The sequence below is a fragment of the Protopterus annectens genome, chromosome 1.part1, assembly GCF_019279795.1.
Source record: "Protopterus annectens isolate FY-2018-M chromosome 1.part1, PAN1.0, whole genome shotgun sequence".
NCBI lineage: Eukaryota > Metazoa > Chordata > Ceratodontiformes > Protopteridae > Protopterus > Protopterus annectens.
In genome coordinates this window covers 1,257,172,348-1,257,244,436 of record NC_056726.1, presented here as the reverse complement: position 1 = coordinate 1,257,244,436, position 72,089 = coordinate 1,257,172,348, and positions in this window count along the sequence as shown.

Below are 72,089 nucleotides of genomic sequence, written 5' to 3'. Positions count from 1 at the left end.
CAACATTCCATAAATTGCTGAAATCATAAACAGAGAACATATGTTAGTCAGCGAGAGTTACCTTTTTTCATGGTAGTTAATGATTACTTTGACAATGCTTTCATCAAGCACTGTTCTGTTTGGAACAGCCAATTGAGCAGATGTCTTTTATTTTAAAACTTACTATGAGGTTATGCACCCAGGGATTTAGTTATAATAGACACGGGGGGGGTATAGAAACTTTCCTTCTGCACAGCGGATGAGGTGGATGAAGACCCCATGCCAGGAAAAAAAAGACATTAAAAGTTCATATTGGTTGACATAATGTGACTGCTAGTGTTCAATAAAGAAGTTGCTGATGTAATGACCTATACCCCTTTTCATGTTCTTCAAAGAATACATATCTTGAATAATTAAAATATATTTTTTCTCTACAGCAACTAGATAGTCTGTCAGAACTTGACACTATGGAATTACTCCCCTCATTGAAGTAAAAAACAATCATTATTCAAATTATCAAGTCACAACTACATAAAGAGGTTTTAGTGTACCTTCTTTCAAGATGTTGGGTTAAAGACCCTTGTATGACATTCCACTGTTTTGAAAACTTCACCTAATGTATACTTCATTCTACAAGTACAGGTAAATATCTATTTTCTTTCTTTATTATATTATATTATATTATATTATATTATATTATATTATATTATATTATATTATATTATGCTATGCTTTCTGTCACAGTGAATAAAAACATACATTTTGTGTATTACCTTTATAGTAATGTAATACAACTGTATGTTTCTGTGCTCTGTCAATGTATTGTCTTGCATCTGTAATGTAATTTATTCCATTTGCATATTCTACGTTTATATTGTACTGTTCTTCAGTACCTAGGTCTTGACTGAAAGGGGTTAGTAGGGGAGCTCAGCAACCTGATGAATAAATTACAAATGAATAAATAAGTCATCCTAGAACAAAAAAAAAAAAAAAATCATACGTCCACCAATTTCATAGCTATGGGAAAATGTGTTACGTGTTTGACTTGAACTTACCCAGAAATTTATATTTAAATATATAAGAGAAAAGGGTGCTTGTTACACTGATTTAAATGAGCACTACATAAAGGAAAATAAAGGCTGCTAATTTAAAAATAAAATGACAAAATATCCATCTACCCATTCTCCAGTTCCCTACTTTATCATATTTAGAGTCATGATGAGGCAGAACTAATGCAGCCACTCAATGGACATATAGCAGAGAAACTAATTATTGATGATAGGATGGCAGTCTGTCACAGGACATACTCACTGAAATGTGGCATGCACACCTATGGACAGGTTAGAGCGCTGCCAGCTCAACTATTGTCTGACTTTGGAATATGACAGGATTAAGGAGCACCAAAGGGAAACCTGCATGGCACATAGGGGACATGTAGGCCCTGCATAGGTGGTATACCGGTCAAGAACTGACCTAGCAATCCAAGCACCGTGAGGCTGCACTGGTAAGCATTATGTCACTGCTCTGTCCATATATTATTACATTACATTATGATTAAATGTATTATTGGTTAAACTTAGTATTGTAAATTATAAAATATAACCTAGATTTTTTTAGGAAAGCATTATATAAGCTACAGCACAAAAATAAAATGCATATTATACTCAGGCTTTACTTTACATGAGCCCAATAGTGGCATCATTGAGGTATAGAGACCTTTGGGCACTCTGTATTTAAATTATTCAGAGTGGTATCACCAACTGCATACAGGAATGAGGGCAAATATTTGGGCTTATAATGGGAAGTTAAGAAGTGTGAACATGTGTCAGATGTACAGAAATGGATATAGCTAGCCATTTGCACACACACACACACACACACACACACACACACACACACACACACACACACACACACACACACACACACACACGTATAAACATATACATTCTGGTTTTGGTTTATGCTAGTTTTAAGAGTACAAGTCATCAAAATGTAAATAGTGGTATAAATAATGTTTATAACCCAAAAATGTACACATTGATTTTTTTAAAAGTATTAAATGGTTTGTTTAGCTATATTTCTTAACTTTAGCAGTAAAAGGAGCACACCTGTTTTAATAAGACCAAATCTGTTGAATGAGCATTTGAAGATCTATAGGATTCATTGGAGTTTCAAGGGTATTGTTCTGTAATGTCCATGTGCAACTTGCCAATTACGACTCTCAGACTTTACCTCCTTTCTAAAGGAGGGTGACGCCAGTTAGTCCATTGATGAATTTGAGTGCTCCCATCCAGCTATCCAGTTTTAGTCTGTAGGAAGATATTGAATCCCTTGTTTAACCTGCAGAGAAAGTTTATTCTTGTCAATATGGGGAGGGGCTGGGTGACAAATCTGTATCTCCGTCATATTCTGTTTATATTCTGATCAGGTTCTAGTGTTATCTGAGCAGTTAGGTCTTATTGAGGTATAGGGGGTCAAGAACCTCTGGATCCATCATGATGTAGTAACAGAAGCAAATATCATCCCTCTGTAGTCTATAAGACACAGAGTGCAGGGATGGAGCTTTCAGTCAGTTTGGATAACTAAAGCTATTAAGACCAGAGCTCTTTTTTTTGTTAGTAACCTCTGTTCTTGAGTTTGTTGAGCTGTCAAGTGAGATATATAGAGAATGGCGCACGGTACTGTATAATGGGTCTGATTAGTGCCAAATACAAGGAAACAATAACGTCTCTGCGTCGACAAAATGCTTTTGGCTACTGGATGTGCTATACTGAAGGATTTCCATATTATAATCAAAGAAAGGGAACTGTTCCTGAATGCATTTTCGTTGTAAAGGTGTATTCTCTATACTGAATATTCTGTGCAATTTCTGCTTTCCTAAAGGAACCAATAATATATTTTTTGAGATTCAGTTTTAGCAATACAAGACATAACAAACCTTCCCTTATGCAGAGCCCCATAATGCCCTTTTCCTCTACTCAGTCTGCTATAGATTGCTGATGAGTAATCTGTGCCTGGCTTACAAGGAATCCGCAAACCCATGAATCTCCTACATATGCGTAAGTCAAAGAGTACCAGAAATATAAGGTCTAGGGACCTGAATTTGTCTGTGCCTTAAACAGAACATGCTGAAGAGACAGGTATGTGTCCCACAGACTGTCCCTCTTATGGAACAGGCTTCCCATCCATGTGAAGTTGAGTTTGTCTGTTACCCCAGTTTAAGCACAACCTAGACCTGTGGATCTGGAATAAGAAATGTACTTCTGTCTTGGCACCCATGTCCATTATGGAGAGAGGTAACGTATAAAAGCCTGGTCCTCAATGTCCTATTTGAAGAACATTATTATTTTGGGAAAATGTGGCTAGACTTAGAAAGTCCCCCTTAGTCATTAGTCTAGTAACAATCTATGAACCTATGAATCTAAATACACCAGGTATTAACTAGGGTGTACTTTTTCTGAAGGCTACAGATAACTTTGACAATTACACTCATTTTGCAGTCAGCTACAAATATGTTTAATCAGAGGTTCTGATTATCAGTTTTGAGATCAAAGAAGTAAATGCCAACGGGGGGGGGGGGACTCACAACAGACCCCTGAAGGAATTCATTGGTCACCCTGGCACTATTTGAAGAAGCACCTGCCAGGCACACAATATGTACAAATGGGGGAATGGAGGTTGGCATAATGGTTAAAGTATTTACCTTGGAGACACAAGGTACAGGGTTTGATTCTCATCTTTGAGAAGCATGGCTAGGCTTAAAAAGGCCTCCCTGAGGTCATTAGCCTAATAATTACCTATAATCATCCATAAACCTGTGTGGGTTCTATCTTTCAACCAGTTGGCTATCCATCTTACCACTTAAGGATGTGTGTTTAAGGATGAGAGTTTACTTAAAATACCAGCATGAGGTATGAAATCAAATAATTTGGCCAGATAAAGGTAAATTGTACTAGGAGCATGTTCAATGTTGATAGTTTTCATTATATATATATATATATATATATATATATATATATATATTTTTAATATCAGTATTGAAGTGCATTTTTCAATTCTCAGACATCATTCTTGATGAAGGAAGGTTTCCATTTAAGACTGGAGTGTTACCTGAATCTGTCACATACATAGAGATTTCTAGTGGAACATTCCAGAATGTCTATCATGGACCCACCACCATGTAGTAGTCATACTTGTCTTGCTGGAGGGTCCATAAGACCAGTGTAATATCTGTGATCTTGTCACTCAAAAGGCAGCTGAGAGTAACCATATCATGGTCCAACCTTGTGAGAGGAGAATCTGTATGCCTAACTATTGAGTTATCTATTATTAATGTATTTTCATCAGAAGCTATTTTATCATTTATTTACTGGAGGCCTGTTTTTTACATGTTCTAGAAGGCTTTACAGTCAAAACTTTCATTGTTAAATAAGAGTTCATTATCAGAGCAAGGTTTGAGTCTCACATGGGAGCAGAATAGCATCAGTGGTGTCAACAGAGCAACACAGTGGTTCATAGGTTCATAGGTTCATAGGTTGGTACTAGGCTATCAGCCACACACACACACACACACACACACACACACACACACACACACACACAAACATTGGTCATAACATGCCAGCAGTATATTTTATCAAAGTATATATCTATATATCTATAGTTATAAAGTATATATCTATATCTGTTTAGCATATATATGGGTCTACTTGTTTTTGTGAAAGTGCATTTATTCAAAAATGTACTTTCATGAAAATCAGTACAGCAAAGAGAGGTTGGCTGTTCCGGGATACTGTAGTGGTGCAGGTACATTGTTTCTTCAGTGTTGTATGGGAGGGGAGATTATTATTGTAGCTCATGGTACAGTGAGGATAAGGGAATATTTCCTTTTCCTGCACTGTAGTGCAATTTCAGATTTAGTGTATATAAGTAGTGCGGGTATGGATCCAGAGGTGTCTTCAATGTCTAATCTGCTTGGTCGTGACTTACCACCCTGTTCCACCTTTGATGTCTTTTGCCTTTTTGTCGTACTGGAATCTTAAATTTGTTCTATCTACTTTCCATTTATACCCCCTCACTCTGTTTGAACTCCAACATATTTCACCTTTCAAACTCCTGCCATAAAAGTAAGATTTATCTTTTGTCATTGCTCTTTGTCACTCCTATTTTGTGCATTCCCTCATGCCATATATTACAAACTTCCAGATGTGTGGAGCTTCATTTTATTTATTTATTTTACATTTAGGTAGTATTTATCAAATACTACCTCCCATTACTGGATACCTCTCTCCCATAAATAGTTTAACTTCATACATTCCCAGCATATCATGTATGTAGCCCATTGCCCACTTCATATGGTCTCAATATACCATGTATGTAGCCACTTGCCCATATGTACAACACCTCCCTTTAACTGTGTTCTCATGTCTGGGGTTGTGAGACAGCACTGGATTAAATGCATTTATTGGTCCTACCCACTTAGCACAGTAACTAAATTGCTGGAGCTTTGAAAATGCTCCTCCACTTCTGTCAGAAAATAACTTCTTCAGAGCTGTTCCCTATCCTAATCAAAATCAATTTCTCTTTCTCAATCTCTTGCAAAACCATACTTTTGATTACTCAGGACAGTACAATTTTTCAGAACTAGGCTTTCCCTAATACACTGTATATCTATATTTTATTTTGCTCTCATGCAGTAACCGTGTCTTTGTATGCATTTACTCTGGTTAAAGCCTAACCATTCAAATTTAGACAAAATGCATTTTACTGCCTGACATCTCCAAAGGCACATTCATAAACAAGACAATTTCCATCCACCTTTATTGTTCCAAATAAACACATTTATCAAATACTTAATATGCTCCCCACTGAAACACATTATTACCAAAATTCTATATGAATTTCCACCTCTGAACTATCCCGTTATTTTATGGGGGTCATTCTTTTCATTGAAAAACATGCTACAGCCAGAGCAAGTGCATAGATGTGAAACTCAGGCATGACCCACCTCCTTAATACCCTATTCTGTTAGGTATCCTATAGACCCTGCTTTCCTAAACAGAATTATTACAAGTTTTGTTCTTCTAGGACTATTTATCATTAAATGTTTCTGGTAGGTGCCAGCATATAAAGAGAATGTTGGGTAATGTTGTCATCAGCACTGTACTAATACAGCCTACCAGAGAACAAATCTCGTAATTCTATCTTCTGATGCAGAAATTTAGATTTATTAGTATCCTCCAATGTTTCTAATGGCTCCCTGTTGAAATGTTGCCACTCAAAATGCTGACTGCCAACAAGTCTAAAAAAAAAATAAACAAACAAAACACAGGAAAGCACAAATCTCAAAAATCGCTCTGCTCCTTTAAATTTTTATTGCAGGGGCAACCTCCCCCTGCACACCCTTATGTGGGGGGCAAGCCCCATACCTCCCAAACTTGAGATCATCAAACCTTGGAGAAAATGTAATATTCCGAGAAATGGCATCTCAGACTTAGTGTATGTAGTCTGTTCTTTTGCCCATTCAATCTCCATATTTTTGGACTCAATCTAGTGGGTCCCGACATTTCAAATGGTTATAATTTTGACTACTTTGATCACCAGGTATTTCACTCTAGTTTTCCTATATTTAATATCCTGAATTATGTATTTTTGTTTACTATCCTGACCTGAACTGCCTTTTTTCAGTTGTGTTACAAACCTGACCCAGCGTTAAAAGAAGATTGAAAAACAAATTCCATACTCCCATATCCCAAGGAGTGTCAGGTCTAACCTGCCTGTGATTAGCATACAGACATCTACAAATAAATGAAAGACATTCCACTTGCCAGGTATCTTATGCAAAAGGATCCTGACTTTCTGTGACAACAAGACTTTTATAGTTAATATGTAGAAAACCTAGGGGAGAGAGAGAAAATACCATTCATTTGTCCATCTTTTTACTGTCACCTCTTTTGAAAATCTGGCGTTATTAGCTAACCATTCATTTTAGGCTTTCTGTCTAGGACTCTGACCTATCCTATGAATCTATAAACAGTCTCTATCCATAGCAAGTTCCACTCTTCAAAGTTGAATGCTTTTTGGATATCAAAAAGATGGCCTCTGCTTTCTTCCAGATTTCCTTCTGTGCTTTTCCGTGAACTAACCTAACTGCCACCAACTATTTGTTTTCATGTATTCCTTTTGATGGATCTTCTTTGAACTTGTCAAACTAATCTGATTAGCTTATTTTCCATCCTGTCTACTAGAACCTCTGCTAACATTTATGTATCCCCGTTATTCTAGCTCTAGTAATAAGTCTGGTAGCACTTCCAAATCAATGGCATTATTTAACACCTGATATAAACAGATCAGCATTTCGTACCATGTGATCTTAAAGAAGTCGCTATTATATCCATCTTTCCTTGGGGCCTTCTCCATTTTCATTTTTTCAGTACTGTCTTTATTTGTTCAATCTCTGACCGTCCATCCTCAGTCCACCCCATGCAGTAGGTATCTGTGCTTCCTTAGAGGTTTGGTCCCCTTCCCTCATTTCTGGCTGATAAAATTCTTTGTAGAACTTTTTCCATATTTTCTTTAATACCTGCTTTATCATGCACTACTTTAAGTAAGGCTCTTTAAGTGCCATGACAAACGATTGTTTCTTTTTTTCTCTTGTATATTCCAAACAAATAACCTTCCTGATGTTTCTCACCTTACTTTTCAAAAGTCAACTGTCGTCACAGTCCCTTGTTCAGGCCTTTTGTAGATCCAGTCCCCACTTTCTTCAGAATGTTAATTAGGTAAATGCCTTTATGTGTGCAAAGATCCAGAGCTGGCATGGTCACTCATAGGAGGGCATAGACAGCAATAATAGGTGCACCAGAATCCCATACAGAAGGAAGAATTGTGCAGTCATAGGTGGTCAGACATGAGCTGCATTAGCCCACAATACTATTAGGCATTACTGAATGAGGAACAGGCATGTTTAGCATAGCTGCCAGGTGTGTATATTTCCCAAGGGTGGATCAATGAGCAGGTTGCCCATTTAACCTAACCTCACTTCCATTCCATTTGTTCTCCTGTTGTAGGTGCTGTCCAAAAACAAGTAAACTGGAAGCCATACTGGAAATGGCAAGAGCTTCTCCATCAGTAAGAACATGTACAGTAGTGACTGCAATTGATGGGCTTGTAGCAGAATGTAGTTCATTCTATGCGATGGCTTTGGCATTTACTATAGTATAGGTGTGCTGTGTCATTACACTCCTGAGGTGACGTATCTCTCTGATTGTGCATGCACAGCATGGCGTGTTTGGCAGCACAGAACTCTTTCTGTCCAAATTTACCTGCAGATGTCCTGCTCAGATATGACCACTCATAGTACACTCAAATTGCAGTCAATGCTGTGTACATGTGTTACTGCTCATGTCCAGGTATGATAGATAATGTTTCCAAGTTCTGTCCTAACCGTTGTACAGAAATGTAATTGCAGTGAAGTACATTGGGTATCATAATGTATATGCAGTTTGGAGACAGATGAGTTTGTGCACAGGGATAGCATAGCTGAGGTACTGCAGTAGTATTACATAGCTTTAGTATATGCAGCATACCAATTCTGCAGAGAGATAGCATACCTGTTGTAATGCACTATCAGTCTACATTGTTCAAATGAAGGTGCAATTTTGCAGTATTGCTGCATTGTGAGGATCTGGATGGTGTGGTAAATTTAGGATGCATTTATATATTCCTTTTCAAGCATAGTCAGTGACAGAGTAGTGCCTCAGACCAGTCTCATGGATGCTTTCTATGTAAGTGTTCTAGTCTGTCAAAACTACCATGCATCACTTATGTAAATTAAAGGACCTCATCTTAGGCACATGTGCTGGGGGGAAGAAGGTGTGCCACATAAAGGGTGTGATGCAATGGAATATCTGTCCATTACCCAATGTCCTGGGGAAAAAAGCACAGGTAACAATGTGCTGTACTTTGTGGCCAAATCTTTACATCCTGGTCAGCAATAAGTGAATCACTCAACATTCCATGCTCATCAGCCTTGTTCCATGATTGCTGATGCCACTCAGACATATTGTGGTTCGTACCAGTATCCTGCTCCATGTGTCCAGGTGCAAAGCTGAAAGGGATCTCCTCCTGTGGCCGTACTGCAAATAACTGTCATGCTTTGGCCAGGCCTCTCCTGGTTTTGTTGGTTTTGTGCTGCACCTGCATTATCTGCACAGTCCCCCCATTAATGACAGGAAGCCAATCATTCCTGAGGAGTGAGTCTCAGGCCAGTCCATTCCTATTTTTTATATAGTTGGTGGCTGTACATAGTAATGTTTCCACTGTGTGCTGTATCATTATGTTCTTACTTGCATTATTTTAATGTATATATATATATATATATATATATATATATATATATATATATATATATATATTCATTTTGATGTTTGCATACCTTTACTTTAAATGACTATAATAATTATGTAAGGCTATGCCACTTATGTGATAGCACATTGGTGTGATACAGTATGGTGTTCTTCCTCCTGGGTGCTCCTGTCCTGTCACGAATGGGTGTATTGTGTGGGCATGGGGCTCCTTCCCTTTGTGGCATACTATGTAGCCTTGGAATTAATCTGGTCCTGTCACTATCCTGTTCAGGTAGACCCATAGGTATTGGTGCCTGTTCTATGTTCATGGCAGAATGAAAGAATAAAATCTAGATAAGCAGATTAGTGCTGCAGTTCATTTGTTTATATTTTTAACTTTTTCACTAACAGCATTGGTAAATTCAAAACATTTTTTTAGAACAAAGTTAAATAAAATGAATTAAATTGATCTTGCTGGCATCAAAGAGGTTGATAAGGTCTAAGAAATATAAACCCAGAACCTAGAGCACTCCAATTTGTTACACTCCCTTTCAAGCTAAATTGCTCATTCTGCGTCTCATACTAAGGTAATTGTCCTTGATATTACAAGCCTCAAGATAAATAGAAAATGATTAAGTGTATAAAATCCATATTCTTTAAAATAAATTATCTGCACAGCAAAAAGTTTTCAAATCACTAGCTCTGCCACATATGAAGTATTTTACTAATTTATCATTATGCTGATTTTATCTCTCTGTGCATTTAAGCATTTGTGACACTTTGTTCTCTTTTATTTGTGGCATAAGTAATATGCTGTGGAGCTGAAAGGCTGAAGCCAGGGTGTAAATCAAATTACTACTTCTTAGTCAAAGAGGTACAGAAAACACCTGTGTGAAACCTCTGTAGTATTGTTTTAGTCTGGATCTGCTGTTTCAGAGCCAGGTGTACAGCGCACTCTTCTACTGAAATTATTTAAGTAAATGATGTGTCTCTCTTCCTGTCCTTGTTCGGGTCTATGTTTCCCTTAACTATATGCACTTATTTGGAGTCAAAAGCAAAGAAAACAAGAAAAATCATTTTTTATATCTAAAAAAAGTATTTTCTATGAGAGAGAAAAGCCAGAGACAGAACCCTCCCTTGTTACTGCAATTTCAGTGCTATTGCATTTTGAGGATGAAATGGTATTCCCCCCAGTTCAACAGCATCAGAGGTGAGATGGCCTCTGTTTTTCACAAATACTCTCTCTTTCACACAGCTGTGCGTGCACGTGAACGTACGCATACACACACACACACACACACACACACACACACACACACACACACACACACACACACACACACACACACACACACACACACACACACACACACACACACATGCATAGACTTCCAAAATAAAAACAATTTTCTCTCAGTTAGCAAAAGCAATTTTCAGTGAAAAAAATAGGTTTCACTAAGTCATGTTTGTAGTAAGGTTCAATGAATTTCATTTTGGCAAACCATCTAACCATATAACTCCCATAGAAAATGCTTTTTTTACTGCAAGTAACAGTCCAAGGATATATCCAAAACCGAACTTTTTTTTTTTATTTAATGGAATACACATTCTTAGACACATATCTAAATATGGAGTATGGTGTGGAAACGTTGTGCACTTTTATGTATATCCTTATTCTTGACTCTAATATAAGTAAGGTTTATGTTCATTAGTACTTTACATCAATCTCCAGAGCATCAAACTCCATCATTTCTGAATGTTCATATTGTAAATTTATAATTCATATGTTAAATAAATAGGTAATGTCCTTTATTCAGTTGTATCAACTTTTTCTTTAATGAAATGTATATTAAGACACTATGCTTAAGCAGTAATTCAGGACTGTGTGTGTGGGGAATATCATGATTTACCTACGGTTGGTGGAGTTTGATCACCAGGGCAAAGCCCAAGTGATTAAACAAAGCCAACCATGGTTAAATCATGATATACCCACACACAGGAGTGGATTATTGCTATTGTATAATAATATAATTTAAGAAAGAAATTGCATACCTGTCTTAAATAATGTGTTTGTATGAGAGAGCTTTCTTCTCCTTCTCTGTTGTCTTCTCTTTGCTGACATACTCCACAAGTATATGGGGATTATCCCCACACTTGGAGAGTACGTCAGTGCAAGAGAAGCAATGCAGAAAGAAGCATCTCCTTTGCATTTATTTTAATTAAAAAATTAGAAAATTTGATGAGGGACATTGCAAAAATATTAGAAAATTAGGTATGTTTCTGATTCTTTACTTTTGAGAATGTACCTGATTTTCTCATTTTTTTGCGTCTCCTCAGTATGGAATGCTGTTATCCAACATGTATAGGCTGGCTGTTCAATTGTACTTTAGTGGCTGGACTTTTTTCTTTTGGATATGTTTGATTTACAATGAGCTGTCCAATCAGCGTGTTTGTTTTTGAATACTAATGTTACTTTATTGTATAATGTTCACTATTTTGGTTTTGTAAGATCATTTATGATATATCAGTTACTATGTTAATCACTTGGAATGGATTCAACTCATGGACATGTACATGGATACATCTTCACTACAAATGAGCTACCGAAAAGGTTGAAATAAAAATTTAAATAAAAAAAAAGGCAGGATGTTAAGCATCTAGCATCAGGAGGTGTAAAGTAAATGACTAACTGCGACCGGGGTACATCAAGCAGGCTTCAAACTCTGTTTTTTTAAACCATTTAGTGGGAGTTCTGAAACAATGAGAAATTAACTGTGACTGTGGGAGTTATATACTAATTCCCAAATTCTTTTATCATGAAGAGTTTCCCATCTATAAGGTACAGCATTCTTGGAGTTAGTACATTTAATTTAAATTAATCTAACAACTGGGTTTAGCCCATCTGTATTGGGGGTGCAGAGGGACTTGCCTCTGGAAAAAAAATGTTTTGTGTGAAACGGTAAGTTTTCTCTCATTATTACATCTTTGTAATTGTGTTTAATTTTTCACCATTTTCATATTTGCATAGTAGAGTCTTGAAATTCAAATAGGGCAACAGCATTTACTAAGCCAAACACCATGATATTTTAAATCACGCTAACAGTTATCAATTTATGAATTAGCTGAATGACAACAATTGTGAGACAGAGAGAGAGAGAGAGAGAGAGAGAGACTGTTTCTAGTCACGTTCCTTCAACACTTAACATGCATTTTTCAGAATGGGACATGACATGCTAGTACCGTGAGCTATATTCACTTCCGTGATAGACCGTATAAATGAGAATTTTCTTTAACAGAAAATGCCCTCTGATGCAGCACTACAGCATTGTCTCATCTAATGCAGATTTATATATGCAGAAATATATCTGCATATATATATATATATATATATATATATATATATATATATATATATATATTTTTTTTTTTTTTTACTAAGTTAGTGAAGTGATTAAATATGGATCCTTTTCAGCCATGGTCTCATCCAAAAAGGTAAGACTTTATGATATATGTATATATAAATTTTGGAGTACCTAATGCTACATGTTTATGAAGGAAAGCAGAAATTAGAGAAGGTGTAGAAAACCTATGTGGACAAAGAGAAAACCTGGAAAATGGTATACAGTCACTAAAACGGAAGACCAATATTAAAACCTGGAGCTGATATGCAGAAATCTTAACCACTGAACCACCATGCCGTGCATCACAAATACAAATTAATATGTGGCTGGAGTGCAGTTTAAAGAGTGTACACATAAAGAATGCAAAATCCTGGTACACAGAATCATGGTAATAAAAGTTTGTAAATCACACATTTAGGGTACGTGGAATTAGTTCACATGAACAGCTGAGATGACTTTTAGCCTACATCTGTCACAGTGTTCTAAATGATATAATGATGGAATAATCCATCTAAGGGTGGTGGAGTCTCTATCTTCATTAAAGACAGGCACACCTCCAGACTGGTTTACCAGCATGATGCACTGGAATTACTCCAGGTGCAACTGACAGTTGGCAAGACACCCATCCAAGTTATAGCCAGCTATAGACCCCCCTCCCATGTCTCAGGACACCCACTCCTTCTACCTCGACCTACTTGACTCCATCAAGGTACCCCCTAACACCCTGATCCTTGGTGACTTCAACTACCCCATCATAGACTGGGTGAACTATTTCACTCACCCAACAATTCCTTGACTTCATCTCCTCTAACACATTAGAGCAGCAGGTCTCATCCCCCATAAGGGGAGATAACATACTGGACTTGGTTCTCACCAACATGGGGGACGGCTGCACCACTCCCATAGCATGATCTTCCCTGGTGAGATAAGATCATCAGTGTGTCTCATTTAAAGTTTTGATCCCACCCAACCCCTCCCCAGCCATAATCAGGCTAAAAACCTTCTCAAATGTTCACTACACCCTCCTAAGGGAGGGTATCAGCACCATCCCCCTCAGAGGATGCAGACAACTATGCTGAACAGTACGCCAGTGCAGTATACAAGCACCTGTAAAACTGCATGGACTCAGTCATACGCAACAGAACTAAAACCTGCTCCTCAAGGAAACACAAACCTGCCTGGGTGACATTCTCTATCAACAGGCCTTACAACAAAAGGAAGAAACTGTTGCTCAAGGGTAAGAAGGAACAAATTCCAAGTTGGAAAATCTCCTTCCTCTGCCTCAACAACCAAATTAGATCACTAGTGAAAAATTCCAAAGCCAATTATGAGTTAAAACTAGTCCACAAAACAAAGGGAAACCACAAGTCCTTCTTCAGTTACATTGGGAACCTCCATAGCAAAGCCCAAGTTTGTTCCAAATTGGTACTTATTGCTACCACTTACATTGATCCTGCCAACATAGCCAACATGCTAGCTGATAGGTTCAGTGCAAACTTCACCCCCTAATCACCCCCCCAAAGGCCCAGTAGAGATCCTTGATACTTGTCCAACACCTCACATCTCCATAGATCAAGTGTTAAAGGCCCTATCCTAGACAAAGAACACATCTGCCATGGGACCTGATAATATCCCAGGCTGTATTCTGCACCTTTTACAGCAAGAACTAGCTCCGCCATTGAGCACCCTATTCAACCACAGCCTAAGTACAAGCTTCATTCCAGCAGAGTAGAAAACCACCATTATCATCCCATTGCACAAAGGTGGTGATACTCCTGATCCTGGAAACTATCACCCCATTAGCTTGACAAATCTGATCTGTAACGTCATGGAGCATATTATTATGGATCTCATAAACAAGAACACAGGCAATCTCTAAACACTTGACCCCACCCAATTTGGATTTGTCAGGGGTAGATCCTGCCTATTGAACCTAATTGTCTCCTTTGAGACTGTCACCAAGGCCCTGGATGAAGGAAAGTCAGTACATACAGCTTACCTTGACCTGGCCAAGGCCTTTGACATAATCCCACACTCGGGCATCATTGAAAAGCTAACACAACTTGGCATTAATCCCTATCTCATCAGGTGGGTGGTTAACTGGCTCACACATAGGATCCATAAGGTCAAAATAGGCAACACCACATCTGACAGCAGACTTGTCACTAGTGGTGTCCCAGGGATCTGTCCTGGGACCCCTACTGTTTGGCATCTACATCTTAGAGGTCCGGACAAAGACCAAGGGCCTGTGGCTGTCCAGGTTTGTGGAGGACTGTAAGTTGGGTGCTGTCATTGACTCCCCAAATGACATTAACATACTGCAAGAGGGTCTCACAACTACAAGTGACTGGTGCCAAAGTTGTGGCCTTAAGTTAAAAGCAAAAAAGTTTATTATACCATTTGGCAAAAACATGGCCACTACGGATTACCACATCAACGGCAACCCCCTTAGCACATGACCCTTGGTGAGACACCAGGCTACTCAAGTTGACAACAATCTCACATTAAACCATCATGTGGCAGCAGTAGTCAGAAAAGCCTTTTACTTGGTTCATCGCATAAGTAAAGGGATTGCATCCATAAAAAAGGAGGTTATTACCTCTTTGTATTCCTTCCTCATTAGACCTATAACTGAGTATAATGCCCTGTTTGGTATGTACCTCTCCCGACACCTGCACCAACTGGAAAGGCCACAGAAATATCTCACAAAGAGAATACATGGCCTCCAACACCTGTCCTATGTGGACAGGCTCAAATCACTATCACTTTACTCTGTATCACGCAGATTGCTCAGAGGTGATCTGTGTCTCTCCTACAAGGCAGTATCAGACCCTGCCCTAGTAGAGATGCTCCATATCCATAAGTCTAACTCCTCATGCTTTACCCACTTGATAGCCTAAATGTAATATGCAACATCAACAAAACCTACTAGAGAGACAAGTTTGTCTCCCAGAGGCTGCCCCGTCTCTGGAATAGACTTCCCATACACATCAAACAGAGCACCTCGCTGACTCTTTTCAAGCGCAACCTTAATGAGTGGATGAGAAACCACAAATTTGTCCCAGGGGTTCCACCTGTGTCCCTCATTGACAGGGATGACAGGTGTTGACTGAGGTTTACTTTTTGGGGATAAACTCTTGGCTAGGCTTGTAAGGGACCCACGGCCATTAGCCTAGTAACCTCCTATGATCCTGATTAGAAATATTTTGAAGCCATATACAAACATTGTCTGCCATGGCAGATATTCCTAGCATTCATTCACCATATGAGTTAACTTGTGCTATTCGCTGGTTGCTTTCCAGTGAGTCATGATGCAGAAAGGGACTTTCTATTACACAGCCTCCTTTTATTAAATAGGTGCCTTGGAAGGTTGGGTGGCACATATGTGGAACAATTATCATACACTAAGCAGTAAATGATTTTGTAATTTCAATATTAAAAAACAAAGCTGTTGTACTGATTTAGGAAAGATTAGTGCTGACCTCATTAGTGGACCGGAGTTCTGCTGTGGCGACCCCTAACTGGGAAGAGCCGAAAGACAAAAGTGCTGACCTTGTCTATATTTTCTGTAACTGAGCTAGCATCATTAACTTTCCTGAAGGAGACAGCCATGCTGAGGGCAGACCTTTATCTCTGTATTTTGTGTCATAAAGGAAATGTCACTTCCATTTCGTATCATATAATGTCATTATTAGATTCAATAGGCAGACTATCAAGAAATTACACCTGTTTGTGTTCAAATAAGGAGGTAGTGTCAAAGGAAAGTGGCAACAAAAGTAATTAACAAAACATTTATAGAAATTAATGCAGCTTAATTTAAATATAATTAGAGACAAAGCCATCTGACAGTAACACAGATTTTTAGATAAAAAGTGTACCTTTCAGAATCATCAGGTAACTAAACCCCAGTGTTTTGCTTGCTTTAAAGTCAAATGTTTTTTATTTATTTTTTGTTCATTTTCATTCAGTTGTTAATTTTCCTTCTTTTAATTAGGGTACTTTTGTTGCATACACACACAGCTGCATTTATTTTGTCAGTAAACCTGCAAGGCGTTTATATGCTGATTTCTGAACCTCCTTTTTCCTGTTCTTCTAACTATGGCAAATGCTTCCAATGACAGCTTGTTTTATTATTGATCTGATGCTAGATCAATGATACAAACAGGATTATAACATCAGATCAATGGTGCAACAATATACACCTGTCAGAACTTTCCATTATGAGCAGACACACTTATGCCAAGAGTTCAGCATCTCATGTTTTAGCTAGAACTGGCAGACTTCTGTCAAAAGGTCTATTGTTAACTAAAAAAAATCACAAATGGGACCTGCCTGTTTATTACTAAAGTTAAGGGTGACTGTTAAGGTTTGATGGCTGCCAGACTATATTATTACCAGTAACAGAAGTAGTATTATTACTGTCCTTTATGAACAGAGGCAGTCTGTAAAATTACTCAGGGTGCCAAAACCCAAAGATCCACTACCCTAATACCCCATCCCATATCTGGGGGATTAAGATATAATATTGTCATATCCTGGGTATTATTGGGTAGTCTTGTAAAGGGTCTTGTCCCATTAGCCTGGTAATCACTTATGACCCTATGAACCTATGAACCACAGCTTCTACCACCAGTCATATCTCAGAGTACCTCTTTGGTCATCCTCTCTAACCTTATCAGACTAGTGTGGCACAAGTAGGAAAACCTTAGCGTAAATAGTCGAGGAAAGTGTATGAAGGGGATAGAAGATGTGGACATCACATTATGGTGCTACTCTGTGAGCTGCAGAGACTTTTTTGATGTGCCCTTCCCACTGTCCCGACCAGTTTCTAATATGCATTACATATGCACGTGTCTGTGGACTATGGTCATTAGTGTCCACCAAGAGCAGCTAGTCCTTGACTGTAAATACCACTCTCCCCAGGGATCAGAGTGATGCCAAAAATGTACTTTTGCCCTATCATCCACAGGGATCAGGTTTTCTAATCAAACCTTCAGTATACTATATTATTATTATTATTATTATTATTATTATTATTACCCATGGTGGTGGTGCTGCGGTAGCGTTGTCGCCTCACAGTAAGACACTGTCCGGTTCGATTTGCAGCTAGAGCGTCTTCTGCGTGGAGACATGCATGAATGGGTGTACCTTCGTTGAAGGCTGTGCATCGGGGCTGGGAACTCCGCATGTAAAAATCAACTACCAATCATTAGCGGACCGGAGTTCCGCTGTGGCGACCCCTAACCAGGAAAAGCCGAAAGACACAACAACAACATTATTATTATTATTATTATTATTATTATTATTATTATTATTATTACAATATTGCATCACAGTTAGTGGAAAACATACTGTGGCACTGAACATTGTACTACTTTAGGTGACCTGTGATGTGTTCCTAATGTGCACAGATCCACATAAATGCTCACTTAGTCAGAGGAGGGGCACAGCTCTAGTTAATATTATAGATGCCAAATGACCTTTCTATGTTTATGGAGATGGTAGGGCTCTTTTTCCTAAATACGTTTTAATAAGAGGAACACCAGGCTAATTAGAACCTTAGCAGCTGACACTGAATAATCTCTAATTCATGTTAGAAGGTGAGAACAGCTCTTTGATCCAGACAGAGCTTAAAATTTGCCATTCAAGGCCATCTATTGTTGATGTTTCAGTGTGGAATTAGTTTACTTTATGTTTGTTATTAATAAAGGGCAAAACATATCAATGACTGAAATATGTGTATGTAGATGGCAATAAAATGTAATATTTTTTTCTGTTAGAAATATTAAAGATGCGTTTTGTTTATTGCTGTATATGGTTTGTTTTCACTGTAGATTACTTTTTTCTTCTTCTTTTGCAGGACTTATGCTCCCACTAATCTGTGTTATTGAAAGCACATTAAGAGATGTTAAATAATGGTGGGGTTGTGCTGAGTTTAAACAAGTTTAATCCAACACATCTTGCTCGGGTGTCTTTGTCTTTCTCAAAGTTAACAAAACTTCAAGTTGGTTATCAAGTAAATGTCAGACTCTTACAAGTTCTTATTTATTTTTATTTTTATTTTATTTTACATTTTTTGACCGGGAGGATCTGACTGGATAAATGTCCATTTTTAGCAGAGGCCCGGGGAGAAAAGCTCTAAAGTTTGTAAATATACAAAGGCATAAAAGGCAAGTAAACAACATATAGAATTATTTCACATATACAGAATCAAAGTACAATGCATAACATTTTAGAAGTACAAAGAGAGAAAAAAAAATTTTGGCTGCACATTTTAGAGGTTGTTGTTGTCTTTCGGCTTTTCCCAGTTAGGGGTCGCCACAGTGGAACTCTGGTCCGCTAATGATTGGCAGTAGATTTTCACGAACACCGAGGTGCCAGCACGACATTCAACCTTCAACGGAGGCACGCCCATTTATGCATGTCTTTCGAACGCCCACCCAACAGCAGGGGAGGACATGCAGACTCCACACAGAAGGCACTCCCCACACTGCAGTCAAGAATCGAACGGGAGAACCTCTTGCTGTGAGGCAACAATGCTACCGCTGCACCACCATGGATACTTAGGCAAAAAAAAGAAATATTGTAGCTGCAAATACTAGTAGCAGGACACGTTAGTTGTAAGACCAGTAATTTCTACTTGAATTTCTGAGAATATGGATAATTTTCCCATAGAGTTTGCAAGAATATAGGAGAACTGCTAGTAGTTGAGGTTTCTTAAATCAAATACAGGGTTCACTAGCAACATAATAAGTAATAAGCTTGTTCAGCAGATTATGCTCTGCTATTGATGTGAAGAAAGATTAAATAAAGTCAGAGTTAGAAATGCTCCTTTGGGAATCACTTGGCGGATAGCCTTTAACAGTTTCCTTCCAGCAAAACCAATAGTTCAACAGAAATGTTTTCACAAACAACAGCAGCTCACTCTTATTTCACCTTGGGTGGATACCCACAGTAGACGTCAGCAATCTCTGTAACTGGCAGACATCTCACAGCTTATATGCCATCAGGATTCACCATTCATCTCCCTTGGTTAATTTTTTAACACACGAAAAAAAGATTCTTTTATACTTTAAATGCTCAGAGTCCTATTTAGGTTCCTCATCTCTGTATTGTAAGACTCATCCATAGTGGACCAGATTCCAAAAGTGCTACTGTCAGTATAAGTCTGCCCTGATTCCAAAAGACCTGCTGCCAATGTAAGTGACTTACTTTGGTGTAAGGTCTGTCTGTAAATAGACTTGCTACATGGTCCAGATTCCAAAAGATCTCCTTTCAGCCTGCATTCAGTGTAAGTGGTTACTTGCACTGAGCTCAAGTATTTTGGAATCGGGCCAAGTATATCAGTATGCCAACAATTGTCATAGGATATAAACTAGCCCCATATTTTATGCTGATTAACCATAGTATGTCTTAACTGCCATTCTAAAGCCATGGCATATACTTAAATCAAGTAAAAAAGGAAAATGTTTCACATCTGTTTTTCTTACATGTACAATAAATCATCACTGGCTTTATGCGCACAAATAAATGTCAGTCATCAGAAAAAAGAGGCGGATTTATTTTTCTAGATTCAAGATAATTTTTGTGTGTATTTCAAGGCTTGCTCATAAACAAAAACTAGTAATTAATTTCACTGTCCAAAAAATAAAAGCTTCCTTGTGCCTGGCTTGGACACCTGAGACTGCAAGACTTGGATTGCTTCTAAAGTCATCTGGCCTACAAAGCTGATGTAAGCATATTTTTGCACTTGCTCTGATTGTTTCAGTTCTGTGCTACATTTATTTATTTTGTTGAATTTAACACTGTTTTTTCAGCCTGCACTTGTTAAAGAAACTCGATCTGTTTATTACTGTACTGCTCTTAGGTTGTTTTAACAATATTTTGATATTTTCTAACCTCCTCTAATACTGCAAAAGCTGTTCTGAGTGAGTCTGCCAACATATTTCTAATTCTTATTTCTGTTCTAAAGCATTTGTTACTGCACTTTGGCTCAAAGCCAGTTTGTTTTACGTTGGAAGGGTTATTTTGCACTCTAGTGGGAATCAGAGAGCTAAGTCCAACCCATTGAAGGTGGGAACTACTGGTAAATAGCTTATTGTGTTTTTATCTGATTGGCCTGAGGGTTTAACTTTATAAAAGTCTTTTATTCTGCTTGTGTAAAGCTTCAAGTTCCCCATGCTTGCATATAAACAAACCTCTCCAGTTTAAAATCCTCTATAGTCTCCCACTGTTCACAGCTATTTGAAGAGCTGTCAGTTTGTGCAGAGGGTGGTACCACTGCAGGTTTCCTAATAGCATCCTACTAAACACTCTCACTTTGACCTTTAAGTGACTCTCCCTTACTTCTTCCTATCTAGAAATTGTGTTTCCCTGCCTTACATAGCATAGTCTAGGTTCAGACCTATTAAATCTCGGTTGTTTGATATCACTGTGGTCTTAGACCAGCTATCTAACATATCCTGTGACAGAAGTGTGCAGCTCAGGACCCATCTGAGCTGGGGATTGCTGGAGAAAAGCTCGATTTGGGACTTTCCCATTGGTAGTTGTGTTAAAACTATTTACATCTGCCTGTATATAAGCCTTGTGTTTGTGGAGGTTTGTGATCAGTTTACCAGAGATGCTCAATGTTTGACAATTTTAGCCAGAGGTCTAGAGTGCATCTTCACTGAAATCCAAGGCATCCACTGGACAAACTGAAAAATAAGTGTATTTTAAGCCAGCACTGCACTTTGTTAAATGTATTTAATTGAATTATTGCTTCATTTTTGCTGTTTGTGACTAAGTCCAGCTAGCCTACTTCCTTCCCAAATACCACATTCAGAAAAATCCTGCCACAATGGACAGGCGGTTTCCCATCATTTCTCCTGCCAGCTTGATTGATATGGACATCTTGAGGCAATGTGGGAATTGTTTCATTTACACTGACAAACATTTACTCCTAAAGCAAACTAACACCCTGGGTGAGAGATGCAAATACACTATAGAACTAGAGTCAATTCTGTCACATAAAAACAAACTAGACATCAAACAGGTTGTCAGCACACACACTTCACAACTCATGCAAACCTTACATCTAACACAAAATAAGATCATGTCACATAAACCTACAAATGGGGAGGCACTCACTCAAACCCTACAAAAAGAACAGAGACCTCCCAAATGCACACCACCCACACTCACCACTAAGCATAAAGAAACCACTACAGATATTAAAACACACATCCATGTCTCAACAAATAAGTTCCTAAGGCAAAACACATCAAATGTCTTGGTCATAGGTGAGTCTATAGTGAGATATATAGATGTTCCCCTCACCAGACTGGACAAGGAGAAGGTCGTGGTCAGCTGTCTACCAGGTGCCAGGATCCAACAAATCACTAATGTTCTCAAGGCACTTAACAGCAAGTACCGTTATGACTCTGTCATAATCCATGTTGGAGTGAATGACTTAAAACGTACCTCTCTGAACTATATGAAGAGAGACATGATGGAACTCTCTGATCATGTGTCCCAGACAGGTATGTGTCTAGCTCTAAGCAGTATCCTATCCTCTCCCAGGATGATGACACAATCTTCTTCTTCTTCTTTCAGCTTTTCCCGGTTAGGGGTCACCACATCGGATCACCTGTCTGCTCATGATTCGCAGTGGAGTTTTACGCTGTTGAGTTGCCAGCCCGGCACCCAAACTTCGACGAAAGGCACACACACACTCATGCCTAGGGCCAGTTTAGAGTATCCAATCCACCTACAGGAAGTCTTTGGGATGTGGGAGGAAACTGGAGAACCTGGAGGAAACCCACATGACCACAGAGAGGACATGCAGACTCCACACAGAAGGCACCCCAGCCAAGGATTGAACTGGAGAACCTCTTGTTGTGAGGAGCAGGATGATGGCACAATATAAACTAAAAAGATTGACTTCAATAATTGGCTCAGCTTCTGGTGTCAGTCCAGGGGGATTCAGTATCTATCAGCCTGGGAAGATATGGTAGACGGACCTTGCTGCTTTGCTAAAGATGGTCTGCAACTATCCCCACTATGCTTTTGGATATTGGCAAAAGCCCTTGCCTTCCCCATAGTGCCTTTTTTATGCAATGTCAAAACAACAAATTTTCCAATGTAATAAAATCTAATTGAGACAACAAACCCAGGGTCATGCAGCTTAATGCTTAGTTTAAAAATAAAACTGCCCTGACTGGAAGCACTCCTCACCTTGGAGGATGCTGACATCTGTGCAGTTACCAAGACATGGTTCAAGGCCACAAAGAGCACCCTGGCTGTGCAAGGCTACAATGCCTTCCACATGTTCAGACCTCAAAATGAGCATGAAGGAAACAAAGGTGGAGGTGTAACCATCTTCATTAAAACCAAACTAAATACATTTCAAGACTGGTCAAACAGCATGACTCTCTTGATCTACTCCATATCCAATTAACGTTTGGGAAAGTACCATACCACATCATTTGTAGATATAGATTCTGCACCATGAACCAGGATAAGCACACCACCTACCTCAGTTTACTGGAATCCCTTGCCATACAGCCCAACACCTTAGTCATGGGAGATTTCAACTATCCTTCCATAGAATGGTGGACATACATGAGCAAAAACACACATAGGTTCATAAGTTCATAGGTAGGTACTAGGCTATCTGCCCGAGGGCATTTATAAGCCTAACCAGAATGTATTGGCTTTTGCCGCCCCACTGATTAATTAACTTAGCCTCTGTCAAGCAGAGCCAATGAAGTGATCCCAGGGGTGTATTTTCTGTTACCCATCCACTTGTCAAGGCTTCTCTTGAAGAGTGTTAGTGAGGGGCTCTGCCTAATGTAGTTAGGAATTTTGCTCCAAAACCATGGGGAGTCTCTGTGACAGGAATCTATCCCTCCAGCATGTTCTATTTATTGCTGTGGTGAGGTTTGGATCACTAGAGCGAGTGGCTCGCAGTGACTTGGATTTCTTTAGGTGGAGCATGTCCATCAATTCTGAGTTGGACATGGCTTTGTAAGTCAGGCAGAGATCACCTCTGAGTAAGTGATATGTCACTGAGTACAGCCGGAGTTTTTTCAGTCGGGCTGCATAGGACATATGTTTGAGGCCAGTAATCCTCTTGGTGAATTGCTTTTGTGGTCTTTCCAGCTGTTGGAAGTGTCTTGTGAGGTACATCCCAAACGGGGCATTGTACTCTATATTGGGTCTGATGAGTGATGAGTAGAGGGGTACTGTAACCTCTTTATTTCTAGATGCAAACCCCTTAGTAATTAGATGGGCCACATAGAGGGATTTCCTAACTACTTTGGCAATATGATTGTCAAAGGAGAGATTACTATCTACCTGGGTTCCCAGATCTCTTATTACCTCTTCTGTATTAAGGGGGCTGCTGCCTATGTGGTAAATTGTGGGTGTTTTGTTTTTCCCAAATGGGATGACTATGCATTTTTGGCATTTGGCTTGAGGCCATGACTTTGACACCATGTGTCTGTCTCAGTAAGGCCTTTTTGAAGGATGTCCATGTCAGCCAGAGAGTCAATTATGGCTCCGAGTTTGCAGTCATCAGCGAACTTGGTTAGCCATAGTCCTCCTGTGTTTGCCTGTACTTTTGAGAAATATATGCCAAACAGTAGGGGTCCCAGAACTGAGCCTTGCAAGACACCACTTGTGACTGGTTTAGAGTTGGACCTGGAGCCTGCTATTCTTACCATGTGAGTCCTGTCTGTAAGCCAGTTGGCAACCCATCTTGTGATGTAGAGGTTTATGTTCAGGCTGGTGAGTTTTTCTATAATACCCGAGTGAGGAATGGTGTTGAATACCTTGGCGAGATCAAGGTAGGCTGTGTGAACCACCTTTCCCTCATCTATGGCCTTGATGACTGTCTCGAAGAAGTCAAACAGGTTTAGTAAGCATGATCTGCCCTTAACAAAGCCAAACTGGGTCAGGTCAAGTGTTTGTAGGTTCCCAATGTCTTTGTTAATGAGTTCCATGATGATGCGCTCCATAGCCTTGCAGACCAGGCTAGTCAGGCTTATGGGGCAATAGTTACCAGGGTCAGTTGTGGCCCCTCCTTTGTGGAGCAGAATAACTGTTGCTGTGCACCATTCTATGGGCACATAGCCTGCGGAGAGGCTGAGGTTGAACAGCGTGTTTAGGTGGGGGGTTAGTTCATTCTGTAGTTCGTGCAAGATACAGCCTGGGACACTATCTAGCCCCATTGATGCTGTGTTTTTGGCTTTTGAAATGGCTGTTTTCACCTGTGCTTCCATGATTTCTGGGACACTACACTTTCCAGTATTGTTGTGTGCCCTTTTGAAGGTGAGAGGGAGGTGAAGTTTGCACTGAATCTATCTGCCAGGATGTTGGCAATATCAGTAGGTTCAGTATATTTTGTGCTATTTTGCACTAGCTCAGAACATATCTGTGAGTTGCCACTTAGATTCTTGACATAGCTAAAGAAGGCTTTGTGGTTATCTTTCGAATCCCTGGCTATTTTTCTTTCGAATTTAGATGATTTTATGAGGGACCTTAGTTTCTTACCGATACTGATCAGGGATGTCTTTCCTTCTTGGGATTTGCTTTTTTTCTGAACTAGTTTCCTCCTTTTGTTGTATAACCTATTTATGGCAGGGGTCCACCAGACTGGTTTCCTTCTCTTAGGGGAGTGAATCTTGGTTTTGCCAGGGATGGTACAATCCATGCATCCTTGTAGGTGCTCATAGAGTGCAATTGTAAAGGATTCTGCATCTTGGGCAGTGTTATCCTTTAGCGTGGGGGCTGTGAAACTTACCACCTCTGCCTTACATAAGGTGAAGTTTGCTTTAGAAAAGATTTTCACTGTGGTTTCCTTAGTTGGGGGTGGTGGTGGAGTGTGGACATCCAGGGTGATTAATTTATGGTCTGATCTAACCAGTGATGGGTTAACTTCCGGTATGGAACACCTGTTGCCCATGTTGGTGATGACCAGGTCCAATATGTTGTGGCCTCTGGTAGGGGAGTTTACCAGCTAATCCAGTGCATTTGAGTTGATAAATTCCAGGAAGCGCTGAGCCTGAGAGGTTCTACTCAAGTAGTTTTCACAGTTAATGGTAGGGTAATTGAAATCGGCCAATAGGGTGCTTGGTAGGACCTTCATGTTTTACAGTGTCTCCAGAAAGGCTGAGTGGTTGTCCTGGGTCATGGAGGGTGATCTGTAGCAGGCCACAATTTGCATTGCAGATTTGCCCGATGTTAGCTGCTCATGGATGATCTCAGAGGTATCATGCTGTGCCACTAACCTGGAGGTGTGGGTATCCTTGATGAATATGGATACACCCCCCTTTTGTGTTTTGGTCCGTGTTCTGTGGCCGAAATGTGTGGTATGAGTTATAGCCCAATAGTGCTGGAGTGCTCTCTTGAGCCAGGTTTCAGTTACTGCACAGATGTCGATGTTCCCCATACTTAGGAGTGCCTCGAGCACATGCATTTTGAGATTTAAACTCCTGGCATTGAGTAGCATAACCCTCATTTTTTTACTTGTGTTGTTTACGGAGGTGGGTTTGAATTTTGAACCTTGCCTAAAAAAGGCACTATGGGGCAGCAAGAGCCTTGGCCAGTATTCAAAAGCTAAGGGGTGGCAGGTGCAAGCCATCTCTTGTGAAGCAACATGGCTTGTCGAGCATGGCATCCCAGGCTGACAGACACTGGATCCCCTTTGAATGACACCAGAAGCTTAGCCAATTGTTGAAATTGATCATTTTTTCTTTATACTGTATTCTTGGTGAGGGCAGGATGCTACTCAGGGTCAGGGTCATACCTGCCTGGGCTACATGATCAGAGAGCTCTTCCATGTCTCTTTGCATGTAGTCCAGGGACGTACATCTCAGGTCATTCACACCAACATGAACAATGACAGAGTCATATTTGTATTTGTTCTGGAGTGACCTGAATGCTTGTGTTATGTGGCGGATTTTGGCTCCCGACAGTCAGCTAACAGTAACCTCCTTTTCCAGCCTAGTGAGTGGGGCATCAGTGTGCCTGACTATTGAGCCTCCTATTACTAGTGTGTTAGGTATGCTATTTCGCCTTAAGGGCTGTGATTGTGAGGCACATTGATTTTGTGTTTTTTGTGTTGTCTGGTTTGTGACGGGAGGTGCAGGTTCTGTGGGTGTCTGCTTTGGAGCTTTCTGATGCTTTTGCAGGTTTTTATTTAGAGCCTCCGAATATGATTTTGTGTATTTATATGTATTTTTTTTTTTTGCCAGTGCTGGTTTAGTAAGTCCATGTGAGGCTGGAAGTGTGGTGCAAGTGTTACCCTTCTCCTCATGACTGTCTGTTCCAGTCTTGTGTGTAGAGACCTTAGCCTCTAGTTTGGTTGTATAATTGCATCTCTCGCATATGTTTGTGTTTTGTGGTAGGAGGAGAGGGCTGTCTGTATACATGAGGCAGTTGTAACATTGCCTCAGGATACCCAGATTCACCAGCTGGACTGGAGAGCACACCTGAAGTTGCCCTTTGGTCATACCTGAATAGTAGGGTGAGCTGCTTAGTTGCTTGGTTAGTGAGGGGTGGATAAAGAGCCTTGCCCTGCTGGGCAGTCAAGTGTCTGGGTATATTAGTGCTTGCTATTAGGTCTGAGCAAGTGCTGGACTGTAGGATGCTTTTTGAGTGCTTAGGTTGAGAGTTAGACTAGTTTCAAGTGAAAAACTGAAGAAGAGAATTAGTGGAGCTGGGAATAATTTAACACTAGCTAACTGGTGCTGCCCGGCGCACAAAACCGTGCAAACAATGGCTGCTCAAAGTTCCCCTCTCTCACAGGTGAACAGAGAAACGTCCCTTTATCCAAGTAAGGTATTGGCAACTCAGAAACTTGTAACACAGCCCTGAATTCAGCACTAGCCTGAAAATTGGACTATACTAGCTTAGAAAGGCGGGAAACAAGAATTTTTTTTTTTTAAAGATAAGGCAAAAACAGTAAAAAGTACACTTAAAACAGCTTTAAAAGACTAAAAATGATCAGAAAAGTGTGATAGCCTACAACAGTTAAACAATTTATTTAAACAAAAAAACAACTTTTTAAAGTGCAAGCAGTCAAATAAGTACAATATGTGAAAAAAAAACAAGCTTTTAAATCACAATAAGTGCTAGAAAAGCAGTGTTTAGGTGGAAAACAGTTAAGTACAGCAAGAAAATACAGAAAACTGATACTCAATCACTCCAAAGTCTCTCTTTTAAGCTAGAAGGCTTGTATCAGTTTAAGGCTTTCTAGTGCTTTCCAGTAGGTTAGTTACAGGAAAGATGGGACACAAGTGCAGATGTGGTCTTTTAAATCAGAAAGTTGAAAGAGATGGACAACTTCCCGAATGATCAATAAACTACAATTCCTGGGCCAAGAACCACTCGTCTTGTGGTAGAAAGGCTACCTAGTACTTACCCCTCCCACTGATAAGCTAGAAGGATGCACTCCAACACAAAGGCTTAGGTGCTCAGAAGTTTACAAAGAGTCCTGGATACAGTAACTTTGTATCTAGACTAGGCTAGTAACTGGAAACATGGGAAACAAGTGCAAGTGTGGCTTTTAAACCAGAAAGTTGAAAGAGATGGGAAAAAACTGCCCAAACGGTCAGTAGCTACAATTTCTGGGCCAGAAACCACTCCTCTTGTGGTAGATAAGCTACCTAATGCTTACTACTCCCAATGATAAGCTAGAAGGCTTCCCTCCAACACAGAAAGGCTTTGGGGGCTCAGAAGCTTACAAAGAGTCCTGGATACAGCAAATCTCTACCTGGACTATACTAGATACAGGAAAGGTGGGGAACAAGCACAAACGCAGGCTTTTAAGCCAGTAAGTTGAAAGAGATGGAAAACTGCCTAATCGGCCAATAAACTAGAATTTTTGGGACAAAACCCACTCTTCCTGTGGTAGACAGGCTGCCTGATGCTTACCACTCACACTAATAAGCTAGAAGGCTTCCCTCCAACACAGAAAGGCTTGGGGGGGCTCAGAAGCTTACAAAGAGTCCTGGATACAGCAAAGCTGTGCCTGGACTAGACTAGTAACAGGAAAGGCAGGAAACAAGCACAAACAAAGGCTTTTGAATCAGAAGGCTGAAAGAGATGGAAGGGTTTCCCAAACGGCCAATAAACTATAATTTCTGGGCCTCCTGTGGTAGATAGGCTACCTAGTGCTTACAACTCCCACTGATAAGCTAGAAGGCATCTCTCCAACACAGAAAGGCTTGGTGGGCTCAGGAGCTTACAAATAGTCCTGGATACAGCAAGTCTGTATCTGGACTAGATAAGTTACAGGAAAGGTAGGAAACACGCTAGGAATTTTTATTTATTTATTTATTTATTTTTACAGAAAAGCAGCTAAAACAACAGTAAATACAATTCAAATGCAGTGCAGGCTAGCACATGTGTATCAATATTACGGCAAATACAGTTTAATTAAATGTAATTAAATTAACAGGTGACTAAAAGCAAGTGCAGAAGTCATTAAATTAGAAGGTTACTAACAAGCAGTAATAAGTGCAGAGTAAGAACAACTAAACAGATAATAGCACGCAGAGCAGCAACTAAGTTACAGTAGGAGCAGCTGAATATATATATATATATATATATATATATATATGGCCACTTTCCCAACAACATAGACATCGAAACACATTATAAGCCTGAAAGTCACCTCAAATCCTGAAAACTAATGACTGAAAATGCAAAATCTCGAAAATGCAAAATCCTGAAAGTCAAAATCCTGAAAACACAAATAATGCAAATATGTCACTATAAAGACACTAATATCTACCAACTGACCCTGACCCTAACCCTAACCCTAAGGTCCATCACTATCGCGACACTCACCTGACCCGCCTAACCTAACTCACTTAAACCCACCCTAACCCCAATATTTGTCACTATTGCATACATGCCTAACCTGGCCCCTAACCCTAACTCACTTATACCGCCCCAAACCCTAACATAAAACCAACCACACTCACCCGGACCCAACGCATGACCTAACACCACAGGGCTAACAATAGCAAAGCCACAAGACGTCAGTATGTCCATTTTGTATTTTCAGGATTTTGACTTTCAGGATTTTGCATTTTCCAGATTTTGCATTTTCAGTCATTAGTTTTCAGGATTTTGACTTTCAGGCTTATAGTGTCTCGCGATTCTAATAGAACCATATATATATATATATATATATATATATATATATATATATATATATATATATATATATATATATATATATATATATATATATATATATATATATTTTTTCTTGAGGGAGGGAATATAGCAGGATTAAGAGGCTACAGGCGTTTTCCTTCTCAAATGCTCTATTTGTACACAGTAGGAGTACCTGAAATCAGAATATGATCTCACTACACTCAATTGAGTGAGCAAATGAGATAGGCCCAGAATGAGTCTCCAAATACAAACTTACAAGAGAGGAGGACAGTTTAAAAACTGCCAAGATTAACACCAAATCAAAAACAGGGAGGTAGGTGGGAGAACACAGTGGAGACAACAAGAGACAGAAACAATACAGCACCACTAAAACAATAGGCAAGTGTAAAAATACAGCACAGTGCAAATTAAGTTGGAAAAGTGTACTTAGTTTGGAATAGATTCCAACTTTCCAGCTCACAGAAAATCTATCAGCTTTCCAGCGGATCACAGAAATGCAGTCTGTATTGGAATTACAATGAAATAAACCTCAGGCTATAACTAACAGCTAGGATGTGGGCTGGCTCAACAACCCCCTCCCTGAAACGAGCTTGAGCTACCCTGAGAAAAAAAAAACAGTGGAGACAACAAGAGACAGAAACAATACAGCACCACTATAAATAATAGGCAAGTGTATAAGTACATCACAGTGCAAATTAAGTTGCAAAAAGTGCACTTATCAGTTTGGAATAGATTAAAACTTTGCAGCTCACAGCAAATCTACCAGCTTTCCAGCAGTTCACAGAAATGCAGTCTGTATTGGAATTACAATGAAATACACATCAGGCAATGACTAACAGTAAGGATATGGGCTGGCTCAACAACCCCCTCCCTGAAACTACCTTGAGCTACCCTGAAAAAAAAAACACAGTGGAGAATTTATGCACTTGCCTATTATTTATAGTGGTGCTGTAGAAAATATACAGCACCACTATAAATAATAGGCAATTGTATAAATAAAGCACAGTGCAAATTAAGTTGCAAAAAGTGTACTTATCAGTTTGGAATAGATTCCAACTTTGCAGCTCACAGCTAATCTATCAGCTTTTCAGTAGTTCACATAAATGCAGTCAGTATTTAAATTACAATGAAATACACCTCAGGCAATGACTAACAGCTAGGATGTGGGCTGGTTCAACAACCCCCTCACTAAAACTAGCTTGAGCTACCCTGACAAAAAAACACAGTGGAGACAACAAGAGACAGAAACAATACAGCACCACGATAAATAATAGGCAAGTGTATAAATACAGTACAGTGCAAATTAAGCTGCAAAAAGTGTACTTAACAGTTTGGATTAGATTCCAACTTTGCAACTCACAGCAAATCTATCAGCTTTCCAGCAGTTCACAGAAATGCAGTCTATATTGGAATTACAATGGAATACACATCAGGCAATGACTAACAGCTAGGATGTGGGCTGGCTCAACAACCCCCTCCCTGAAACTAGCTTGAGCTACCCTGATAAAAAAACACGGTGGAAACAGCAAGAGACAGAAACAATACAGCACCACTATAAATAATAGGCAAGTGTATAAATACAGCACAGTGCAAATTAAGTTGCAAAAAGTGTACTTATTAGTTTGGAATAGATTCCAACTTTGCAGATCACAGCAAATATATCAACTTTCCAGCAGTTCACTAAAATGCAGTCTTTATTGGAAGTACAATGAAATACACCTCAGACAATGACTAAGAGGTAGGATGTGGGCTGACTCAAAACCCCCTCCCTGAAACTAGCTTGAGCTACCCTGAGAAAAAAAAACAAAGTGGAGACAACAATAGACAGAAACAATACAGCACCACTTTAAATAATAGGCAAGTGTATAAATACAGCACAGTGCAAATTAAGTTGCAAAAAGTGTACTTATCAGTTTGGAATAGATTCCAACTTAGCAGCTCACAGCAAATCTATCAGCTTTCCAGCAGTTCACCAAAATGTAGTCTGTATTGGAATTACAATGAAATACACCTCAGACAATGACTAAAAGCCAGGATGTGGGCTGGCTCAACAACCCCGTCCTGAAACAAGCTTGAGCTATGCTGGGAAAACAACACAGTGGAGACAACAAGAGACAGAAACAAAGCAGAACCAGTATAAATAATAGGCAAGTGTATAAATACAGCACAGTGCAAATTAAGTTGCAAAAAGTTTACTTATCAGTTTGGAACAGATTCCAACTTTGCAGCTCACAGCAAATCTCTCAGCTTTCCTGCAGTTCACAGAAATGCAGTCTGTATTGGAATTACAATGAAATAAACCTCAGGCAATGACTAACAGCTAGGATGTGGGCTGGTTCAACAACCCCCTCCCTGAAACTAGCTTGAACTACCCTGAGAAAAAGCACAGTGGAGACAACAATAGACAGAAACAATACAGCACCACAATAAATAATAGGCAAGTGTATAAATACAGCACAGTGCAAATTAAGTTGCAAAAAGTGTACTTATCAATTTGTAATAGATTCCAACTTTGCAGCTCATAGCAAATCTATCAGCTTTTTAGCAGTTCACAGAAATGCAGTCTGTATTGGAATTACAAGGAAATACACCTCAGGCAATGACTAACAGCTAGGATGTGGGTTGGATTAACAACCCCCTCCCTGAAACTAGCTTGAGCTACCCTGAGAAAAAACACAGTGGAGACAACAAGAGACAGAAACAATACAGCACCACTATAAATAATAGGCAGGTGTATAAATACAGCACAGTGCAAATTATGTTGCAAAAAGTGTACTTATCAGTTAGGAATAGATTCCAACTTTGCAGCTCAAAGCAAATCTACCAACTTTCCATCAGTTCACAAAAATGCAGTCTGTATTGGAATTACAATGAAATACACCTCAGGCAATGACTAACAGCTAGGATGTGGGCTGGCTCAACAACCCCTTCCCTGAAATTAGCTGAGCAACCCTGAGAAAAAAACACAACAGAGACATTAAGAGACAGAAACAACACAGCACCACAATAAATAATAGGCACGTGTATAAATAGAGCACAGTGTAAATTAAGTTGCAAAAAGTGTACTTATCAGTTTGGAATAGATTCCAACTTTGCAGCTCACAGAAAATCTATCAACTTTCCAGCAGTTCACAGAAATGCAGTCCGTACTGGAATTACAATGAAATACAGCTCAGGCAATGACTAACAGCTGGGATGTGGGCTGGTTCAACAACCCCCCTCCCTGAAACTAGCTTGAGCTACCCTGAGAAAAAAACACAGTGGAGACAACTAGAGACAGAAACAATACAGCACCACTATAAATAATAGAAAAGTGTATAAATACAGCACAGTGCAAATTAAAATGGAAAAAGTGTACTTAGTTTGGAATACATTCCAACTTTGCAGCTCACAGCAAATCTATCAGTGTTTCAGCAGGTCACAGAAATGCAGTCTGTATTGGAATTACAATGCAATACACCTCAGGCAATGACTAACAGCTAGGATGTGGGCTGGCTCAACAACCCCTTCCCTGAAACTAGTTTGATCTACCCTGAGAAAAAAAACACAGTGGAGACAACAAGAGACAGAAAAAATACAGCACCACTAAAAAAATAGGCAAGAGTATAAATACAGCATAGTGCAAATTAAGTTGCAAAAAGTGAACTTATCAGTTTGGAATAGATTATAACTTTGCAGCTCACAGCAAAACTATCAGCTTTCCAGCAGTTCACAGAAATGCAGTCTGTATTGTAATTACAATGAAATACACCTCAGGCAATGACTTATAGCTAGGATGTGGGCTGGCACAGCAATTCCCTCCCTGAAACTAGCTTGAGCTACCCTGAGAAAAAAATACAGTGGAGACAACAAGAGACAGAAACAATACAGCACCACTATAAATAATAAGCAAGTGTATAAATAAAGCACAGTGCAAATTAAGTTGCAAAAGGTGTACTTGTCAGTTTGGAATAGATTCCTACTTTGCAGCTCACAGCAAATTGATCAGCTTTTCAGCAGTTCACAGAAATGCAGTCAGTATTGGAACTACAGTGAAATACTCCTCAGGCAATGACTAACAGCTAGGAGATAGAATGGCTCAACAACCCCCTCCATGAAAGTAGCTTGAGCTACCCTGAGAAAAAAACACAGTGGAGACAACAAGAGACAGAAACAATACAGCACCACTTTAAATAATAGGCAAGTGTATAATTACAGCACAATGCAAATTACGTTGCAAAATGTGTACTTATCTGTTTGGAATAGATTCCAACTTTGCAGCTCAGAGCAAATCTACCAGCTTTCCAGCAATTCACATAAAGCTGTCTGTATTGGAATTACAATGAAATACACCTCAGGCAATGACTAGCAGCTAGGATGTGAGCTGCCACAACAACCCCCTCCCTGAAACTAGCTTGAGCTACCCTGAGAAAAAAAAACAGTGGAGACAAGAAAGAGACAGGGACAATACAACACCTATCTAAATAATAGGCAAGTGTATAAATACAGCACAGTGCAAATTAAGTTGCAAAAAGTGCACTTATCAGTTTGGAATAGATTCCAACTTTGCAGCTCACAGCAAATCTATCAGCTTTCCAGCAGTTCACAGAAATGCAGTCTGTATTGGAATTACAATAAAATACACATCAAGCAATGACTAACAGCTAGGATGTAGGCTGGCTCAACAACCCCCTCCCTGAAATGAGCTTGAGCTACCCTGAGAAAAAACAGTGGAGACAACAAGAGACAGAAACAATACAGCACCACTATAAATAATAGGCAAGTGTAGAAATACAGCACAGTGCAAATTAAGTTACAAAAACTGTACAAATCAGTTTGGGATAGTCTCCAACTTTTTCAGCTCACAGCAAATTTATAAGATTTCTAGCAGTTATCAGAAATGCAGCCTGTATTGGAATTACAATGAAATACACCGCATGCAATAACTAACAGCTAGGGAGTAGGCTGGCTCAACAACCCCTCTCTGAAACTAGCATGAGCTACCCTCAGAAAAAAAAAAACAGTGGAGACAACAAGGGACAGAAACAATACTGCATCACTATAAATAATAGGAGAGTGTATAAATACAGCTCAGTGCAAATTAAGTTGCAAAAAAGTGTTCTTAACAGTTTGGAATATATTCCAATGTTGCAGCTAAAAGCAAATCTATCAGCTTTCCAGCAGTTCACAGAAATGCAGTCTGTATTGGAGTTACAATGAAATACACCTCAGGCAATGACTAACAGCTAAGATGTGGGCTGGCTCAACAACAACTCCAGGAAAGTAGCATGAGCTACCCTGAGAAAAAAAAACAGTGGAGACAACTAGAGACATCAACAATACAGCACCACTATAAATAATAGGCAAGTGTATAAATAAAGCACAGTGCAAATTAATTTGCAAAAAGTGTACTTATCAGTTTGGGATAGATTCCAACTTTGCATCTCACAGCAAATCTATCAGCTTTTCAGCAGTTCACAGAAATACAGTCTGTATTGGAATTACAATGAAATGCACCTCAGGCAATGACTAACAGCTAGGATGTGGGTTGTCTCAATAACCCCCTGGCTGAAACTACCTTGAGCTCCCCTGAGAAAAAAAACAGTGGAGACAACAAGAGACAGAAACAATACAGCACCACTATAAATAATAGGCAAGAGTATAAATCCAGCACAGTGCAAATTAAGTTGCAAAAAGTGTACTTATAAGTTTGTGATAAATTCCAACTTTGCAGCTCAGAGAAAATCTGTCTGCTTTCTCGCAGTTCACAGAAATGCAGTCTGTATTGGAATTACAATGAAATGCACCTCAGGCAATGACTAACAGCTAGGTTGTGGGCTGGCCCAACAACCCCATCCCTGAAACTAGCTGAGCTACCCTGAGAAAAAAACACAATGGAGACAACAAGAGACAGAAACAATACAGCACTACTATAAATAACAGGCAAGTGTATAAATATAGCACAGTGCAAATTAAGTTGAAAAAAGTGTACTTATTAGTTTGGGATAGATTCCAACATCTTCAGCTCATAGCAAATCTATCAGCTTTCCAGCAGTTCACAGAAATGCAGTCTGTATTGTTATTACAATGAAATACACCTCAGGCAATGACTAACAGCTTGGACGTGGGCTGGCTCAACAACTCATTCCCTGAAACTAGCTTGAGCTACCCTGAGAAAAAACACAGTGGAGACAACAAGAGACAGAAACAATATAGCACCACTATAAATAATAGGCAAGTGTATATATACAGCACAGTGCCAATTAAGCTGCAAAAAGTATACTTATCAGTTTGGAATAGATTCCAACTTTGCAGCTCTCTGCAAATCTATTGTCTTTCCAGCAGTTCACAGAAATGCCGTCTGTATTAGTATTACAATGAAATACACCTCAAGCAATGACTAACAGCTAGTATGTGGGCTGGCTCAACAACCCCTTCCCTGAAACTAGCTTGAGCTTCCCTGAAGAAAAAACACAGTGGAGACAACAATAGACAGAAACAATACAGCACCACTATAAATAATAGGCAAGTGTATAAATACAGCACAGTGCAAATTAAGTAGTAAAAAGTGTACTTATCAGTTTTGAATAGATTCCAACTTTGCAGCTCACAGCAAATCTATCAGCATTTCAGCAGTTCACAGAAATGCAGTCTGTATTGGAATTACAATGAAATACACCACAGGCATTGACTAACAGCTAGGATGTGGGCTGTCTCAACAACCCCTCCCTGAAACTAGCATTAGCTACCCTGAGAAAAAAAACACAGTGGAGACAACAAGAGACAGAAACAATACAGCACCACTATAAATAATAGGCAAGTATATAAATACAGCACAATGCAAATTAAGTTGCAAAACGTGTACTTATCAGTTTGGAATAGATTACAACTTTGCAGCTCACAGGAAATCTATCAGCTTTCCAGCAGTTCACTGAAATGCAGTCTGTATTGGAATTACAATGAAATACACCTTAGGCAATGACTAACAACTAGGATGTGGCCTGTCTCAACAACCCCCTCACTGAAACAAGCTTGAGCTACCCTGAGAGAAAAAACACAGTGGAGACAACAGGAGACAGAAACAATACAGTGCCACTATAAATAATAGGCAAGTGTATAAATACAGCACAGTTCAAATAAAGTTGCAAAAACTGCACTCATCAGTTTGGAATAGATTCCAACTTTGCAGCTCACAGCAAATCTATCATCTTTCCAGCAGTTCACAGAAATGCAGTCTGTACTGGAATTACAATGAAATACACCTCAGGCAATGACTAACAGCTAGGATGTGGGCTGGCTCAACAACCCCCTTCCTGAAACTAGCTTGAGCTACCCTGAGAAAAAACACAGTGGAGACAACAAGAGACAGACACAATACAGCACCACTATAAATAATAGGCAAGTGTATAAATACAGCACAGTGCAAATTAAGTTGCAAAAAGTGTACTTATTAGTTTGGAATAGATTCTAACTTTACAGCTCACAGCAAATCTATCAGCTTTCCAGCAGTTCACAGATTTCTGGACTTAGTTAACAGAAGTGCTCTGGAACAGATAGTCTACACCCCCACTAGTGGCTCTAATATTCTGGACATAGTACTCAGCAACATGAGGGTCGCTGTACTCCCCCATGTAAGATGCCCTCCCTGGTTAGGTCAGACCACAAATCAGTCTCATTTTGAAGCAACTTTTGGAACTGACACCCTCACAGGAACAAAAGTTATAAAAAAATTCACCAAATCTAACTACATAGTACTAAGTGATGGTATAAAAACTTCATACCATCCACAATCACAGAAACCAATGATCCCTATGCAAAAGTGTATACAAATGCCCTGTACAAACACTTAAGTGACTGCATAAACTCTGCTGTACTTTACTGGATTAAAAACAAGTCTTCCCCTAAAAATAAGCCACCATGGTGGACCTCAAGTATTAACAGATTATATAACAAGAGGAAGAAAAAGCAAGAGGGACATCACTCTGCAGAGGGAGAGTTCCCTCCTAAGCCTAAACAGGAAAATCAGAAATTTTGTAAAGTCTTCTAAAGCAAATTACAAAGCTAAAATCACATCCCTAGTCAAGGGATTATCATAAGACATTCTTTAACTACATCCAAAGTCTAAAAGGGAATGCCCAGCTATGTGCTGAACTGGTTCTAGGTGGGATCACTCATACTACAGTGGAAGATATTGCCAACCTGGCAGCTGACAGATTCAGCTCAAACTTCACCCCCTATCCCCACCTACCATATCGCAAAGCGTACCTAACACTTGCCCTCTAGAGAACAGGTCATCTCTGTACTCGCCAAGGCCAAAAAACACAGCCTCGATGGGACCAGATAATATCCCAGGTTGTTTACTAAACAATCTAAAGACAATGCCTAGAGGACCCACTTGGTGTTCTCTTTAATCATAGCTTGAGAACTGGTTATATTCTCATGGAATGGAGAACAGCAACAGTAATCCCCCTGCACAAAGAGAAGCCATCACCTGGCCCTGGCAACTACAGACCCATAAGTCTAACCAGCCTCATCTGCAATGCCATGGAAAGAATTATCATAGACCTTATGGCCAAGGACATAGGTGACCTCCAAATGCTGTAACCAACCCAGTCTGGCTTCATTAAGGGTAGATCATGGTTATTAAACCTGGTAGACTTCTTTGAGAATGTCACCAAAGCCATGTGCAAGGGTAAGACAGTACACTCAGCCTCTCTCAACCTTGCCAAGGCTTTTGACACAATTCCTCACTTTGGCATAATTGAGAAACTCTACCAGATAGGAATTAACCCTTACGTTATTAGATGGGTAGCCATTTGGTTCACCAACAGAACACACTCTGTCAAAATTAGTGACTGCACCTCCACTTGTAGACCTGTCACCAGTGAAGTACCACAAGGGTCTGCGCTGGGCCACTCATTGTTTGCCTTCTATTTTTCAGAAGTCCAGGCCAAAGTAGACAACCTTTGGCTCACCAAGTTCACTGATGATTGCAAACTAGGAGCAATAATTGAGTCCCCCAACAATGTCAGCATATTACAAGAAGGGATAATACAAATAAATGATTGCTGCCAAAGCCACGGTCTAAAAGTAAATACAAAAAAAATGCATTACTATTCCCTTTGGCAAAACATAATTCCCTACAAATTAACAATACTGACAGCACTCCCACTAAATTGAAACGCAGCGGTTCGAGACATGAGAGCACAGGTTAACAGCAATTTGAACTTTGACAATCAAGTTTCCACAGTGGTAAGGAAAGCCTTCTATGCAGTGCACTTCAAAAGCAAGGGTATGGCATCCAGGTCAAGGGAAGCTATAACTCCACTGTACTTGACCCTCAGCAGACCACTATTAGAATATAATGCACCCTTTTCCATGTACCCCACCAGACACCTGCAACAGCTGGAGTGACATCAGAGGTTTCTCATTAAGAAAATACAGGGACTCCAAACAATGACCTAAGTGGACAGGCCAAAGATACCTACACCTCCAGGTTAGTGGCACTGCATGAAGCATCGGAAACCATCCATGTGCAACTAACAGCGGGCAAAACTGCCTTTCAGTTTGTAGCCTGCTACAGAACACCCTCCCTATTACAGGAACCCCACTTGGCATTCCTGAGAACACTGGAAAATATGAAGGTCTCTCCAAACACTATGTTATTGGGTGACTTCAACTACCCAAACATTGACTGGGAAAACTACTCAAGCCCAAACACCCTCGCCCAATGGTTCCTTGAATTTATAAACTCTAACACAATGGAACAACTGGTCACCACTCCCACAAGAGGGAACAACATATTGGACCTGGTCATCACCAACATGGGGACTCTATGTTCCACACCAGAAGTAAACCCCTCATTGGGAAGATCAGACCATAAACAAATTTCCCTGGACATCCATATCCCGTCCCCACTCCCAGCTAAGGAAATCACTGTAAAGAATTTCTCAAAAGCCAACTTTGCACTTCTCAAGACTGAGGTGGAATCCTTGAAAGCCCCTGGGCCAGAGGATAATACAGCCTAATCTGCAGAATCCTTTACAAATGCATTCTATGAGCACCTGCAGGAATCCATGGATCATGCTATCCCAAATAAAACCAAGACTCACTCCTCCAAAAACAGGAGACCAGTCTGGTGGACCGCGGCCATAAATAAGCTATACAACAGAAGGAGGAAGCTACTACATGACAGAGCAAAATCCCAAAAAGTGAAGGCATCTCTGATCAGTATTAGCAGGAAACTTTGATCTCTCATAAAATCATCAAAGGCCAGTTTCGAAAGAAAAATTGCCCTAGACACTAAAGATAATCACAAGGCCTTCTTTAGTTATGTCAGAAACATGGGTGGAAACTTCCAGATATGCTCTGAGTTGTTGCATAACGGTACAAAATATACTGAACCTACAGACATAGCCAACATCCTGGCACACAGATTCAGCGCAAACTCCCCCCCCCCTCAAAGGAGCAAACGCCTATCCCAACTGAATGTAACCTCCCTGACATCACAGATGCACATGTGAAAGCTGCACTCTCCAAAGCAAAAAACACAGCATCTATGGGACCGTACGGTGTCCCAGGCTGTGTCTTACACGAGCTCCAAGAAGAACTGAACCCTCACATTAAGTCACTGTTCAACTTAGCCTTACTACAGGATATGTACCCAAAGAATGGGGTACAGCTACAGTGGTCCCACTCCACAAAGGTGGTGCCACAACGAACCCCGGAAACTATCGCCCCATAAGCCTGACTAGTCTGGTCTGTAAAGCTATGGAGCGTATTATCATGGAACTCATAAACAAAGACATTGGGAGCCTCCAGACACTGGAGACTACCCAATTCGGCTTTGTTAAGGGCAGATCTTGCCTCTTAAACCTAGTTGATTTCTTTGAAACAGTTACCAAAGTCATAGATGAGGGCAAGGTAGTCCACACAGCCTACCTGGACCTCGCAAAAGTCTTTGACACAATACCCCACTCGGGCATCATAAATAACCTTACCAGCTTAAATATCAACCCCTATATCACAAGATGGGTTGCAAACTGGCTCAGAGATAGAACCCACATGGTCAGAATCGCAGGTGCCATGTCTGAATCAAAACCAGTTACAAGTGGCATCTCACAGGGCTCGGTTCTGGGACCTCTCTTGTTCGGTATATACTTCTCTGAGGTTCAGGCTAACATGGGGGGATTATGGCTGACAAAGTTCGCAGATGACTACAAACTGGGGGCCATAATCGAATCTCCAGCTGACACAAGCATCCTCCAAAAGGGTCTCACAGAGACAGATGCTTGGTGCCAGAGCCACGGCCTCAAGCTAAATGCTAAAAAGTGCATAGTCATCCCCTTTGGGAAAAACAAGGTGCCCACAAATTACTACATAGGTGGTAATCCATTAAGTACGGAAGAAGTAATTAGAGATTTGGGGACCAATGTAGATAGTAATCTCTCCTTTGATAATCACATTGCCAAAGTGGTTAGAAAGACCTTCTATATAGCCCACCTTATTACAAAAGGGTTCACATCTAGATCAAGAGAGGTCATTGTGCCCCTCTACTCATCACTCATCAGGCCCATAATTGAATACAATACCCCTTTTGAGATGTACCTTACCCGACACCTGCAGCAACTGAAGACACCCCAAAAGTACCTCACCAAGAGGATCATGGGCTACAAACAGATATCCTATGCAGCTCAACTAAAGAAACTCCAGCTCTACTCAGTTGCTTACCACCTACTCAGAGGTGATCTATGCCTGACGTACAAAGCCATGTCAAACCCAGAATTAATGGACATGCTCCACCTCAACAAATCCAAGTCCCTTAGAGCTACATGCTCCAGGGACCTAAACCTCAGCACAAAAATAAATAGGACATGCTGGAGGGACAGATTCATTTCACAGAGGCTCTCCTCACTCTGGAATAGAATCCCAAGTTCATGTTAGACATAGCCCCTCGCTGACCCTCTTCAAGCGAAATTTGGACGCGTGGATGGGAAATCGCAAATTCACCCCTGGAATCTCTCCTGTGTCCTGCTAGACAGAGGCACAGTAAACTAATCTTAAAAGTGTACCTTCTGTGACCTACTTTACAGAGGTACAGTAGGCTAATCTAATAGGGAGGCGGAAGCCAAATACACTCTGGCTAGGCTTATAAATGCCCTAGGGCAGATAGCCTAGTATCTACATATGAACCTATGAAAAGCATGTCATTTTACTCTGTATCTTATAGGTTGCCAAAAGTGACTTGTGCCTTGCCTACAGGGCAATCTCCAACCTGCCCTAATGGAAATACTGCACATCTGTAAGTCAAATGGTTCAAGAGTCACTCACCATAGGGATTTCAAACTAACTTGTGACATTAACAGATTATGCTGGACAGACAGATATGTCTCCCAGAGGCTGCTCACTTCTCTGGAATAGACTAATAGATTCATGTAAAACAGAGCTCCTCACTGACCCTATTCAAATGCAACCTAGACAATTGGATGGGAGACCACAAATTTGTCCTTGAGGTGACACCCATATCCCTCATGGATAGGGGTAGCTGGTATTGATCACAGACCCACTCTGTTCATAAATTTGTTCTGTGAACTACCCAGAACAGAACAAACGGGGATACGTGGGATTAACATGGCAAGGCTTGTAAAGGCTCTAGGGCTGCTAGACTAGAAACCTTCTATGAACTTATGAACCTATAAACAATGACTTACCAGTCTTGTATTCATTCATCTGTTCCATGTTTGGGAAGGTTTAGGGCTACAATGTTAACTATATTTTACTACAAATCTAAGTCTGAATACATATGGTGCAGGAAACCATCTGCAGTTAACACTAGAAGTGTACAAATTGAGGCACTACCTTTGGCAGACATAAAAATAACACATCAGGAAGAATATTTGCTTACAACATAATCATACAATGCATTTCATTAAGGCTTGAGACAGTGATGGTCCTATAATTTTTAAGTAATGCGATATCATAACTTTGGTAAACGGACTGAGCTCCCACATCTCTCAAACTAGAAACATCACCCCTTGTACTACTCTCTTAGTTATGTTCTCTGTCAGAGTTACACAACCTTCAGACAAGTTATATAAGATTTACCAAAATGGGCTTTCAATTTGGCAAAGGCACCCCCCCAACATGCAAAACAGCTCAAAGACCAGAAATTATGAAAGTAAAAGCCAAAGCATGAAGAAGAGCTATAGTTATGCCACCTTTTGACATAACTTTGTTTCAGTGGCATACAAATGTTTAGTTATCACAAATTTGTGCCACAAAAGAACAGTCTATTTTCCTGAGAACATTCAGTACTAACAAACTAAGTCCTTATTAACAGTCATTTACTTAGAGTTTCTAATTAGATGATGAGGCATTGAAGTAAAGAACTTCAAGTGCTTGTCTTCCTGTATGAAGAAGTAATCTCTGGTTAGTCTGATTATACTACAGTCAGTGATATCTCCTCAAATGAATGTGGATAAAATGGAAAGAAAATTAAATCAGAGAATTTATAAACATATACATCCTTTAAAGAAGAAGCAAATGGAGAATGCTCTGTATAATGCACAGCTCGATTTGTGAGAAAAGTGACGTTTCAAATTTAAAAACATAGCAGAAGAAATAACAAAGTTTAGCTTAATTTTATGTTCATCCTGAATTTTTAATATTCATTAGTTTAAGTTGTCGATAAGAAGTTTATCAAATATAAGAACTGCATTAAAGTCACACAATTTTAGTGTCGTGATTTGACAATAGTTAAGAATGGTTTTGGTTTCAGAAATTTGTTCTGATGAAGTCATATGTAAGACCGGGTCTGTTCCGAATTAGTTCTTAAAGGTATCACTTAGACGGATCCTGTTGACTTGGCCAACTTGCTAGCAGAAAGGTTCAGCACAAACTTCACTCCCCTGTCCTCCCCCCCAAGGGTCCATTCGACATCCCCGATACTTGACTCACACCTTACATCTCCATAGATCAAGTGTTAAAGGCCCTATCCAAGGCAAAGAACACAGCTTCCATGGGACACGATAGTATCCTAGGCTGGATTCTGCAACATCTCCAGCAAGAACTAACCATACCGTTGAGTACCCTCGTCAACCATAGCCTAAATACAGGCTTCATTCCAACAAAGTGGAGAACTGCCATTGTCATCCCTTTGCACAAGAGTGGTGCCACTACTGACCCTGGAAACTATCGCCCTATTAGTTTGGCAAGTCTGATCTGCAAGGCCATGGAGCATATTATTATGGACTTCATAAACAAGGACATAGGCATCCCCCACCCAGTTTGGATTCATCAAGGGCAGATCTTGCCTGTTGAACCTGGTTAACTTTTTTGAGACTGTAACTAAAGCACTGGATGAGGGAAAGTCAGTACATACAGCTCACCTTGACTTGGCCAAAGCCTTTGACACAATCCCCCAAGTTTGCAAACGACTGTAAGTTGGGTGCTGTCATTGACTCCCCAAATGATGCTAACGTACTTCAGGAAGGTCTTACAACAGCAAATGACTGGTGCCAAAGTCATGGCCTTAAGTTAAATGCAAAACACTGTATTATCATACCATTCAGCAAAAACATGGCCCCTACTGATTACCACATTAACAGCAACTCCCTTAGCACACAACCTGTGGTGAGAGACCTGGGTACTCAGGTTGGCAACAATCTCACATTCGACCATCATGTAGCAGTAGTGGTCAGAAAAGCCTTTTACTTGGTTCATCTCATAAGTAAAGGGATTGCATCCCGAAAAAAGGAGGTTATTACCTCTCTGTACTCTTCCCTCATTAGGCCAATGATTGAGTATAATGCTCCGTGTGGTATATATCTCTCCAAACACCTGCACCAACTGGAAAGGCCACAGAAATACCTCACAAAGAGAATCCATGGCCTCCAACACCTGTCCTGTGTGGACAGGCTCAAATCACTATCACTCTACTCTGTATCATACAGATTGCTCAGAGATGATCTGTGTCTCACCTACAAGGCAATCTGATACCCTGTTCAACTACAGATTCTCCATATCCTTAAGTCTAACTCCTCACATAGTACCCAATCAAAAGGCTTAAATCTAATATGTGGCATTAACAAAATCTGCTGGAGAGACAGATTTGTCTCCAGAGACTGCCCCGTATCTGGAATAGACTCCCCATACACTTCTGACCCTCTTCAAGCACAACCTTGATGAGTGGATGGGCAACCACAAATGTACCCCTGGACTTCCATCTGTGTCCCTCATTAACAGGGGTGACAGGTGCTGACTGAGGTTTCATTTTTGGGGATAAACTCTTGGCTAGGCTTCTAAGGGCTCCAGAGCTATTAGCCTAGTAATCACCTATGATCTTATGAAAGCACTTAAAGGATATGTACTGCATTCTGTGTTTGCTGCTTTTTTATTATTTGTTTGTTGACATATGGCATTCTGTTGTATTTTCTGTTCTCATGCTAAACACTACATGCATGACATACACTGCTGGGTATGGATAGCACAGAACACAGAATAACCAATTCACCATAATCAACACTAGCTGGCCTCATTAGCATTTCTGTCATGCTTATGGCTCGTATTATTAGCTTGTTATAGGCTACTACCACCATATTGCATAAAAGGGCTTTCAAACATGGAATTCATTGGAATTGCTGTAAAAGTGCTGTGGACACTGAGCATTAAATACAGAAGAAAAGATTACATAATAATAATAATAATAAATATAATAATAATAATAATAACAATAGTGTTACCTGTGAACAAATAGGACTGCCTGTGTGTGTGTCTCTCTCTCTCTCTCAATCTCTCTCCCACACTCTCACACACACACACACACACACACACACACACACACACACACACACACACACACACACACACACACACACACATTAACATAGCACACAAGCACATGTGAAGAGTTACCTAGATGGCTGCATATGTTGCATAGAGGGTACTCACAGTCACCCAGCACAGTTATGTATGCCTGTGGATTGGTTGCAGTGTCCACAAGAATTTGTATGGAATACCATGCTTAACAGGGTGGCACAACATTACATACCTGCACGTTATAGTAGCATAAATGTGGGGCAAAATGGCAGCTGCAGGTGATATCCAAGAGGATACAGTGTGGCAAGCCATGAACAGTGACACATGCATGGTGCATCCAAGCCATAGCCACTAAATGGCATGCTGTATCTTCAGGAGAATAGGGATAAGTATGACCAACCTGGCGATGCAATGCTGAAGAAGTTCTCAAACTAAGATAATGATTGGCTATTGCAAAGCATTCATGTACATGGCATATGTCTACTGCCTAAAGGTGATGCAGACTTGCAGGTCAGGAACCTGATATGGCAGGACATAGGCTTGTATATGAATGCCTTGGGAGGTCATTATAGCTCCCTAGAACAATTGGGAGGGAGGGTAGCAGATATGCATTCTTGTGAAAAGGCAAAGGCTCAGGATATCAGAGTGGACATTATCACACAAGATACAGACCTCCAACAATAAAGTGGCTGATGAAGTGCTATCACCACACAAGACGCAGACCTCCAACGATGAAGTGGCTGATGCAGTGACATCACCACATAAAACACAGACCTCCAACGATGAAGTGGCTGATGCAGTGACATCACCACATAAGACACAGACCTCCAACAATGAAGTGGCTGATGGAGTGCCATCATCCCATAAGACACAGACCTACAACAATTGAGTTGCTGATGGAGTGACACCACTGCACAAGACACAGACCTCCAACAATGAAGTGGCTGATGGAGTGACATCATCACACAAGACACAGACCTCCAACAATAAAGTGGCTGATGGAGTGCACTAACACACAAGACACAAGACCTCCAACAATGAAGTGGCTGATTGAGTGACACTAACACACAAGACACAGACCTCTAACAATGAAGTGGCTGATAGAGTGGCACTAACACACAAGACACAGACCTCCAACAATGAAGTGGCTGATGGAGTGACACTAACACACAAGATACAGACCTCCAACAATGAAGTGGCTAATGGAGTGACATCACCACACAAGACACAGACCTCCAATAATGAAGTGGCTGATGGAATGCCATCACCACACAAAACACAGACCTCTAACAATGAAGTGGCTGATGGAGTAGGAGGAGTGTTTGTTGTTCTTCTCCAGCCAGGAGGACTCTTTCCTAATACCAGGTAATGGCATGAATTTGGGTGTGGGCCTGATAGCTGCTGCCTGTGTCAGTAGCCAATGCAGTAAGTTAGCATCAACCATAATACTGTGATATGGCATATATGTACACATGAATTTGAGAAAATACAACTCTTGTTGACTTCCATATCTTTCTCCTAGGCATCTCCAGCATGTAAGTACAATATCTTACCCCTCAAGGTATGTATTATAAATTAGTGCATAGTAATATTTTTCACTTGCCCTTACATGCCACAGGGAGATAGTACACCTATAGGTCTGTAAACTGGCTGATGTAATGTGATTCAGGCATTCACAAGTTCTACTGATGGAGGGTCCATGGGATAACAGATGGCTGTTGTCAGGGTTAATTATTGAAATTCCAAATCAGCTTTAGTTGACCATTTAAAATGTTGACCCAAAATGCTGAATTTGAAATTCCAAATAGTAAACCAAAGTGAAAATCAATACATTTTCAGGCTTCATGCCCACTGAGTGGTGCACAACTACAGTTATCCCACTCTACAAGGGGGGATCCACCTTGGATTCTGGGAACTACTGCCTCATCAGTCTGATGAACCTGATCTGCAAGGCCATGGAATGTATTATCATGGAACTTATAAACAAAGACATTGGCAAGCTTCAAACACTGGTCTCTACCCAGTTTGGGTTCAGGAAGGGCGGTTCTTGTCTACTGAACCTGACTGACTTCTTTGAATCAGTCTCCAGAGCTGTGGACGAGGGTAAGGTGGTCCACACAGCCTGTCTGGACCTTGCAAAGGCCTTCAACACCATCCACCACTCTGGAATCATAGATAAACTTACTAAGCTGGGCATTAATCCCTACATCACTGGATGGGTTGCCAACTGGCTTACTGACAGAATCCACACTGTAAAAATAGCCAACTCCAAATCCAGCTCCAGATAAGTGACAAGTGGAGTACCTCAAGGTTCAGTCCTGGGACCGCTCTTGTTTAGCATCTACTTCTCTGAAGTACAGGCCAACTCTAAGGGACTCTGGCTAACAAGGTACGCAGATGAATGCAAACTGGAAGCCATTACTGAATCCCCAAATGATGTGGATATTCTACAAAAGGGCCTTACAGAAACAGATGCTTGGTGCCAGAGCCATGGACTCAAGCTCAGTGCTAAGAAATGTATAGTTATCCCCTCTGGGAAAAAGCATGCACCCATGAATTACCACATAGGTGGCAGTACCCTAAACACTGAAAGTGTGATAAGAGACTTAGGGACACAGGTGGACAGTGGTCTCACCTTCGATAACCACATCACCACAACAGTCAGGAAATTCGTCTATGTGGCACATCTCATCCCTAAGGGCTTTTCATCCAGAAAAAATGGAGGTCAATGTTCCACTGTACTCATCCCTCATTAGACCCATTATAGAATACAATGCAACAACTGGAAAGGCCGCAGAAATACCTCACTAAAAGAATCACAGGCCTAAAGTGGATGCCCTATGCTGACCATCTAAAATAATTCCAGCTATACTCTTTCACATATCGTCTACTCAGCAGTGGTCTCTGCTTAACATACAGGGCCATGTCAAACCCAGAGCTGTTGGACATGCTGCACTTGAAGAAGTCCCAATCCCTCAGAGCCACATGCTCCAGGGATCTAAACCTTGTCATCACAATGAACAAAACATGCTGGAGGGCTAAGTTCCTGACCCAGAGACTCCCCAGACTCTGGAATAAACTGGCCCTACATGTCAAGCAGAGTGCCTCTTTGGCCCTCTTCAAAAGGAACCTTGATGATTGGATGGGAGATAGGAAATTCACCCCGGGGATCATGTCAGTTGCCCTGCTAGACAAGGGTCCAGGGAAGTAAATCTTGTGGGAAGAAATAGTCAGGGAATAGTTATGGCTAGGCTTGTATAGGCCCTAGGGCCGATAGCCTAGTACCAAACTATGAACCTATGAACATTGACCTCCATGGTTCGACATAGCAGGAGGTGATGTCACTCACCTCCTGCTATGCACTGTAATGTATATCATGTAATTGAACTCTACAATCAACGGCACATTAATTCTACGATTTTGCAGGGGGACTATGCTACCCTGCACCCCTGATGTGGTGAGGCTGTGCCCCCCACACCCTCTGCATATTAAATATACCAACTCAGAGATCTCACAACAGTGAGGAAATGGGCTAATTTCCTGTTCCTTACTGAAACTCAACCTCCCTTCACAGTCTCGGTATGTCACTTGCCAAAAGGTCAAGTGCACCATGTAACTCGATTAAACCTGGTTAACAACGGTTGGTTCATTTTCCTGCCCCTTGTACACCATGATTTTGAACACTGGCCGTTCGACTGATTGCTATTTGGGTAAGTCATAGTAAACAATTGTCAGCACGGCTACTGTGGCTGACAAAAACTGTGACATGCAGGTGAAATAGTCCTATGATGGACTCTGCTGTGTATACAGCCTCAGTGGACTCTAAAACACTACCTGTAGGTGAAAGTCTCATATGGACTTCATCTATGTCCTCACCAGATGCAACATCTGATATGTGCATTGCTTCTGACATAGACATTATTCCCACAAGTAGTAGACATTGTATCATGTCTTCCACACTGCCCATTATATGCATGCTATATTTAAACTCAACAATCAGATGTGTCAGTCAGTGATCCAGGAGCAAACAGATAGGTTCATAGGTTCATACTAGGCTATCTGCCCTAGGGCATTTATAAGCCTAGCCAGAGTGTGTTTGGCTTTCGCCACCAATTTTAAATTAATTTTGCTATGCCCTTTTTCGAGGTTAGTATACTGTGCCTAACAGAAGTGATACCCATGGTAAACCTACGATCTCCCATCCACTCATCAAGATTCCTTTTGAAGAGAGTCAATGAGGGACTCTGCCTAACCTGGACTGGGATTTTATTCCAGAGTGAAAGGAGCCTCTGAGTTATGAATCTGTCCCTCCAGCATGTCCTATTTATTTCAGTGCTGAGGTTCAAGTCTCTCGAGCGCATAGCTCGATGGGATTTGGATTTTCTGAGGTGCAGCATGTCCATTAATTCCGGGTTGGACATGGCTTTATACGTCAGGCACAGATCGCCTCTGAGCAGGCGGTATGCCACTGAATAGAGCTGGAGTTTCTTTAACTGGGCAGCATATGGCATCTGTTTGAGCCCTTTGATCCTCTTGGTGAGGTACTTTTGGGGTCTTTACAGTTGCTCCAGGTGTCTGGTAAGATACATCCCAAAAGGGGCATTGTATTCAATTATGGGCCTGATGAGGGATGAGTAAAGAGGCACAATGACCTCCCATGATCTAGATGTGAATCCCTTCATGATTAGATGGGCTATATAAAATGTTTTTCTAACCACTTTGGCCACGTGGTTGTCAAATGAGAGATTGCTATCAACTTGGGTCCCCAGGTCACTAATTACTTCTTCTGTACTTAATGGATTACCACCTATGTGGTAATTTGTGGGCACTTTGTTTTTGCCAAAGGGGATGACTATACACTTTTTGGCGTTTAGCTTGAGGCCATGGCTCTGGCACCAGTTGTCTGTTTCTATGAGGCCCATTTGGAGGATGCTTGTGTCGGCTGGAGAGTTGATTATGGCGCCCATTTTGCAGTCATCTGCGAACTTGGTCAGCCACAGTCCTTCTGTGTTTGCGTGTACCTCCGAGAAATATATACCGAACAAGAGAGGTCCCAGGACTGAGCCTTGTGGGATGCCACTTGTAACTGGTTTGGAGACTGACATGGCTCCAGCAATTCTAACCATGTGGGTTCTGTCCTTGAGCCAGTTTGCAACCCATCTAGTGACATAGGGGTTTATATTTAAGCTGGTGAGCTTATCTATAATGCCCGAGTGGGATATTGTATCGAAGGCTTTTGCGAGGTCCAGGTAGGCTGTGTGGACCACCTTCCCCTCGTCAATGGCCTTGGTGACTGTTCCAAAGAAATCGACCAGGTTTAAGAGGCAGGATCTGCCCTTAACAAAGCCGAACTGGGTAGGATCCAGTGTCTGTAGGTCCCCAATATCTTTATTTATGAGGTACATGATGATCCTTTCCATAGTTTTGCAGACCAAGCAAGTCAGGCTTATGGGGCAATAGTTTCCAGGATCCATTGAGGCACCACATTTGTGGAGAGGGACCACTGTTGCTGTATGCCACTCTTTGGGTACATATCCTGTAGTAAGGCTGAGATTGAACAGTAGTTTTATGTTTAGGTTTAGCTCTTCTTGGAGGTCATGTAGGATGCAGCCCGGGACATAGTCTGGTCCCATTGATGCTGTGTTTTTTGCTTTGGAGAGGGTGGCTCTTACCTGAGCACCTGAGATGTCAGGGGGGCAGAACTCTGCTGGGATAGATATTTGCCCTTTTGGTGGGGAGGGGGGGAGAAGTTTGCGCTGAACCTGTCAGCTAGGATGTTGGCAATGTCTGTGGGTTCGATGTATTTTTTGTCATTTTGGACTAATTCTGAGCATATCTGGGAATTCCCACCCAGGTTCCTAACATAACTAAAGACAGCCTTGTGATTATCCTTAGTGTCCTGTGCAATTTTTCTCTCAAAGCTGGCCTTAGACGATTTTATGAGTGCCCGTAGTTTTTTGCTAATACTGATCAGAGATGCCTTCCCTTTTTGGGATTTTGCTCTATCATGTAGTGGCTTCCTCCTTCTATTGTATAGTTTGTTTATGGCTGGGGTCCACCAGACAGGACGTCTGCCTTTGGAGGATTGGGACTTGGTTTTATTTGGGATTGCATGATCCATGCATTCCTGAAGGTGTTCATAGAATGTGTTTATAAAGGATTCTGTGGTCCGGGACATATTTTCCACAGGCCCGGGGGATTTGAAGGATTCCACCTCGGTGTTGACGAGTGTGAAATTTGCTTTAGAGAAGTTTTTCACTGTGGTTTTCTGGGCAGGGGGTGGGGTCAGGATGTGAATATCCAGTGAGATTAGTTTATGGTCTGATCTTACCAGTGAGGGATACACTTCTGGTCTGGAGCATAGAGTCCCCATGTTGGTGATGATCAGGTCCAGTATGTTTTCCCCTCTTGTGGGAGTGGTAACAAGTTGTTCCATAGCATTTGAGTTTATAAATTCTAGGAACCTTTGGGCTAGGGTGTTGGAGCTAGATTAATGCTCCCAGTCTATGTTTGGGTAGTTGAAGTTGCCCAATATAATGGTGTTTGGAGAGACCTTCATATTTTCCAGTGTTCTCAGGAAGGCTGAGTGGGGTTCCTGGGTTTGGGAGGGTGGTCTGTAACAGGCTATAAACTGGAAGGCAGTCTTACCCACTGTTAGTTGCACATGGATAGTCTCTTATGTTTCGTGCTGTGCCACCAACCTGGAGGTGTGGGTATCTTTGACGAGTATTGATACTACCCCTCCTTTTGTGGTTCGGTCCAAGTTTTGGGGCCGAAAAGCATGGTATGAGGTATAACCTGGTAGTGCTGGGGTGCTCTTGGGAGCCTTGAACCAAGTTTCTGTTACTGCACAGATATTGATGTTCTCCATGCTAAGGAGAGTTTCGAGTGTGTGCATCTTGAGGTTTAGACTTCTGGCATTGAGTAGCATTACTCTTAGTTTCTTATCCCTTGTGATACCTATGGAGGTGGGTTTGTCTTTTGAGCCTTGCCTAAAAAAGGCACTATGGTGGTAGCAAGAGCCTTTGCCAATATCCGAAAGCCCAGGGGTGACAGGTGCAAGCCATCCCTAGCGAAGCATTGTGGCTTGTCGAGCATGTCATCCCAGGCTGAAAGGCACTGGATCCCCTTTGAATGACACCAATACTTAAGCCAATTTTTGAAATTGATCATCTTGTCTTCATATTGTGGCATCATTCATGGTGAGGGTAAGATGCTACTCAAGGTCAGGGTCATACTTGCCTGGGCTACATGTTCAGAGAGCTCCTCTATGTCTCTTTTCATGTAGTCCAGGGAGGTACATCTCAGGTCATTCACACCAGCATGGACAATGACTGAGTCATATTTGTACTTGCCTTGGAGTGACCTGAGTGCATGTGTTATGTGGCGGATCCTAGCGCCCGACAGGCAGCTCACCATGACCTTCTCCTTGTTCAGCCTGGTGAGCGGGACATCAGTGTGCCTGACAATAGAGTCACCTATTACAAGTGTATCAGGTGTGTTGTTTAGCCTTAAGGGCTGTGACTGTTCGGCACACTGGCTTTGTGAGCTATGTGTTGCATGTGTTTTGTTTTGGGGTAGCAGTTGCTTGGGTGTCTGCTTAGGAGGTCTCTGCTGCTTAGACAGATTTTTATTTAGAGCCTCCGAGTATGTTTTTGTGTGTTTATGTGTTTGGTTTGCTGTCGTGGTAGGTCTATGTGAGGCTAGAATTGTAGTGAGTGTGGTTTCCTTCTCCTCCTGACTGGTTATGCCAGTACTGAGTTGCGAGAGCTTAGCCTCCAGTTTGGCTATATGGTTGCATCTCTCACATGTGGTGGAATTTGTTGGGAGGAGGAGAGGGTTGTCTGTGTACATGAGGCAGTTGTAACATTGCATCAAGATTCCCAGATTCACCAGCTGGACCGGATAGGAGATTTACAACTGACCTTTGGACATGCTAGAATAGTATTGGGAATTCCTTTATAATTGAAAAAAAGGGCCAATGGGGAACAAGGTACTCAAGGGGAGTTTGTGAGGGTGTAGCGCTTTTAATTTTTTAGTGCTGACTTAGTGAGCAAGTGCCAGGTAACTTAAATGCAATGTGTTATAGGTAACTTAAATGCAAAAATGATAAACAGTAACTTTCTTCCAAGTGAAACAAGGAAATAAGTACAGTAAGCAATGCAGATATCACTAAGGATCCACAGAAGCACTGAAAAGCCGCGTTTTAGGTGGAATTAGCGTTTCAGAGAAATAACAAGCAAACAAACAACAAGCATACAAACAAAGCTAGATTCAGCAGGCCTGGATCTAGTCTATGCTACAGCAAACAAGGTGTACCAATTTCATTAAGAAACAGTTCAAATATGCAGGCACTATAAGCCTTTAACCAGAAATTCCCAGCTCAGAAGGGCAGAGTCCAGCCTCTCCTCCCACAAGAGTGCAGACCACGAACATTCTTAATGTAAAATAACTGGCCTGAAGCCCAGGTACTTAAACCAGAACTAATACACTTTTAGAATAACAGACACTGAGCCCTCAGTCAGTAGTTACCAACTTAGAAGGATATAAGCTACATGTCCTGCCACCACAGTGCAGGCCACAAACCTTCCTAATGTAAAACAACTGGTCTGAAGCCCAAGTGCTTAATCCAAAAGACTTAGAATGATAGCTACACTTTAATCAAGTTACTACCAAGCAGTAATAAATACAATTGAATACTTTAAAGAATGCCTGGATTAGTGCTCAAGTTATACAAACAAAGCTAGATTCAGCAGGCCTGGATCTAGTCTATGCTACAGCAAACAAGGTATACCAATTTCAGTAAGAAGCAGTTCAAATATGCAGGCACTATAAGCCTTTAACCAGAAATTCCCAGCTCAGAAGGGCAGAGTCCAGCCTCTCCTCCGACAAGAGTGCAGACCACAAACCCTCTTAATGTAAAATAACTGGCCTGAAGCCCAAGTGCTTAAACCAGAATTAATACACTTTTAGAATAACAGACACTGAGCCCTCAATCAGCAGTTCCCAACTTAGAAGGATGTAAGCTACCTGTTCTGCCACTACAGTGCAGACCACAAACTTTCTTAATGTAAAACAACTGGTCTGAAGCCCAAGTGCTTAAACTAAAAGGCTTAGAATGAGTTACACCAAGCAGTATAGCAGATGCTATGCACACTGTTGTGGAAGCTGTACGTGAGCCCTTTAATATGCATGTGACTTATGGCAATTGCAAAATAACTTGGAGCATTAGCACAATGAGACATTACTGCTTCTGTTGTCAGTGATGGTGAATGCTGCTTTCATAGACAGATCTGCATATAAACTATACAACATGTTAATATCATAATCAGCAAATTCTCTCAAGCTAGATTGTTTATTAGTCACTTGATGTTCAAAACATCAGTAACATACATAAACTTACAGTAATTATACTTCATAAATCAAGGGGTACCTGCTCTTTCATAAGAAACTGAATTAACCATCCTAACTGTTTATAAAATGTACTTAATCTAAGTTGTGCATGTAATTAACTTTTTAATTTCATTAGAGATAACAAAAATTGGGTACAAAGGTAAACACATATTTCACTTCTAATCTTACAAATATATTTGTGACACAAAATCAAGTTATGCTATTGTTTTAATTTACTTAAAAGTTTTAGTATCTTTTATGATGATTTTCACTAAGGTTAAAACAGGTTTTAATCTTGCACTATATTGCCGTGCTCCACTGGAGGTGTATAAACAGAGAAACTGCTTCTCAGAAGTCCAAAGGCTCTTTCTATGATGTTTTTTGTTTCAGCATGGGCCATGCTATATGGGATTTCTGCATTGACTGTGGGTTGCAAATGGGAGGAGGGGCTTTATCCATGGCTTAAGTGCATATCTGACATTGTGTGCAACACACAAGACAGAACTTTTGTGAAGAGTCAGGCATAGCGAGTGCCGCATAATCTGAAAAGTAAAGGGTACAAAACTGTGGTATCACCAGTGTTACTTTAAGGCATGGAAACCTGAGCAATGAAGACAGAGCAGCTGAGGAAGCTTGAGATGATGGAGATGAATTACCTGAGATGAGTAGTAGGATGCACACTCTAGGCCAGATGAGGAAATGGAGAAATTAGAGCCCTAATTGCAAAAAAAATTCAAGGAGAGCAAATTATGATCATTCAGTCACATGTACAGGAAAGCAGAAGATGATTTGTTAAAGAAGATTTGTGACAGACAGGAAGAAGGCAAGAGAAAAGGGATGTCCAGACAAGAGACAAATGTATTGTATAAGAAAAGACCTGTGACAAGTGAGCATGAAAATTCCAGAAGGTATGAGAATGGCTCTAAATCGAGAAATGTGGAGATAGTTGATGCATCTCCCAGACCCTATGTAAAAATGGGAAAAAGGGCCTTGATGATGATGATGACAGACTACCTTGACAGTTCAGAGAGTAGTAACCCTTCTTTTTTATGTATCTCTGCTTTCTCAAGAAGATGGGACCTTAATACAAACTTGGATGTGATCTATTGTGCCTAGGACCTGAGGGAACCATACACTCTTGTAGCATATATGCATAGCCTTTGTTCTTCTCAAGTGCCTTTAGGAACCATATATATTTGTACTGTAGAGTGATGCCAAGGAATTAAATCAGTGCTACACATGCCTTTGTGTCCACAGGAATTGGAATCCCATGCATGCCCCTTAATTGAAATTATTGGGTGACACAGTTCATGTAGAGTACCTCACTGACTATTACATTATTGATTATTGGGTGATACAGTTCAGCTAGGTCATGTAGAGTATCCCCACTGACTATTATATTATAGATTACTGGGTGACACAGTTCAGTTAGGTCATGTAGAGTATCCCCACTGAATATTATATTATTGATTATTGGGTGACACGTTTCAGTTAGGTTATGTAGTGTATCCCCACTGACTATTACATTATTGATTACTGGGTGACAGAGTTCAGTTAGGTCATGTAGTGTATCCCCATGAATTGTTACATTATTGATTACTGGGTGACATGGCTCATTTAGGTCATATAGTGTATCCCCACTGACTAATGCATTATTGATTATTGGGGGACACGGTTCAGTTAGGTCATGTAGTATATCCCCACTGACTATTACATTACTGATTATTGGGTGACACGGTTCAGTTAGGTCATGTAGTGTATCCCCGCTATTACATTATTGATCATTGGGTGACACAGTTCAGTTAGGTCACATAGTGTATCCCCACGGACTATTACAGTATAGATTATTGAGTGACACAGTTCAGTTAGGCCATGTAGTGTATCTCCATGGATTGTTACATTATTGATTACTGGGTGACATGGTTCAGTTAAGTCATGTAGAGTATCCCCCCCATTATTGATTAATAGGTGACACCAGTTAGGTCATGTAGTGTATCTCCACTGTCTATTACATTATTGATTATTGGGTGACACAGTTCAGTTAGGTCATGTAGAGTATCCCCACTGACTATTACATTATTGATTATTGGGTGACAGAGTTCAGTTAGGTCAAGTTGTGTATCCCCACTGACTATTACATTATTGATTATTGGGTGGCACAGTTAAGATAGGTCATGTAGTGTATCCCAGCTGACTATTACATTATTGATTATTTGGTGACACAGTTCAGTTAGGTCATGTAGTGTATCCCCACTGACTATTACATTATTGATTATTGGGTAACACAGTTCAGTTAGGTCATGTAGTGTATCCCCACTGACTATTACATTATTGATTATTGGGTGACACAGTTCAGTTAGGTCATGTAGTGTATCCCCACTGACTATTACATTATTGATTATTGGGTGACACTGTTCAGTTAGGTCATGTAGTGTATCTCCACGAACTATTACATTAATGATTATTGGGTGGCAGAGTTCAGTTAGGTCACGTAGAGTATTCCCACAGGCTATTACATTATTATTTATTTTTATTTTTATTTTACATTTGTTAACTGGGCTAGTCCAACTGGATATATTTCCATTTTCAGTGGAGGCCTGAGGAGTAAAGCTCCACAGTGACATTTAAAAGTTTATAATGCACAATTATAAGAGAAAAATGTAAGACAAAATAAAATGAGAGAGCACTAGTTACAAAGTCATACTATTTAAGCAAATACCATATTCAAAAGAAATTATTTACACAAAAATTAGTTAAAAATAATTAGAGAGCCTTAGCTAAAGAGAAGTATGATCATTGGGTGACATAGTTCCGTTAGGTCATCTAGTGTATCCCCACTGACTATTACATTATTGATTATTGGGTGACACGGTTCAGTTAGATCATGTAGTGTATCCCCACTGACTATTACATTATTGATTATTGGTGACACAGTTCAGTTAGGTCATCTAGTTTATCCCTGTGGACTCTTACATTATTGATTATTGGGTGGCACAGTTCAGTTAGGTCATGTAGTCTATCCCCGTTGACTATTACATTATTGATTATTTGGTGACACAGTTCAGTTCATTTAGGTCATGTGGATTATCCCCACTGACTATTACATTATTGATTATTGGGTGACACGCTTCATTTAGGTCATGTAGAGTATCCCCATTGACTATTACATTATTGATTATTTGGTGACACAGTTCAGTCAGGTCATGTAGTGTATTCTCACTGACTATTACATTATTGATTATTGGGTGACATGGTTCAGTTAGGTCATGTAGTGTATCCCCACTGACTGCTACATTATTAATTATTGGCTGACACAGTTCAGTTAGGTCATGTAATGTATTTCCACTATTACATTATTGATTATTGAGTGACACAGTTCAGTTAGGTCATGTAGAGTATCCCCACTGACTATTACATTATTGATTATTGGTTGACATAGTTCAGTTAGGTCACATAGTGTATCCCCACTGACTATTACATTATTGATTATTGGGTGACAGAGTTCAGTTAGGTCACATAGTGTATCCCCACTGACTATTACATTATTGATTATTGGGTGACAGAGTTCAGTTAGGTCATCTTGTGTATCCCCACTGAGTATTACATTATTGATTATTTACAGCTTCTTTGGTTGCTGATGTTTGGGTCACTGCTTATATAATCGTCACTGGTGACAGCGGCTGCAATATGAGCCATTTCTAGCCATGGCTTTGATGGCAAATTCCAGTGCATGCTGTTAAGCTACTCCTACACCTTAGAAGACTGCTGAAATGCACTTTGTTAACCATGGTCTTCAAACTGGGTTATTGGGAGAACAAGTGTTATTTTATCCATCTGAGAAACTTTCTGACAGTTTTAGCCACCTGCAATTTCATATCCTGTATTGCTCATTTGCAGTGTTTTTTTCTCATTTGCATGATATTATGTGCACATTTACATGTACCACCCATCTCACTTTCAACCACTTAGCTTTCATACAACCATTGCCTTTGGATGACCACAGACTGTACATGACCACTGCCAGTTTTAATTTGTACTTGGTAGCCCCTTTCTGAATCCTCGCCTACATGCTCATCATTTTGTCCCAGTCTTCTGATATTTCTGATATTTGAGTGACTGTGAGAATGCTCAGTAAATTGTAACTATTCATGTAGTTGAGATCCTTTTCATTGAAAAAGCACATAATCAAATTTGCCTCTTTTCATTCATTATAGTAGTGATTTTATTTATATATATATATATATATATATATATATATATATATATATATATATATATATATAGTAATGGGGTATAGGACATGAAGATCCCTGTACAGACTCCTGAGCTTTGCCCTAAAGAATTCTCAGAAATGTGACATTGACAAACCATGTTCAACAATAGCTACATTATCTGCATACCACAGACACTGGGGATCTGCTTCAAACTTCAGTAAAGTCGGACTGCTTCCAGAAATACGTGCATCATATAAAATACATTTTCTGTAGGTAGGCATTAATATATTTAAAGATGTTCTTTTTTTAAATAAAAAATATGGATGTTATATGTATTATATGATATTGCATGCAATATTTTAATTATCTTTAATTGCACATTAAGGATATCATGGATTTTTATATAAACAATACTTTTTGTTTATATCAATACATGTAATTTTCAGTTTTTTTTTTGTTTGTTTTTTTATTGATTTTTCAATAACAATCATTTGAACAACAAAATATGATAAAACTCTGTAAAAATGTTACAAAGGTCTTAAGCACTGTATAAGGAGAAAAAAAGGAGGAAAAGAAAGGAAACAGCAAGTGATATAAACTGTAAAGTAGGGTACAATATTCATTCATTCATACTTTCAATATGACTAATTAGATGGAGACATATCTGAATTCAATGACTGAATAAGAGATAGAACTTTTGTCCAAGGGTTGTTAGTCCATTTTCTTGGGTATATTCTTGATTCTTTAACTTTTATTTCCATTGACGCTACTTCAACCAAAAGGGTCATGAAGTCTTGTCAGGTTGGAATGAAGGATGACTTTCTTCTTCTTGTAATACATTTTTTGGCTACTGCTACAATTGTCCAAAGAAGACATTTATTTTTGTTATTCAATACAATAGATTCATTTACATTCAGAAGAATTAAAGGTTTTGATAATATAAAGGAATCAGTAAAGATGGCTTGGAGAAAATTTTCAATATCATTCCAAAATGTCTTAATGTGAGAACAATCATAAAAGATGTGAGACCAATCAGCCTTACATTCTAGAGAGCATCTCCAACATATCACCTGTTCAGAGGAGTTAAATTTAGCAATTTTACTAGGAATGTAAACACCTCTATGCAAAAAAATTCCAGGAGAAAATCTTCCATATTTGTAAATTAGAGGTTAATTTAAGAGAGTGTAAAATTATTGATTTATTCATAGGAGACAGGGACAATGTACAATCACTAGTAACAAAATCCCAAAATTTCTGATTAGGAGTAGTTTTATAAGTAATAACAATTTTATAAATTTTTGAGATTGAGTTTTTCAATTAAGTTCACCATGCAGTATTTCATACATAAGAATTATACATTTGGGTGATGAGCTATAGGAAGAGCTCTGTATTGTTCTGCACAAATCTTGAGTGAATGGAAGCAGACTATTGAGAACGAGCCAGTCTGATGATAGTAGATCATACTCTTTGATCAAATTTTGTGCATCTAGTGCAACTAGGTTCTTTGTGCAATGATACCAGCATGCATTTTTTTTCTTTCCCAGTAGCTGAGTGTATCTAAGCTTTTCAGTTCTTTGAATTATTATTGTCCCTATATCTGTCCTGCTTTATCTGCCTTCCATATCTGCAGCATTTCATAGGACTAATTACTTCAGATATCTGATTTTTATTTTGGGACAGTTCCTGCTGTATGAAAACTTTATAACTTTTCTTATATACATGATCCGAGGACCATCTCTCTGCTGCTCTTGGCTACCATGTTTCTAAAAGCCACTAGTTTCTTGCAGCACTACTCTCTATGAAGATTCTAGAGTTCTATCTTTTACAAATTTGGTACATTTATCTTGCACAGACATGCATAATTCATTCTACAGAGCTCTGTCTTTTTCACAGATGATATACTATATTGACTAAATTGCTACACCTGCAACTGCAGCTCCAAACTTACTCATAAATTTTATATACTTAGTTTATCTTTGCCTTCCTCCATTTCTGACCTACATGCAGAAGACTGCAGTTTTATTCAGGTTTGTTCCAGCATTTTCTTTACTTGCTATTGCTTTTCAATAATCAGGATCGTATCTAAAATAGGTTATTTATTTTTCTTCCTTCCACAGCAGACTGGGACTCTGCTGTGGAGTGGTCCTATATTGCAAACCTGTACTACAATAATCTTAATCTTTCTGATGAAGCTTTCCATTACTCGGATAACTCTCTCCACATGTCTATTTGACGGGGAATACTTTTGAGTAGACATTTACTGAATCATTGACTTCTGTAATGTGGAACAACATCAGATATAACCACATCAGTTATCACCTGTCTTAAGAGCATAGCCTTTAATGTAGTAATCATACCTGCACCTCTATCATTTGAATATTATTCTATGTACTTTGAATAAATATTGACATATTAATGATATGATATGTAATGACCTTAAACTGAAAACAAACATGAATGACCTGGTACTAGTTATACAGTCTTGTCTTCCCTGTAGATTGCTATTATAATATAAAATGCCCGTGACACAATGCTGTTCCTGTTACTCTATCTTCAATCAACATTCCAGGCCAGTAAATGGAAAGTTTTAGATTCTTGCTGTACTTTACTTCTTCCAAATATGAAGTGCCCATTCAAGTATTTGTCTTTTTGACTGAGAGCTATTATTGTATCTTCCTTAAACCTTGTCTTACACACACCATATTTCTTCTTTGAAAGAAAGGTAAGACAACATTTTCCTTACTGATGCTATTTCCTCATGTAAATCTGTCATTATATCTTATTCCTGTAACTGTATTTTTAGTCAGTGCCAGTAGATCTCAAAAATATTTTGATTTTTTTTTCTTCTGTCATTGGCAACTACAGAATTACCCAAAGAATCTTTAATTCTTCTTGTAGCAATTCTTCATATTTATGTAGTAACTATGCCGTTTGAAATATCTGTCATCTATAGTTTATTGCCTACTGTTTATTTAGCAATCCAATCAGATTACGTTAACATTCTTTGCAGTTACAGAGTTGCCTTTTATAAAGTCTTTCTGAATGTGGTTTGGAAGGAGTTGTGGTCTGCATCCATTATAACCGTTTCACCTTGGGCATATTCATGGAATTTCTCAATTGTAAACTGTTTCTTTTCTACTAGTACTTTTCCCTTTTCTTTACCTTACCTACAGGCAACTGCTATTTTCTGTTGATGATCACAATTTCTGTAGCATTCTGTTTGGCACCTAAGTGCAGCATATCTGACTTAGTCATATCATAGTATTTCAACATTGGAGCTTCTGCATCTGTTTTCTTCTGCATTTCATGAAACTATTCTTGTTTCTAGGTCTATTCCCTAGCTATATTTTGCTTTACGAGCTTTCTTAAAGCAAACTGATATCACAGATGTTAGGTAAAAGTAAAAAAATACCTGTGCAAGACAATTAATCATACATCATACATTGAAATATATTTATTCTTTGGTTATCTGCTATCTTTGGCATTTGTGCCATTGATTTGGCTTTTATTCTAAAATGCTTCAGACCCTTTGATACTAGAATATGACCAATGTATTTCAAAGTTCTCAATTATTTTACATAAGGTCTTATTTAACTTGACATTTTTACTGTGGTTATTTTGTTAAGAGCTCCATTGATTTCTCATTAGACTGTTCTTGTATTTGGCCATGCACTTCGCCTTTGATTTTCTGAAGTAGAAATGGATGAGGACTGTTCCCAAATATATATATATATATATATATATATATATATATATATATATATATATATATATATATATATATATATATACACTGCAGAGGTTGCTTCTCAGAGCATGCAAATATTACTTAAAAAACATAAACATAAACAACATCTTCCCACATCCCCTGCTAATTACTATGAAAGCTCACAATCCCTGGGGAAAGTTTAATATATATATATATATATATATATATATATATATATATATATACGTGCAAGTGTGTGTGCCAAATTTCTGGTAGCACATACATGAAGAAAACTGAAATTTACTTAAGGAAATGAATTATTGGTGGTACACAGAAACAGCACCAGAACATATACTGAGCAATCAGGGATTTGAACATGAGCATATAGAACATTGTCCCAGCTGGAACTTAATGAGGTTTAAGGAATCCCTAATAGAGCCTCAGTTACATTAACAGCATCTCCAATGCCTTTTAATTACATATGGAACAGTTCTTTGGAATATTTCTAGTGATTCCAAATTCTCAAAATAAGCCTAAGGAATCTGTTCCTTCCTAATGATATATTCAGTATACACAATTTGGAGATTTCTTCATCTAGCTTTATTGTTCAGAATGGTAGAAATGCATCTAGTAGTGAAAATAACTTAGCTTTTAACATTCATGAGACCACTTTTTAACTCACTCAAAGAATTTGGTAATGGTCTTACATTATCCTGCTTTCCAACAATAACTATTTTTAGATTGGTTGGCTCTAATTGCTTCTCAGAGGTGCTTGTGTGTTTGACTCACTTTATTCCCTACTCATTTCTTTACCTGAGTATTAACAGTAACTTTTCTGGAGCATATACCACAGGCCCAGTATCAACATTTACTGGTATGTGATAGTCTGGCAAACGGCATAAGCCTGCAAATAAATCTGCACAGCTGTGAAGGTTATCATTGCTATATCTCTTAAAAATATTTGAAATGCCTCTTTGACTGTGTAACTGTTCTTCAGTGGGACAATAGCACATTTGTGCTTTGCTTTCTCAGAGAATTTGCTTTACCATTCCTAGCATCTCACAAGCTAAGCGACTCAGAATTTTATGTTAACTAACTTCTTTATATACTTTAAGTAAAGTAACTTAAATAACATGATTTGAAACATGAATGTGTTGTTATTGGGGTTACAGCTTTGATTTCTGTGCCTTTTAGCTCCAAATGTAAGAAAAGTCTATTCAGGCATAGTATAACAATTTTCACCTAATGTAAATTCAATGTGCCCTGGGAATTGTTGTTTGGAGAAGGACAGTGTGGCCTACACCCTTCTAATCTGGGAATTGCAGGTGAAGGCTTGTTGTGCCTGTTATTCTAAGTGTCTTTATTCTGGTTTAAGCACTTGGGCTCCAAACCAGTTACTTTACATTAGGAAGATTTGTGGTCTAAACTCTTGTGACAGGAGAGGACAGCCTACACCCTTCTAAGTTGGAAATTGCTGGTTAAATGTCTATTGTGTCTGTTATTCTGAAGTGTCTTAGTTCTGACTTAAGCATTTGGGCTCCCAAACTATTTGTTTCACATTAGGAGGGTTTGTGGTATAGACTCTTGTGGTGGGAGGGTGTGGGCTACACCCTTCTAAGCTGGGAATTGCTGCTTTATTTAAACTTTTGTTGCTGTTGTGACTGTGATTTTATGCATGTTGAATTTCTACTACTTCTGCATTTTATAGCATAGGCCAGATTTAGACTTGCTGAATCTAGACTGTTTGGTAATACCTGAACATTAAAACCAGCTCTTCACTGAGATACTGATAGATCTCAGGCATCCATTGCTTCCAACTAAGTATAAGTGCCTGTTTTTGCTCTTATATTGCATTTGTAATTTGTATTTGCATTCCACTGCCTGAATTGTCTGAAGTGTTTTTGTCACATTTTACTGTATACTCTATTAGTTCAGATGTAGCATAGCCTAATTCAAGATTAGCTGTTTCTGTGTATGTTTTGTAACTCCTGACCATCAAATTCAAGCCATCATTGTTGGTGAAGGCCCTTCTGCACCCTTGTGAGAGGAAAGGAAAGGCCCAGATTTGTGCCAAACTTGTAGTTAATGATACTAAATATACTGGACCTGTGGACATAGCTAACCTGTTGGTCGACAAGTACTGTGAAAACTTTACTCCCCTGCTCCTGCCACACGTACCCCATGACATCCCTACCACCTGTCCCCTACCTTGTATTTCTAAAGAGCATGTCATAAATGCCCTCTGTAAGACCAAAAACACAGCATCTATGGGACATGATAACATCCCAGGCTGTGTCCTACATGGGCCAACAGGAACTAGCAATGCCATTGAGTACTCTTTTCAATCATAGTCTAAGCACCGTCTTCATCCCAGTTGAATGGAAAATGGCCACAATTATATCCTTGGAAAAAGGTGGTGCTTCCACTATCGACATATTAGCCTGATTAGCCTTATTTGCAAGGCCATACAGTGAATCATCATGGACCTTATCAACAAAGATATAGGTAATCTCCAAACACTTGACCCTACTCAGTTTGGATTTGACAAAGGAAGATCATGCCTGCTAAACCTGGTGGACTTCTTTGAGACAGTCACTGAGGCCCTGGACAAGAGGAAATCTATGCATACAGCCTACCTAGACTTAGGCAAGGCCCACTCAGGCATCACTGACAAACTCACCCAGCTAGGTATCAACCCTTATATCATCAGATGGGTCACTAACTGGCTCACTGATTGAACACATATTGGCAAAATAGGGGAATCCATCTCCAACAGCAGACCTGTAACCAGTGGTGTTCACAGGGATCAGTCCTGGGACCTCTACTGTTTGGAATCTATTTCTCTGAAGTGCAAGCAAAAAGTAAAGATCTGTGACTGACAAAGTTTCCTGATGACTGCAAACTGGGAGCGGTCATAGAAACACCAAATTATGTCAACATCCTACAAGAGGGTCTTACACAAACAAATGATTGGTGCCAAAGTCATGGTCTTAAAGTCAATGCAAAAAAAATTATTATCATCCCTTTCAGTGAGAGTGATATTCCTGATAACTTCCACATCAATAGCAACACCCTAAATATACACTCAGTGGTGAGAGACCTGGGAACACAGGTTTACAGCAATCTTACCTTTGATCACCATGTCTCTACATAAGTAAGGGCATTGCCTCCAGAAAAAAAGAAGTTATTACCTCCTTGTACTTTTCCCTCATCAGGCCAATAATCGACTACAATGTCCCTTTTGGTATGTACCTTTCCAAGCATCTGTAGTAACTGGAGAAACCACAAAGGTTCTTCACAAGAAAAATTCAAGGTCTTCAGTATCTGTCATATGTGTATCATCTGAACTAGCTGTCACTTTATTCTGTTTCACAGTCTACTCAAAGGCAATGTCTGCCTTCCATATAAGGCAGTCTCTAACCCTGCTTTGTTAGAAATGCCGCATATCCGCAAGTCAAATGGGACACAGATTACTCACTCTAAAGATCTTAACCTGATATGTGACATTAATAGAACCTGCTGGAGGGACAGATTTGTCTCCCAGAGGTTGCCACACCTTTGGAACAGACTCCCATTTCATGTCAAACAGAGCACCTCATTGGCCGTCTTCAAACACAATATGGATGATTGGATGGGAACCTGTAAATTCACTCCAGGGGTTCCACCTGTGTCCCTCTTGGACATCGGCTTTGGGTGCTGATTGTGGAAATAAGGGTAGAACTTGGCTAGGATTGTAAGGGTCCTAAGGCAGTTAGCCTAGTAACTTGCTATGATCCTGTGGTAATATGATCAGCACAATGTGCCTACAGAGCACATTTTTTTAAGGAGAACAAGTAGTGAAATCCTTTCCTGTTTATAGTTTCCTGGCCATCTGGACTAGATAAGGCATCAGCAACAACATGAATGCAATCCATAGCTCATAAAACCTTAGTTACATGTTGTAGCATAACTCTTTGGAACAGGTTTAGTATTTTTGAGGTAGACATCTGTGATATCCCCAGCATAACCATTACAGGTGATTGGAAGGTCCCATTCATGAAGATGATTAGTGGTACAATTACCATGTGTCTACAGAAATTAGCATACTTCACATTCCCTTTGATTCCACTGGGGGTAATACAGTTTGAATAGATCCCTTATCAAAGCTATCCAAAACATGGCCCGTGGGCCGCATGCAGTTCTGTGTGGCCTGCAAACCAAAATATTCGATGTTCCCTCATCTTCAAAAAAGGAGCTGGGTTCAAATAAAAGTGAATGGCTACTGCTACTCACTTGCAGCTTCTGCATATCAAATTATGCACTGATGCTGTCTTAGGCATACTACTTACCTTTTGACCATGTGACAGTATATTTGCGTGACGTTCCCAACTTGAACGATTTATTTTATCTCACTGTGAATGCGAATGGTTGAAAAAAATGATTAAAAAAGAAGATGCTAATTTTTTTTCACATCTCTTTTGCCCCCCACACCGTCCACCATCTCTCACATCACGGTGCCCATCTTCATACAGTCCGAGTATTCCAACGTACTACCATCTTCATTGTTCTTTTTTCTGACCTAATAAACGTACTTAAATTATTTCAATGATTAATGCCTTAATTTTGTTCCTGCTACCTTTGCCGGTTTGGAGGACTGATTGTGATAGAACTTACATTTACGTTTATACATGATCTGATCCATTTTTATTTAATGCACATTTTATGAAGGTCAGGGTGAAATCTGAAGGCAAACTGGAGATGACTGTAAATAAGGTTTCCTGACATGACAGTGTGTGAAGTATTCGCGGTTTACTATGTCAGTCATCTCCAGTTTGCTTTCATATTTTACCCTGACCTTCATAAAATGTGCATTATTAAATAAAAATGGATCAGATCATGTGTAAACTCTGGCTTGAGCTGTCCAAGTAAGCAAGGAATCTGATTGGTGCTGCACATTTGGCACTTTCTGAAATAACCGTGAATCCAATGTGCATATCGAACATAGCTCTGTACAGTAACTGTCAATAAAACTCAGTATTAATGTTGGAATGAGGGTAAAGTTGTCACCTGTCCTGTTATTTTCTCCAATGTACAGTGGGCAGCAGATGCACAGTTAAGAAAGAGAAAGGTAAGCCTGTTGCTTGTCTAGCAAGGTTGAAGGGTAGTACAGAATCAGATTACAACTGCGTTAAAATGTTGGCGATTTTTTACTTTACAAGGACTTTCATTCTCTTTACACATACCACATCAACAGCAATCGACAACAATTTCATTTCAGAATAATATGTGTATATTATTTTGACTACTGAGAAGGAATGCATTTGAATCTTTCAATTTAGCTTTAGAGATAATTATTCTTACTTGTTCACACACTGAATGAGCATCACATTAACTTGTAAGTAAATTTGTAAAGCACTGTGTACAAGTATCAAATCCAATCCCACTCCAAAATGTATTTTGCAGTGTTATTTGAGTAATAATGTTGTGCTTGTTGTTGAGTGTAAAAGAAAACCATGTGCACACTTGTTGCTATGCAAACGTTTGCTCTGGTTGCATAGCTCTCAACCAGTCAGGGAAAAATGCAAGCAGAATCATGGATAAATCCAGGAAAAAAAATGGGGGACATTCAAGGACACTTTTAAAATATTATTTATTTATTTATTTATTTTACATTTGTTGACCGGGCTAGTCTAACTGGATACCATACCTATTTCAGATAAATGAAAAGCTTAGTAATCAATATACAAAATAAGACTAAATGAAAATATTCATATTAAACTAGCAGATTTCAGGTACATAAACACAAAAAATAATAGGAAAGATAACTAAACAGCAAAATTAATTATATATAAAAAGAAAAACAATATTGCAGGTTAAACATATTATTTTGTGAAGATAAACAATAAATCTTGTAGTGCCAGAATGCTTCTACTATACAGTCTGCAGTTATAGGTCATTTATAAATAGAAAGACTAAGGTCCAGAGGGGAGGCAGGATCAGTATATACATAATGTAACAGGAAGAAAAACAAGTATATTTTTCAGTAGGAAATGTAAAGGGAGATTTTGCAAGTGAAGTTTGGGAGGAAAATAGAATTTATAGGGATAAAATATGTACTAATTGCTGAGTAGTGAGGGCTAGGGAGAGTTTAGTTCAATTAGATAGATAGTTGCCTAGTCAGGTTTAGTACAGGGGCACAACCAGTGTGTTAGGAAGGGTTTTAGTCTATTTTTGAAGAGTGATAGGGAGGGAAGAGAGGAGAGGTCACTGGGGAGAAGATTCTAGGTTTTTCCAACAGCATTGGAGAAGAGAGATTCGCCAGCGTTGTTGTTAGGTTTAGAAATGTATAAAAGATTTTTGTGAGAAGAACGCAGTGATTTCAGATTTGTGTATGGAGTGATGAGGGTAGATAGACTAGGAGTGCAGGACAGATTATAAAGAGTTTTATGTGCGATGGTTAGTTGATGGAATTTAATCAAATTTTGTAGTTCAAGCCATCCCAGCTGCTTTATATTTAAACAGTGGTGGGTTCTGTAAGGGTTACCTGTTGCAAATCTAGCAATATTATTGTAGGAAGTTTCCAGTTTGATGAGGTTATTTTTTGAAAGGTTAGTAAAAATAGGTGAGGCGTAAAGGAGGGTAGAGATTAGATGAGTATGGGCTATAGTTGTTCTAGCTGTGGGAGAAAGGTATGATTTAATTCTATAGAGGGGGACAAGTTTTTTGTTGACAGTTTTTATTGTATTGTTGATATGGATGTCAAAGTTCAAGTTGTTATCAATGGTGATTCCCAGTAGTTTGGTAGAAGTGTCAGGTGATATGATGGTGCCGTTAGTGGATATAACTGAGAAATCAAGTGGAGAGGACTTGTGGGTTGGATTAAAGAGGAAGAGTTTAGTTTTTTTGGGATTCAAAAGAAGACAATGTTGTGTAAACCATTGTTCAACTGTGTTAAATACTTTCTGGGTAAGAGAGAGAAGTTCAGATGTGGATTTGGCTGAGCATATAAGTGTCAAGTCATCAGCATATTGTATGCATGTGGCTTGGGGGATGGCTAGATGAAGGTCATTAATAAATATTGAGAAAAGGAGAGGTCCAAGTATAGACCCTTGAGGGACACCCAGTGAAACTGGTTGGAGGGTAGAAAGAGTCTTATGCCAAATAACTGCCTGTTGTCTTTTATCTAGGTAGTACTGGAACCATTTTATAGAAGGTGCATCAAATGATAGTGATTCTAGTATGTTGAGGAGAATCTGATGATTGACCATGTCAAATGCTTTAGACAGATCAATGAATAGTGCCAAAGATAGATTATTAAGGCTACGATTTTTGTTGATATAATCTGTAAAGGAAAGGAGGGCAGTGGTAGTACTGTGTGAAGGTCTGAAACCATGTTGACAGCTGGAAAGTATGTTATTTTGTGTTAAGTGGTCAAGTAATTGCCTATGGATACATTTCTCCATGATCTTTGCTAGAGGGGAGAGAAGGGCAATAGGACGGTAGCTGGAGAGCTCATTAGAGTTTCCGCCTTTATGGAGAGGGATAATATGAGAGACTTTCCATAGGCTAGGTATGTGACCTTCGGTAATAGTCCTATTGATCAGAATGGAAACAGGGAAAGCTATGGATTTGGCTGATAGCTGTAGAAAATCGGCAGGTAGTTGATCTGCAGAAGGACAGCATGGTTTTAGTTTTTGTATGAGGGTTTGGATGTAAGTAGTTGGGACAGGTTGTAAATGAAAAGGAGGGGGTGAGGTGGAGTTATAGGTGGGCATTGTGAAGCTATTGGGTGTTAGCTGACCAGCCAGTGTTTGGATAGTATTTGTAAAGAAGGTATTGAATGTATTGGTTGTATTTATGGGGTTAGTATGGTCAGTGTCTTGAGGATTAGGTGTGGTGGATTGACCTGGGTGGAGTAGTTGGTTAATGCTAATCCAGAATTTTTGAGGGTTGTTTTGATTAGTTTGTTGGAATTGTAGGTAGTAATTTTTTTATCAGGGAGTATAGCTTTCTTAGTGTCATTTCTTAACTGTCTAAAGGTTTGTTAGTCAACAGGGTTTTTAGTCATTCTCCATTTGACCCAGTGTTTATTTCTAAGGTACATTTTGTCTTTGGTTGCTTTTGAAAGCCATGGGGCAGAGTTGGTTTTAACTCTAATTAATCTGGTTGGAGCATGTTGGTTGAGAATAGCCAGAAATTTAGAGTTAAAGTACTTGATGGCTTCTTCTAAAGGGAGGTATTTTAAGGGAGACAAATTGCATGCTCTTAGTTCATTTTCGAATAGCTCAGGGTTAAAGTTCTTTTTGGATCTGATATTTCTGACAGATTTAGGATTTGGAGTATGGGTTTTGTGTCTGATAATATAGGTAAGTGAGTGGTCGCTTATATCATCAGGGAGGGTTCCTGAATCATAGTTGTGAGGGTGATGGTTTATGAGAATCCAGTCTAATATGCTAGCTTTCTGGTTAGTTTTATTGATCCTGGTAGGGGATGTAATAGTTTGAGTAAAACCATGTAGGTTGATGTGGGTTGTAGGGAGGCTGCTGCAATAGCAGCTCCAGTCAATGTTTATATCTCCTAGGATTATGGTTTCTTGAGGCAAGTATTGGGAAAGGCAGCAAAGAATATTTTCCATGGTGGAAATGTTATTACCAGGTGGAAGATACATACAGATGATATAGATGGATTTGGCATTGTTAATTTGAAGTTTGGAGATGAGAATTTCAGCATTGGAATCAACAGGTATTTTACAGTTGTAGGTGATTAGCTGTAGTCCTGATTTAAATAGAATAGCTACCCCTCCATCTTTCTTGGCTACTCGGTCGAGTCTTAGTATATTATATCCAGGTGGAAGGAATTCATTGTCTTTGGTAGAAGGTTTTAACCATGTTTCTGTTAAGCAGAGGATATCAAAGGAGTATACTTCTACTAGAGCTTGTAGTTGAGGTATTTTGTTGTTTATGCTGCGTATATTAAGATGGGCTACATGGAGGGAGTTAGATGTTTTATTATGTGGATTGATTGGGTATGGATTTTGGCTGTGGAGAGTACTAGGAGTATTTGTTGGGCCTGGGTTAGGGTGGATATCTCCATCTTT